The sequence below is a fragment of the Balaenoptera musculus genome, chromosome 5, assembly GCF_009873245.2.
Source record: "Balaenoptera musculus isolate JJ_BM4_2016_0621 chromosome 5, mBalMus1.pri.v3, whole genome shotgun sequence".
NCBI classification, from domain to species: domain Eukaryota; kingdom Metazoa; phylum Chordata; class Mammalia; order Artiodactyla; family Balaenopteridae; genus Balaenoptera; species Balaenoptera musculus.
This window is the reverse complement of record NC_045789.1, coordinates 88486686-88547633: the sequence shown is the minus strand read 5'-3', so window position 1 is coordinate 88547633 and position 60948 is coordinate 88486686. Positions and strand designations below refer to the sequence as shown.

At 40.5% G+C, this 60948-nt stretch overlaps 1 protein-coding gene across 2 annotated transcripts; it reads left to right on the top strand.

The window, feature by feature from the left end:
* Nucleotides 1–4007: 4007 nt before the first annotated feature.
* Nucleotides 4008–46082, top strand: ANAPC4 (anaphase promoting complex subunit 4). 2 transcript variants are annotated; one of them, XM_036853534.1, is made up of 29 exons: nucleotides 4008–4120; nucleotides 4241–4379; nucleotides 7137–7242; nucleotides 8938–9070; nucleotides 10615–10689; nucleotides 10802–10828; nucleotides 10921–10965; nucleotides 11618–11702; nucleotides 12311–12415; nucleotides 13719–13802; nucleotides 15351–15437; nucleotides 15857–15921; nucleotides 16680–16722; nucleotides 16831–16907; nucleotides 18373–18473; nucleotides 18558–18609; nucleotides 24944–24999; nucleotides 27319–27365; nucleotides 35555–35611; nucleotides 35944–36000; nucleotides 37878–37971; nucleotides 41586–41683; nucleotides 42250–42311; nucleotides 42394–42432; nucleotides 42529–42630; nucleotides 43444–43518; nucleotides 44437–44610; nucleotides 45250–45373; nucleotides 45739–46082. In XM_036853534.1, exons 2-29 carry the CDS (start codon nucleotides 4251–4253, stop codon nucleotides 45964–45966), a joined length of 2427 nt encoding a protein of 808 aa, XP_036709429.1. In that variant the 5' UTR covers nucleotides 4008–4120; nucleotides 4241–4250; the 3' UTR covers nucleotides 45967–46082. The 2 variants fall into 2 exon arrangements, with proteins under 2 accessions (XP_036709429.1, XP_036709430.1); XM_036853535.1 differs by lacking the exon at nucleotides 4241–4379 and having other exon boundaries at nucleotides 4042–4120.
* Nucleotides 46083–60948: the final 14866 nt, after the last annotated feature.

The window sequence follows — 60948 nt, the reverse complement described above, 5'->3', positions numbered from 1 at the left end:
AACTTTACAATTAATACATGAGCCAGGTGAGTCAAATAAAATGAAAAGTAACTCTAATTCTACCACCCAGACATAGCCACTGTCACACTTATGTGTGTGTTCTTCCAAAGATAGTTTGTGTAAAAGCTATATAGACACTCTAAAATTTCCCCCACAAAAATGGAATTATTAAAATATACTGTTTGTAATCCTCTCCTTCTCATAAACATGTTGTGAACATCAATTCATACTTATAACAACAGTTATTCTTCTTCAGTATGCATGTACTGTATTTAATCAGTCTCTTATGGTTGGACATCTAAGCTGTTTGCATTTTTCACTAGTGTAAACAACTCTATGGTGAACGTACTTATACTCAAATCTTATTTCCTTAAGGTAAGTTCCTATACATACGAATACTGGTTCTGTAGCTCTTAGAACTTTTTTTCCAGATGGGAGTCACATGAGTTGGTCTCCCAACAGCAACTGAAGTGGTCGTGGGAGACAAGCAAAGCACCACGAACTGATAGTCTAGACCCACATCTCCCAGACGCACTTCAAACGTTAAAACCACCCCTTTGAGTAGTAATGATCGATTGTCATATTGAACACTATGGATGGGCCGCTTCGCCACCATCATCCCACCCGTTCCATTGTGTGCCTGCTGTGGGATTTGGGGGAGGGTGACTGACATCCGCCTCCAGCTTTTGGGGAGGACTTTTATTGGGCATAATTCATCCCCTTTACTGCGAGTGATTTCAGCAAGGCTCACGATAGGGGCTGGTCTAATTACAACGCCAGCTCAGTACTTTAGTCTTGTGACTGGTGAAGAGATGCTCATTCTTCCTTCTGAATGAGGAAGCCTGTAGCTCCAGGTGCTGTTGGCAGTCTTCCAGCAACCACATGGGGAGCCAGCCTCATGGTAGTGCACACCTTCAGCTGGGTCGCTGGTGACTCCCAAGTTGCTGGATCTAGTCTGCCCTGAAGTTGGCCCCATGACTGGACTTGTAATTTACATGAGCCGACACATTCTAGTTATTACTTGTGCCACTGCAACCATGGCAGGGCAGAGAGATTCTATCACTAACATTTATTTCTTTTTCCAGCAAATCCAGTTAATTTGCTTATTTTGTATGTTTCACTTATTTTATGACTTCAAAATAGGCCTCTCAAAATAACAGCCTTTCCACCTGGCCTGGATCAGTCACATCCCACACAACTCCATCTTCCATCCCTGTACACTGTGAGTCCCACATCTCTGCTCAGGCCCTGACCTTTCCCCTTCACACCTGCCTTTTCAGCTGCCTTTTGTCCATCACAGACGGATTTTCACACCACACCTCCACCCGAACATAGTCCTCACTGAACTCCTTTGCTCTGGTCTACTTTCCCTCCCTTCCCCTCATACTTCCCTCATATCCCACCCCACCCAACAACAACCAGTTCTCTACTCCCTGAGTCTGTGCACCCAAATATCCCGATCTGTCTTGACTACTCCCTTGCTTTCATTCCCCCAATCTAATCAATAATCTGTTCTTGTTATCCTACTTTAGAAATGTCTCTGGAATCACCTCCTGCAAGCCCCCTCTCTCCTCCCCCACCTCTGCCCAACTAGTCTTCCTTCCTTTCTAACCCATCATCAGCCTTGGCACAAGAATTAAGGTCTTGCATGACCGATGAACCAGTGTGATGCCGTCAACAACACGCCCCTCCGCCAACAACCTCTGTTCTCAACTTCCTGCCTTTCAGAATCCAACCCCACACCGTTACAACATGTGGAAAGGTGCCATCTGTGTGAGCTAGCCCAGGGGGTGTAGTAATCAAAGAAACAGCCCAGCTACCAAAAAATTATTTCAAAAGAGCTAGCCACTGCATTTTCTTTTCAAGCACTAGGAAGAGGATAGATTAGATATAGATATATACATCATGGGAATTATTAAAGTCTATTTTCTCTTCATTTCCCTCACCCCTTTCCCACCTCCCACTCTGCACATTTGTATCTCCTGTCCTTGCCTTCTTAAAAAGCACTAATGCCTGATCTCTGGGCCTTTCCCCCTTTTCCTTTTGATCCTGTGCCACATAAGCACAAGTAAACCAATTTGACAAAGCAGTGTTTTCCTTAGAGAATGGGGAAGGCAAAGAAATGGAGTGGGTAAAGCCAAAGTCTCCTTTATGGGGCAGTGAGAAAAAAGAAAAGGCTGGAAACACCGTGTGTTAATAGCTCTTGTCCTATGGCTACTTTGGATCATTTCCAGTAACAATCCCTGCCACCCACTCCCACTGACACGCATGAGGTGCTATGGCCACATCTGGAACTTTACACCTATGCTGTTTCCTGTGTTGTTATACATGCCTTCTGGGTAATTCATACTCTTCTGTGAAGGTTTCATAATATGCAGGTAGTTACTCTCCCCTGTCTTGTAGCACTGAGTGTATAGTTCTATTAACAGTCCTTTCTATGTGTTGTATAAGGGTTCATATTCAGGATAAGTTTCTGGAAAATGGGCATTCAGTTTTCATAAGATTGTTAAGCGGATAAAGATATTGGACCCCCACCATGTAGATTATCTATTGCCACCTGTTGGAGGATGGAGAAGGTATCTTGAGATCAGACTATGAGGCAGGCAGCTATTATATAATCCATGGATCCGCTTATCCGGTAACTTACAGGATGGGATCAAGCAGACAACGGTCTGGAAGCATTCACAGCTGCACTCGGCATCGCCGAAGGACCACTGGGACAATTTTATAGTTCACCTAGAGAAACAGGAAGTGCATTCGTTAAGTCAAGATTTATGAATGGGTAACTAGTCTTGTGGGTGCCAGGAATACGTCAGGGAAGGTCTTCATCATTGCTTGGGGACTAACAGAGCATAGAGACCACCTGGTCCTAATGCTTATTAAACAATTATCTATTAACTACAATGCCCTTGACAGAGAAGTGATTTACCGCACAGTACAGTCCTGGGTAGGGCAGTGGAAGGACGGGAGGAACTGTACGTGCCCAAGGTGGCATCAGTTGTGCTAACAATCACACACCACCCCAGAACATTAAATAATACCCCAAAACGCATTTCATGAATAACAAAGGCAAGTCCATTCTCACCTTAGGATATTGCCTGTGGGTGAATTTGGGGGACATGCTAAATTGTTTGCAGAAAAAGCAAGGGAAAAAGCCCATCTCAGGAAGCAGGGTAAACATCAGGAGTTACAAATCGCCTGGCACAAAAGAGTGCCTCGAATATTTGTTGCTGAATGAATTAGTCTACCTCTGTCACCTTCGTCCTAGGGGCTAGATCCAGACAGAGGGCAGGAAGACGGGGCTTGTTGCAAGCTGAAGATCCTGCCTCCTTTCTACTTTGAACAAGTAAAAGAAGTGAAAGGTAGATGGCTTCCTACCACAGACTTTAAGATCAAGAATCACAGGATGATACTGTTACACTCTCTTAACCAGGTTCATAACTTGTGGAAACTTTTAAACAAGTTAACACATTTAAACGTGTAACAAGAAGCATCAGATGGGTTCTGATTCACATAACCCGCCAGGCTGACCTGTGAACCTTACAGGGCAGAGCCTCTGTCCCGTGCATTTGTGTAGCTCAGGCTCCTTCACATAGTAGATGCTCCAATAGCTACGGGACAAATCCTGGCTGAGCCCACAGTCCTCATTTATTATGGTGGGGGTTACTACTACTACTAAGTTGTAGGCATGGAATAAAGAATCAAGATATTTGCCTATGTCAGAGGTTTTAGAGTAGGACTCTCCTACCCTGGCTGCAAAGTGGCAGCACCTAGAGCGTTTTAATAAATATTGGTCCCATTCCGTATTAATTCTCTTTTAATCGGTCTGGGGTGCTGCCTGGGCAGGGGGTTTAAAAACAAACAAACAAAAAAAACCCTCTCTACTGAGCACCCAGGGCTGAGACCCACTGGTTCACGGATCCACTGGTTCAGAAACTATCGAAGAGGTTCCGGCGGTTCGAGACCGCGCCTCCGTGCTCTCGCGAGGAAGTCCGGGTACCGGAAGTGCCCGGAGCGCGCGCGCACGCGCGCGCGCGCGCCGGCAGCTGCAAACTCGCTGGGGGAGAACGGGAGGCAGAGGCTGTCCCGGTCGCGTTGGCTGCCGTGGGGCATCTAGCAGGTACCGCCACCATCCGGGCTCTGTGCGAAGGGCCGGGGGCGGAGGCGGCGCCGGCGCCGGGCCCGGGCAGGGCGGCCCCGGGGGGCCCCTGCCGGCCTCCGATTAGGGGTGTTTTTGCAGGGCCGCCCCAATGTTGCGTTTCCCGACCTGTTTCCCGTCCTTCCGGGTGGTGGGAGAGAAGCAGCTACCGCAGGAGATCATCTTCCTGGTCTGGTCACCCAAGCGGGATCTCATTGCTCTGGCCAATACGGCGGGCGAGGTGAGTGAGCCGGCGTGCAGCCCCGAGGACACCGAGCCCGGGCCACCTGTGTACCCCGCCCCTTCCTCCAGCCCTGCTGAAAACTTTAAGTGAATCTAAGGGGCCATATATGGGAAAGGTCATTTATACGCCCACCTCCCGCATTTTATGGCCAGAACAACAGTTTTCATGCAGCTTAACGCAGTCATACAGTCCTGCATCCCCAAGGCTTTCAGTTATTTGTTAAGTGGGCTTTTTAAAGGCTCATGTGTCACTCATGAGCTAGACATAGTAGTAGGTCCACAGACTCTGCAGTTAGTTTACTTGCAGTTCAGGCAGAAGAAAGATGGGTTATTGTCAGACTTGAGTTGCGAATGTGCGTGTCTATAGCTGCCACGGAGGATGTTTAAGAATCTTTATTCTGTTGTCCAAGTTTTACAGAATGGGTTGGATAGCTATCACTGGATTCCTGATGGAATGTGCATGAGTGTTGTCAGTTAGCATTCCTAGTTCACATTGTATTGCGCTTCATCCAGTGTAACTGGGTTGTAAATTTCTGCTGTGAGTTTTTAGTTACTTGGCAGCCATTTTGTAAGGAAACCTTCACCTTGGCTTCTTTACTCCTTTGACCTTTTGGCAGGTTTCCTGATAGTTATCTGGCCAGGTGAGAGTTGTGTGGTGTGCAGCCAACCTTGGAAACTAGGTGGTAAAGAGAACTTAGCAGTCAGGGAAACTTAGCAGCCTGCAAAACTGTGTTGACTGTCACGACCTCGTTGCCAGGGTATTGATATCTGCTTTCTCAAGGCCCTGTATGAAATCTTCTAGTCTCCCTCCACTGCCAGGGTGTTTTGGAACGCTGTCCTGGCCCTGAGAGGAGTGCAGGTAGTACAGCCACAACAGTAGGAGAGAATAGGAGCATCACTGTGATCAGATGGATAGATGCAATCAATTGCGGGCATTTGTTGCTTCCGTTTTCTCAGTGAAGAAGAAGGGGCGCTTTTTAGGAGTGAGGATGGAGAAGAAAATATTGGAATTTTGAGGAGAAAAGAGAGGTACGAAAAAGCTGACAAGTGGACTGGTGAAACTTGGTAGGATTGTTCGTCAGTATTAAGAGCCACATGAGGTTAGTGATTTTGTAGTGAAACTAGTGAGCATGGTTGTATGTCTCTTCTGTTCAGCAGTATGGGTGCAGGCATGGTTGGGTTTAACCAGAGTTGTTGTGACTAACTGTGACAAAGCAAGAGAGATGCAAGGGGGTTGAAGTTATATGTAAGAGGAATGATTGTAATGATGAACTTTGGATTATAACCCGATTAAGTAGGGAAGTGAGGTCACCTGTCGGGTGAGGGACAAGGAGTTGGTCAGTGGTAGAGTCAATGGCTTGTATGTCTTGGTGAGGTTGAAGAATTGAAGTTGGGTATCTGGGATGAGCAGGAGAGATACAGGTGGTGATGGAAAGTGGGAGGTTTGCAACTGAAGATTATGGCAGCATTTGTAGTTGTTGGTAATGACAAGGTCACAGGCATGACCCTGGGAGTGACTGAGGTGAGGTAGAGGATGTGATCATTGAAGAAGAGGTAGTTGAGCACCAAAAAGCCAGGACATTGTATCTCTTGAAATCACCAAGAATGGTGATGAGTAGTGTTGGAAAGCATGAGTGAGCCAGACAGGAGTCCAAATCTCCCAGGAATGGGAGGGGTGGGGGGGATGGCCTAGGAGTCTATAGGTGACTGCAGTTAAGAGGGATAGCAGGCAGTATGGTCTGATTGCATATGATTCAAAGTTAGAGGATTTTAGAGAAGAGAAGAAAAACCAGCCAGAAATGGCATCAAGGAGGAAATCTACTTTATCTCCTAGCCCAGTAGTAGTACAGGGGACATGGTGTGCACAATGGCCACCACCTGAGAATCCTGTAGGGAAGCATTGTCCTCAGGTGAGAAGTACATTTCAGGGAAGACAGTGAAGATACAGGGGATCTTGATACCTGACCATGAATTCCAGAGGGCACAGAAGAAGGGTTTCAGAAGTAAGGAAAGTCAGAGATGGGCTCAGAAAAGAGCGCTGGGTCTCGGGGATGAGCGATTCCTTGGAGTCCTGGCTTCCCTGTAACAAGAGTGAAGGAAGGACGCTATGAGATAAGGCAGGGAGTGGTAAAGCTGTGAGTGCAGGGAACTAAGAAGGTGTATGTGGGGTGGGGAGGGAATCTTCAGGAGCACATGCAGTTCGAGGCCTTTTCTTCTTTATTTCTACCAGTTGTATAGAGGATAGAGTAGGGACAGTTTTACTTTTGAAGCACAAGGAGCTCCAGGGGATCATCTTGATCCTCCAAGGTGGGAATATACCCGGTGGAAATGGAAATTTAGAATGACTAAGTGACTTGTCTGAGATCCTTGGCCAGTAAGTGACACAGCTGAAATTGTCTGATTCCAAGTTTAGTGTTACTTGATCTTATACAGCTGCCTTTCTAGTTCTGTTTGTGTCCTTTATTGCTTTTTTCGTTATCTTCTTGGACAGCCTTATTCCTTTCTAAAAGATAAGTTTCTTATTGACATGAAAGTTAGGAAATGTATAGGGTACAGGGTTAAGTTAGACCTTGTTTCACCCATGTCTTTGAAAATACTTTAAGTTCATTCAGACACTTTTGCCTTCGAATTTCTTCTGATAGCTAAATATTATACTTGATATGATTTTTAAAAAATTTTATAGTGGGGATCTACGTATATTTTATTTTTGGAAACGGATTTTTTATTATTTGCTATTATATCTGTTTTGTCTCAGGTTTTACTTCATCGACTTGCAAGTTTTCATCGAGTTTGGAGTTTTCCACCAAATGAAAATACAGGAAAGGAAGTGACCTGTCTTGCTTGGAGACCAGATGGCAAACGTAATGATAGTATTGTAAAAAATACATTTTTGTTTTTCAGAAGGAGTATTCTGTAAAGAGAACTTATTTCCAGAAAGAATTTATTCTTATTATATACTAGAATTCTAAATTTGGGGACTTTGTTTTTTCAAATGCTTTAAAGTGTTTTCATAGAACTCAGATTACTTCTACCATCTTGTTTCTTGGCAAAGATATCTCTAAAATGAAATCTGACTTCTTGGCAAAGATAAGGCTGAAAAGAAATTTGATGGGAATATACAAAGTACTTTGGTTTTGTTCTTCCGCTATTGTGTTGTCCTGCACTGTTTGCCCTAAGCTTCATTTGTCACTCACTAGTCAGTTCAGTGCCATCATGGCCCTTTTCTCCCCAGAATGTGTTTTAGCATTAAATGTGTGGCTCATAAATATTCTCTCTGCACATTTGCTTGCCTTACCTGAAGGACTGTCAGTTCTGACCCGCTTCCTTCAACTTCTGTGTGATCTGACTCCTCTTGGTGCCCTGTGTGTTGCAGCTTGCTGCATTGCAGCTCTGAGGACTGAACTCTCCTCTTCCATGTGTTGTTACAAGGACAGTCATTGTTTGAGCTGTTGTACATGTCCAGTCAGCACAGGAAAATGCTACAAATCATACAGCTTAAAGTTCATCTGTATCATTGGTGCTTAAAAAAAAAAAAAGAATTGTTTCTGTAAAATGATATGTACTCCTCATTGCTTACTTTTTTTCTAGATAAATATAAGTGTGTAAAAATGCCCTGAAAGCCTATCACTTTACAGATAACAACTATTTTTGTCTGTACTCATTTTGCTCCATTCTTGTTTCATCTTTTACATAAAAACAAAGTATGTGTAAAATTAGAGAACTTTTGTAAGTAATAATTTGAGATCTTGCACTATTCATCCAAAAATGCCACGATCTCAAAAATCAGGAAAGTCAGTGTGTGTGAAAATGTATTTAAGTAGATGATATTTTTATCATTAAAAAATGTCTTGTGATTTTCGACAGTAAAATAGGGTTTTTTTTGGTAATGATTATTTCAAGATTGCTTTAAATCGTTTTGAAGAAGAGGAGACTTGGATTGCCTCACATCTAGCAAAGCTGCATGTATTGGTATACAGTGAAACTCTCAGCCCTCTATTTAGAAATTCTTCAATTTGATATGTTAGGAAGATGTTAATGACTTATGTAGAGAAACTATACTAGGTAATTCAGCCACAGTGAAAGGAAGAAGACCCATCAGTATTTGATGGCCCTGTTCATTAAGGGTTAGAAATAAAAAAGAGGAATAAAAAACCTTCCAAGAACCAAGCAGGTGGAATCACTTTTCAGCTTTTAGGTGGGGACCAATATGTCTTGGTGATAACGATATTATTGTTTATTTGTTGATGCCTGTTCTGTATTTTCTGCTTGGCATCAAGGTTCCAGTCTAGAGGCTCTGATATGTAAGATGTTAAGAACAGTGCACGAGAAAGTAGTAGATTGCTCATGAAAGTTTGAGCATTTGAAAATAAGCGTAGGTGTGACAGCATAACTATATGCAAAGATATCTTTTAGTTTTTTAGTTATTTAAAGCAAGGATTTGGCCTTAAATCATTTCTATGATTATGATGTATTTAAAATAGTAAAATTGGGGAAGCAATGAAATACCCATTTTTCTCAAATATTATACTAACTTATTCTGATTATTTCTTCTTTAGTTTTGGCCTTTGCTCTTGCTGACACCAAGAAAATCGTTTTGTGTGATGTAGAAAAACCTGAAAGTTTGCACTCATTTTCTGTGGAGGCTCCAGTTTCTTGTATGCATTGGATGGAAGTGACTGTCGAGAGCAGGTTGAGTAATAAAAAAAGAAAAACCCCAGTAGTCACAGTAGGATGTTTTTGAAATTCTCATTTTTTAAAAGTGGAAACTTAGGAGTATCTGGGTGTTGAGTATGTGTACATTGCATTTAACTTTTTGTTTTAAGCTTATCAAGATACAATTTTTTTAATGCTCTGTTGGGTTTTTTGTCTCTTGAAAAAATCTCTTTTCTTATTGGAGCAGTAATGCCTCAATGGCCAAATTTTTCTTTTCAGTTATTTTTAACAGTTTATATCGATGACTGATACATTCAAGGAATATTAATTAAAATTATTGATTAGCAAATTGAGGCTCTGTTTTCCTTTTCACCATATATTTCACCTGGAGCTTTGTGTTTTTGTGTCTCAGTAAATATTCTTAGAGTACAAAAAGTGCTGAATTGAGCATTCTGTTTTGATGCTGAATGGGTTCTTTCTGTGTTCATGGTCCCTATAGTTTCCTTATTTTGTGAAAATAATTTTGCCTTGGTCTGTGAAGTCAAGTACTACGCCAGGTTTGCAGTAAAGATGGCTTAAAGGACCAATGGGCTTAGTGAATACTGAAAATAGAAGTTTCTTTTTTGAGGAAATACGATAATTTTCTTTCCATTCTAATTAAGTTTTAAGTTAATATCAAATGAATTTGTAAATCCTGATTATTAATTGACAAATTTCCTAAGGAAGGGACTGTAAAGCATTAGATAACAAGGTCTAGCCTGGGGTTTGAAATTCACTGTAGATAAAACAGTGATTAATCCATCATCAAATAATCAAAGGTTGTAAATGGTCATATGAATTCATAGAAGATTAGAGGAACAGAATATACCATGTAATTTCTATCCCAGTCCAGTAACCTGCTAAGTGTATTCCTAACACACTTTACATTAAGAGTTCAGAAATATTATGTGGAGATTCCAGGGTCTCTCAGGACACTGCTTTTTCACCTTCTTACTCATTTATTTCCAGCCATATTCGGAGGTAGAATTAAAAAAAAGGGGGGGGGGGATAAATAAGACTGTTTCAAAATACGTGGTGTCATCTTATGTACCTGCTGGGTTTTTACATCTTCACATGTATGTAAGCCATAGAAGCCGTCATTACATTATATAATAATTGCAGTGTTCTTTACAGTTACTCTTGGAACTCGTATGTTCAGTGTTGGTTCTTAGAGGAGAGTTAAGTCAGTCTGTATCTGGTGCTGATACTGAATACATTTGAATACATTTCATATGCTGAGAAAATTGTTTATAAATATTTGTTCCTCTAAATGTAAAGTGGGTAGGCTGATTTTTTTTCCCAGAAATAAAGTTATAAGTAAATGAAGAAATTCCAACTTTTCTATTTCTTGTTTGTGATTGTTATAGTGACTATTTTACAATGGTAAACTGTGTGTGGCATCTGTTTACTTGGTAATGTGTAAAATTATGTATAAAATTGTATAAAATTGGGCATTTAAAAAAATTAGTATTTTTAATGGAAAGAAAAGTAGAATCTTTGTTTTTATAATGCTTGTTTTTGTTTTGTTTTCACCTTTTTAGTGTTCTAACATCCTTTTATAATTCTGAGGATGAATCAAATCTTCTGTTACCTAAACTTCCTACACTGCCAAAAAAGTAAGTATCAGAGTTTAATTTCATTGGAATTAATCTTGCAGATTTCTTTCCTTTCAACACTATGACAATTTTCTCATGTGTTTTAAAAAATGCATTTCTGTTTTTTTTCTAGTTATAGCAACACCTCAAAAATATTTAGGTAAGATATGCCTTTTTTCTTTTCAAGTAAGATAATCTTTTATTATTTGAAAGATATAGTTAAAGATAACCCAATTTATTTTTATATTTTAGTGAAGAAAATTCTGATGAAATTATTAAGCTTTTGGGAGACGTCAGGTAAATCTTGCAGATATCTTAAATATTTAACAAGTCTTACTTTCTTAAATTTGATATTTGATATTTGAGGCAGTTTTTAGACTAAAGTTCCAAGGACAGTTTCCTTATTTGTCATGTTATTTCATTGCTGACAAAAATACCTCTGAACAATAAACAGACAATATCTATTATTTACTCGTTTGTATTCTATGATACTTGGTTGTGTCAAGTTTAATATTATGATGTACTTTTATTTTAAAAAGTAAAGGAGGGTGGAAGTGCTGGAGTTTCTAAAATTTAAATTTAAATGTTCAAGTTCTTTAAGCTCACTTAATGCATTTAGCATCAGAGCCATGATAAAACTGTTGACGCTTTATATTAACTGGAAAAGAGAAGATTTTGTTATTGAGAGTATACAAATATAATCATCATTAAAATAATATATTCTTATTTTACTGTAAACTGATGTTTTTTAGGCTGGATGAAATTTATGTTGTTCCTTTGAAAGAAAGGAGTAAGCCCAATGTGATTGAGTCTTGGTGAATTTGTTGGGGGATTCAGCTCCCCCACAAGGAAGCTTGAACATGCAGATTATGTGAGGGCAGGAGCACATCTTGGTTTAAGAACTCGCTCCTCTCTGTTGTCCTCAGCTTGTTGCATTATTTTTAATTAGGCTCAATATTCTTGTCCTTGGAGGAAGCTCTGCATTTATTGAGCTTTATGCTTATGGAATGTTCAAAATTGCTCGAGTCACTGGGGTAAGTTTTTCTTTAAAATCTTCCTTTTTGTTTCTCTTAGAATATAGCAGCTGACTGATTTATGGAAAAAGAATAAAACATTACTCTTTTTCTTAATTTCAGTTATTGGAATTATTTGTTCTTAAATGTTAAAAGGATAATTTTCCTACTAAGAATAGTGATATGATGTCTGTGAAGATCAGGGGCTCCTAGTGGAATTAGTCAAAATTGTTTTTCTTAACAGAAAGATTGGTATGATACACTGGATTATGATTTAATGTTTTTCTAGCCTTGTGGTGTTTAAGAGCTACACTTTGTGACTGGAATTTGATAAACGTCATCAGAAGCAGTCTTATGCTCCGTCTCGGTCTTCTCCGTATCTTTTTCTTCTTATTCTTACAGTTCCCTAAAAGGGTAGAAAATGTTATAGGCTCTGTGGGAATGTTAGTTCTCCAACACTTAGTTTGGGCCCCTTGTTGGGGGTGTGTGTGTGTGTCCTTGCCACGTGTGTGGCAAGAGCCAGGCATGTGTTTCTGCTTTTTAGAGCTCTGAATATTTGCCTCCTATATTGTAAGCAGATGCAGTCTAGCAATAACACTAAATATAATGGAGATTTGACTGTTTTACAGATTGTTGGTACTTGTCTTGCATTATGTCTATCAAGTGATTTGAAATCATTGTCAGTGGTCACAGAAGTTTCCACCAGTGGTGCCCCAGAAGTTTCATACTTTCAGGTGAGTACTGGAAGCTAATAGCAGCAGAGGGTAAATATATATTTTTAAAGGTTTTATAGTTTTTTATTATCCATTTCACTGGATTCTAATGGTCATTAAAACAGAACAAAGCAAAAAAATCGACTTGGAGCTTCTAAGACTTATATATAGAGTCTTATTGGTGAATACCTTACTATTCCAATGACACAGCATAATTAATATGGTCTATTAATGACCATATCAACTCGTTGCTATACCAGTTCCATCGTTGTACCAAGTGTTTTCTTTGGATTCTGACCCTAATAATAATAAAAGCTAATATTTATTAATTGTTTAATATGTGCCCAGTACTGAGTGATTCAGTATAGTTCATTTGAATCCTCACAATAACCTTATAGGTAGGTACTATTATTATCCCCATTTTATAGTTGAGTAAATGGGCACACAAACTGTAATTTGCTTGGTGAGCACTGGAAAGTGATACTGCACAGTCTGGCTCCAGAGTTGGTGCTCTTAACTAACACACTGCCTCTTGTGTAAGATGACTACTTAATGTTGGGAAAAACCTTTTTCATTGTGTGTTGTTTGTATCATGGATTGTGGAAACTGGGCTCCTGTAGAGTATTTAGATTGTAGCCTTGTCTTCAAGAAAATCTTCCCTAAAATTTCATCTCAGATAACCCAGCCACTTAGCCTAAAGGTATGCATGAACTCTCAAACAAAAGTAGGGTGAAAAGATGCAAGATGTGATGCATGTGATGCCTTCCAACGTTCGTTGTATTCAGAACATCAGAGAACTCTTAACTTCCTGACGTTTGCTGGAACAATTGTTCATATTTGCTCTTCATCTTGAGGTTCTGTGAAAATGTGATTTCCAGGATTGCATTTGGTGCTGTAATAAAATGATTCACTATTTATGTGAAATTTGTAATAGGTATTTTTAAAACAACTTTATTGAGATAATTCATGTACCATTGTAATAGATATTTCACTTGTATTTATCCATAACTATAATTCCTTTAAAAATTTTTACAGATATTTGTGATCATTTTTTAAATTCCTCATAAGAGTGTTATAAAGTAGATTATTACATTTATTCTAACTATGTAGACGGGGTTGCTAACCTCGAGAGGGTGATCTGTGCATAGTTAGACACTGCAGATTAGAAAATCCTAAGATTATATTCTGTTACTCTCCAAACCGTTATGCTCAAAAGGAGCAGAATTCTGGCATAGTCTTTCTGATATGTAGTTAGACCTTGACTCTTCTTTAGAAGAAGTAAATATGTCTGCTTGTGACTCACTTTATTATTTTGATTTGACAGCTTGAAACCAATCTATTATATTCTTTCTTACCTGAAGTAACTCGAATGGCCAGAAAGTTTACTCACATTTCAGCTCTTTTACAGGTATTTATTTATAGCTTGTTTTATGTGACTGTTTACTATAAGTTTCTAATGGTCTGTAAATAAAAAACTTGAAAATCTTACTTTTTTTTTTTTTTATAAAGGAATTAACTCCAGTTCTCTAACAGTCTACTTCCTGTTATGTTGGCTTGACTTTTTTTTTTTTTTAACACTTTTATTATTAATTAATTAATTAATTAATTTTTGGGCTGTGTTGGGTCTTCATTTCTGTGCGAGGACTTTCTCTAGTTGTGGCAAGCGGGGGCCACTCTTCATCGCAGTGCGCGGGCCTCTCACTATCGCGGCCTCTCTTGTTGCGGAGCACAGGCTCCAGTCGCGCAGGCTCAGTAGTTGTGGCTCGCGGGCTCTAGAGCGCAGGCTCAGTAGTTGTGGCTCACGGGCCTAGTTGCTCCGCGGCATGTGGGATCATCCCAGTCCAGGGCTCGAACCCGTGTCCCCTGCATTGGCAGGTAGATTCTCAACCACTGCGCCACCAGGGAAGCCTAAAAATCTTACTTCTTAAAGCCAACTTTATGTGGCAGAGGTGTCTAGTCTGATAGACAAGTTTATAATGTCCATTAAAGCAAGAAAAAGAAATTTAATTGAAAATCTACTCTCACCTATCTCTATTTCTACAAAGGAAAAGAAAAAAAGTAGTTTAAACCTTTTTAAACATTCTCATAAATAAAACAATATTTTGGAATTTCACAATTTTTTTTGCAAATAAAGTAGTATGGAAAACATCATATCAGTTAGCTTTTGTACATGATAAATGCACCCCAAATTAGCTTGTGATTGGTGTTTTAGTTGACGATTTGGGCTGGGCTCAGCTAGAAGGTTCTGTTGTTCTGGGCCAGGTTCAGCTATTCGGGGTTGGGCTTCATCGTACATTGGTGGTCAGCTGGCTGGTCCAAGTGTCCCATAGCTGTGATGGCTTTGTCTGGACTGCACATTCCTCATCTCCCAGCCAGCTGGACCAGGCTTGTTCATGAAGTGGTGGCCACGGCAGGGGTGTCAAGAGTGCAAGTGGAAGCATGCAAAACCTTCTGGGGCCTTAGACTTCTGCTTTGGTCACACTAAGACCCAAGGCCAGCCCGGATTGAAGGACTGGAGAAATTGAGTCTACATCTGCATAGAGGAGCTACAAAGAACTGTGGCCTTCTTTTTTCAGTCTGTCACGGTCACTAATGTACTTCATGTCGAAGATTTCTGGAGATTAGTGTCTTTTTAAAAGGATACTGTTTGAAAATTGAATAGTTGACCAGTCAGCATTTTGACAGTTAATGTACATAAAATGCATCTTATATGTGAAAAGCTGGAAAATATCTGTTTTACCAGATAAAAATTGAATTTGAGAAAGTTTGATAGTTAAGTGATTATCAAGTGTTAGCTATGGTATTTTCTTTCTCAGGCTTAACTGAGTTAAAAGTGATTTATAGTAAATTTTGGATTTCTTTCAGACAGTTGACAGTAAGAAACATGTATTATTTAGTTAGCATGTTGACTTAAATATTTTTTGCTACTTTAATATTTTTTTCTTCTTGTTAATAGTATATAAATTTGTCACTGACATGTATGTGTGAAGCATGGGAAGAAATACTGATGCAGATGGATTCTCGTCTCACCAAGTTTGTGCAGGTAATATACCTGGAGTTTCCCATGGAAGGTGTTAAAGAATGCACGTTATCCTTATTTACTTCATGAAGGACATGAGAAAAATCAGTCTGTTTTGTAAAAGGCTCAGATCATGATTTCTTTCAGACGGTTTCGTCTAACCTCATACTATTATCTCAGAGAGTGATACACCAGCTCTTCCCCTTGGTACAACTTAGGTGGGGACAGGATTGTGAAGTGGAGCTGGTAGGGCTTGGGGATTAAGGACAGGAGTTGGAAGAGCTGACTGGTTGTTCTCCTGTAACTGCTATTCAGATAATCAATTTAAATATGAATTTGAGAGAAGGTTAAGGGTAAGAAAGGGAGTCATGTTCCTGTAATCTTGAATAAATATGCTTATAATTTAAAAAATACCTATTATGATTTTATTACTCTTTCTCTAGGAAAAGAATACAACCACATCAGTGCAAGATGAATTCATGGACTTGCTGTTGTGGGGGAAAGCAAGGTAATGAGCTCATATTAGGTACTCTTGCTTTTCCTTCTCTTTTTAAAGTAATTTATTTCAAAAGCAATTCACATTCATTGTAAAAAAAAAAAAAAATAGAAAATTCTGGTGCACAATGACCAAAAAAGTAGTATATATTTTTCTAGGCTTTTTTATTCACGTATTTATTTTTTACGTAAATGTGATCATTCTGAGTGTATGTATAATATATGTAAATATATTATATATGTACTTTATAAATGTATAAAAATTTTAAAATTCTATGTAGCCAAATCAATCTTTTCCTTTATTGTATTTGCCTTAACATTATTCTTAAAAAGATCTTTCCCATATTAAGTGTTCAAAGATCTGTATTTTCCTCCAGAGATTTTTTTGTGGTTTATGTTTTTATTCCATTTACATGTTCCAGATGTGATTTATTTGGTCATATGCTGTGGAAGACTAACTTCTTTTTTTTTCAGTGTTTAGGTAATTGCCCAGTATAATTCATTGAGTATTACATCTTCTTCTTACTGATGTGAAATACCATTTTAGCTTATAGTACATCCTTATATCTACTTCAGTGTGTTCCTAGACTTTATTGTTTCCTGTTTTGTCCATTTCTTTGTGAGTACAACAGAGTCTTAATTTTTGTTGGGCTATTTCTTTTTATTTATTTTGTTTAAAAATCTTGTTTGTTCTTTGAAATTTAAACGTTTTAAGTGATGCATTCAGATTTTGAATAGAGAAGACTAAAAATACTTTCTTTTTCATTCTAGTGCTGAACTTCAGACTCTCTTAATGAACCAGTTAACAGTAAAGGTGCAGTTATCTTTGTATTTTAATGGCTATGAACACATTCTTAATTTTTTTTAGAATGGCATATAGTATCTTACTTGTATGCTGAATACTTTTTTTTCTCTTAATTAGGGCTTAAAAAAGCTTGGCCAATCTATAGAGTCATCATATTCCAGTATACAAAAATTGGTTATAAGTCACTTACAGAGGTATGAAGGTGATGTAGAATCTTTTGGTATTGCATCTACACGTACTTGGCATTGGTCTTTTTTCTGCAACCTTCTTTTCATCATCTCGCATTCTGTTTGAGCCTCTTCTGGCTAAAATTGTTGCATTAGCATTTGAGGGGACTCTTGGAGTGCCCAAGATTTAAAGAATCAATAATGGTAATTCTGCTTTATGAAATAACTTTCCAACATCTTTTCACCACCCGAGGCCCTGTCTGGGCTTTTATCTCACCCAGACAGCCATGAGGTATGTCTTGAATAGGGCATATACCCTTTTTTGAGTGGTGAAATTAAGTAAGTTTGTATATCATTTTATATGTTATGTAAAAGCATGTATATATTTTTGCACTTAACTCCTTGGCAAGGTGTTGGTTATGATTATCCTCATTTAGAAGAAACTGAAGTTCAGAATGGTTATATATGGCTGACCCAAAGTTATTAAGTGTCAGAGCCAAGACTGTCCCAGATTTTCAAGTCTCATGCTGTTTCTAGCTATAGCTACCTCAGTGAAGTAGTTTGCAGGTAGATGTTCAGTGTTTGACTTAAATTTTGGTAAATTTCTTTATGCTGAGACCCCGGCCCTTACTATTATCACCTCCCGCTTTGATCACTTTAGGACCTTCTGGCCTGGTCTCCTCCAGTCCACACTATGCCCCTCAAATATATTCTCCACAGTGGATCTGATCATGTTACTCTTATTTAAAAACTTCCAGTGCCTTCCCATTTCTTAGGACTAATACCTTTGGATGGCTGCCTATCTGCTTCACCTACACTGGTGGCCTTCTCAAACTTGACAGTTTTTCTCCTACCCAGGGCTTTTGTACAGCCCTTTTGCTTTCTGGAACACTCCCACCCTGTTCTTCACTTGCATTCTCTAGCTCTCAGCTCAAATCTCACTTGTTCAGAGAAACCTTCTCTAATCCCCAGATTAGATCAGGTTCTTCTGTTAGACCTGCACCTGGTGTGTTTCCTTTAAGGCATTTATGGTAGTTGGAATGATATACTGTCTGATTGTATGGTTATGACTGTCTCCCCCATTAGACTGTCAGTGTCATGAGGACCCTTTTCGTTTTGTTCACCGTTAAGTCCCCAGTATTTAGCATAGTGCCGGACCTAAAGTTGGAGCTTAATAAATATTTGTTGAATGTTAAATACATAGCTGTTGGGTGAACAATATGACCATATGACTATCTTAAAAGTTCCAGGACTAACTCTGGAGCATAATTTGATCTTACAAAGTTTAATCTTGTGGTCATATATTCATCTCACTAGTCATGACAACCAAATGATTCTTCTACAGCTTTTCAAAATAATTTTGAGAAATAATTATTTCTCATAGAAAGAAAAAGTTACTTTCAGTTTTTATTTCTGAAAACTTAGAAATATTCAAGCAAGATAGTAGCTGCCTGCCACCTTGATGATGGTGTTTCTGCTCTGTTTTTGATAGTGGCTCAGAGTCTTTATTATACCATTTGAGTGAACTGAAAGGAATGGCTTCATGGAAGCAAAAATATGAACCTCTTGGACTAGATGCTTCAGGAATTGAAGGTGGTAATTTAATTCCTCAATAGAATGCATTAAATCCACTTTACTTATTTGACAAATGATATTTATTTATTTACTTCCTTTTAGATGCTATTACTGCAGTGGGTTCTTTCATACTCAAGGCAAATGAACTTCTTCAGTAAGTATTGGGGAAACTTGAATATTGGAATCATTGACTTGAGAATGTTTTACTTTTTACTTATAAATAAGAACCTAGCAAATTGTTGTGATTTTCTAAAAATGAGTTTTTAAGTTTTTATCAAAATTATACCTTTACATGATTAAAACAATCCAGTAGCACAGCAGTTTCATATATTAAAGTGGTATTTTCCTGTCCCGCCCATCCTCACCCCAGGTCCTCTTTCCAGAGGGAGTCCTTGTAACTATTTCTGGTTTTAGGTCTGTAGGTTACTTCCGTATTTCTAAATTATATGACTGTACTGCCTTTCTTTTACTTATCAGTTTTGGGAAATTCTTCTTCTCTGTGTGTGTGTCTTTCCTAGACTCCGCTTGCTTTCTCCTTGCACAGTCTGCCTTGCTCACATCCTCAGGCTCTCCGCCGTCCCAGGGGCAGTGTCACACCCCTGGAACTCCCTCTGTGCCTGCTGCCTCCTCCATTAGCCTCCCCCTGCCTGCACCAGCCTGCGTGGGGGCTCCATCTCGTGCAGCCACTGCCCTGGCAGTTTCTTCATTGCTTTCATGGGTTAGATCCTTACTTCCAGGATCTCCTCTGTTTCTTGGTTCATTTAATCACTTTGTGGAAAATATCTCCCAGTAACTTAGAAAACGGATGTGTGAGGGTAAGCTTTCTGTGTCCTTCTGTGTCTTTTCTCCTTCTGCCACACTTAATTGACGGTTCTGACTGGGTATAGATTATGAAGGGGGATTCATTTTCTCATAGAACTTTCAAAGCTTTGCTCCATTGTATTTTGGCCTTTTTGTTGCCAATGGAAGGTCTGGTGCTTCTGATTCTCATTCCTTTGTGTGCTATTTTTTTTCTCATCTCAAAAAGCTTTATTTATCCTTGATATGTTGAAATTTCACAATAGAGTTTTAAATGTGAATCTTCTCATTTGTTGTACTCATAATAAGAAAATGCCATTTTAACCTGAATTCTATATTGTATTATTATTTTGATAATTTCCTCTTCTCCCTCTCCTTTTTTTAACTAGATTTTTGTTCTAGAAATCTAGTTGGTCAGATATTAGACTTCATGGATTGATCCTCTATGTCTTTTATTTTTACTCTCTTTTTTTTATATCTTTTCTGTTTCCTGTGAAATTTTTTTGACTTAATTATCCAATGCTATCATTCATCATAGACAATTATGGAGCATTTAACTATGTTTTAAACACTATTCTAGATGCTGAGGGTATAGCATTGAACAAAACTGATAAAAAAAATCTTGCCTTCATAGATATTATATTCTTACATGATGAGACAGAGAATAAAGAAATGAATAATTAAAACATACAGCAAGTCAGACAGTGATAAGTAGTGGTGGGAAAAGCTAATGAGGGAAGGAGGACCTAGGGCATGCTGGGGGTAGGGGTGCAATTTTTTGGTCAGGGAAGGCCTCACTGAGAAGGTGATGTTGGGGAGAGGAGGGAGTGAGCCCTGTTATTTTGGGGGCAAAGGAGACAGCAAGTATAAAGGCCTTGAGTTTGGAGCATGCCTGGCATATTTGAGGGACCTCAAGGAGCCACTACAGTTAAAGTGACTTGAAAAACAACGTGAGCTGTAAGGGATGAATTGAAAGAGGTCACAGAGGATGGGCCGGGTTGTGTAGAGCCTGTAGGCAGTTGTAAGGACTGTGGCTTTTACTCTGGGTATAATAAAAAGCTCTTAGGGAGTTATTAGCAGTGGAGCGACAGGATATGACTTAGGTTTAAAGAGATCCCTCTTGTTATTTACTTGGTATTGAGAATAGATTCTTTGAGGGCAAGGACAGAAGCCATGAGACAAATGGTGGTCAGAATCAGAAATGGTCAGAACCTGGATATATTTTGAAAGTAGAAATAACAAGATTGCTGAATGGTTGTATGGATGGTAAAAATAAAGGAGTCATGGATAATTACGAGTTTAGGTCCTGAGCACCTGGTAGAGTATGACTAACATTTACTGAAATGGGGAAGACTTGGGGGAGAATATAGGAAATATATATGTATTTTATGTTCCTCAGTTTGGGTTTATCTGATTTTTTCATGGTTTGATTCAGGTTATACATCCCTGGCCAGAATATTACATAATCGGTGGAGTGTCCTTCTCAAGGTGTCACATCCAGAGGCAAACAGTGTCTGTCTACCTCTTCTTATTGATGTTAATTTTGATCACATGGTCAATGTATTAGGCATATTGAATTGAAATGTCTGTTAGATACCCTGGTGGAGCTGTCCAGCATGTTGTTGATTGTATGAGATTATGTTCAAGTGAGGGATCCAGGCTGGAAATGTAAATTTGGGAGCCATCAGAACATCGGTATTATTTTAAGCCACGAACCTGGATGAGATAGTGAGTGCGCTTAGAGGAGAGATCTGAAGACTGGGTGATGGGCTTTCCAGTGTTAGAAATGGGGTTGATGTGGAGTTAGCGAAAGAAACCGGAGAGGCAGAAAGACCAAGGAGTGGGTGTCCTGCAGGCTGAGTGAAGGACGCGTTGCAAGAAGGAATGAGGGATTGGTTGTCTAACGCTGCTGAGTCAAGTAAGGTGAGGACCAGAAGTGGAATAGATCAGAATAGATGATGGGTGACCTTGATGAGAGCCACTTCTGTGGAGTCATGGGAGCAGGTGTGATGCAGAATGAGAGCAGATGCGAAGAAAACAGCAAATGGAGTCTCTTGAGTTTTGCTGTAAAGGGAACGGCCAGCATTTAAAAAGAGTCGTTGGGTTTTCCTTTCTTTTTACAATGGGAGAAATTAGAGCATATTTATATATGATGGGAACGTTCTTCTGAAGGGGAACAGTTGAGATGGCAAAGAGAGGGAAGATTGCTAGAGCAAGAGGATTCAAGAGGGGATGGGATTTAGTGTGTCAGGGAAGGTGCTGGAAAAATAGTTCCTCCATAGTTACAGGAGAGAAGGCCAAGACAGGGGTCACAGTTGCTGGTATATGAGCAGAGGAGGGCTTGGGGATGTTCACTTCTAATTGTTTTTATTATCTTAGTGGAAATATGAAATGTTCTGTCATCAGCTGAAGGTAAGGATGGGGAAGTGGTACTGAGCTTTGAGAATAAAGGAAGAGGTGTGAGCCATTTGTCTAGTACAGTGGGAGCGTGAATGGGCTGATGAAGCAGGATTGTCAGTAGTGCTAAGGGCTGCTTGGTTAGCGTTCCCAGGAGCGTTAAAATGAGACCAGCCAGCGTGGCTGTGTGGTTTTCCCCAGCCAGGGTCAGCTGCTCGAGTGGGAGCACAGAGTAGGTGAGCAGTTTGAATTACTAGGGTTGGTGAGTAAAAGGAAGCAAAGGGGAGGCAAGAAATTGAAGCAAGGGCATGATTAAAATGATAAACCTCAAATCTGTACTGGTTTAGGAGGGAAGTGAGGACACAGAGGGGGTGCGAGACAGTGAAAGGTGGTAGAACTAGTAAGTGGTAGTCTTGGTGGGATGAATGGGCTACTGGAGAAAAGTCACTGGAAAGATAGTTGTTGGTGAGCAGGGTGCTTTAAATTGAGATTTAAAATGTTCACGTTGGTGGACTCCCCTGGTGGCGCAGTGGTTAAGAATCTGCCTGCCAATGCAGGGGACACAGGTTCGAGCCCTGGTCCGGGAAGATCCCACATGCTGTGGAGCAGCTAAGCCCGTGCACCACAACTACTGAGCCTGCGTTCTAGAGCCCGCGAGCCACAACTACTGAGCCTGCGTGCCACAACTACTGAAGCCCACGTGCCTAGAGCCCGTGCTCCACAGCAAGAGAAGCCACCGCAACAAGAAGCCCACGCACCGCAACAAAGAGTAGCCCCCGCACGCCGCAACTACAGAAAGCCCGTGTGCAGCAACAAAGACCCAACGCAGCCAAAAATAATAAGTAAATTTTAAAAAAAGGTTCACGTTGGTAATGAAGGTCTAGGGTGTGAACTTTAGAATAAATAGCCCAGGTGGGGTGGAGGATGAGATCATTGACCTGAATCATGCTATTGAATGTCTTATTATGGCAGTCCCGTCTTTTAATTTCTAAGTGTTTTCGTATTTGTTTAATCATTTTTCAAAGCTGTGCTCTTGCTTTGTGTATGCAACATCTTCTCACAGCTCTCTGAGGACGTTAGAGTTTTCAAAAAATCTCTGCTGCTCCCTGAATTATCTCCTCTTGGTGTGTCACTTTGCTGTTTATTTTGGTCTCTTGTTGCAAGCTTTCTTCAAAAACCTGATGCCCGATTGTTTACTCATATTTATTCACGAGGCAGTTTAAAGTTGCTTGGAATTGCTGGGTGCAGGGCAGCCCAAAGCCAGCGTGAGTGCCAGAGCATGCGGACCTGTGCTGTGGGCGGCCTGTGCCTACCCGGCACCGCCTTGGCTCTTCCCGGTTTATTCAGCTTCTTTGAAGAGCTCTGTTTTTGTCTGGAAGGTAGTAAACGCCTAGGCATTCATATTTTGGGGGAAAGAGTGTATTGGCCACTCTGTGTTTCAGTTTGTCCTCCTTTGTCCAGCCCCAGACGTCATCCTAATGTCTTCTGTTGAACTTGATGTTTCTAAGGACTGAGTATCCTTGGGGTTCTGCCGGGCGGATGATTCCTTGCTGCTCTCTTTCCACAGTGCCCGGCACGTGGCTGCCTCTGGTGACCTTCACCAGTCACCAGTCTTCTGTCGGCTTTTGACATTTCTGAAACTTAAAAAAAATATTTTTCTACTGTCCTCTTTTTGTGTGTGAGTTTATAACACATCCACCTCTCCCCACCAATCCACCATCATTTTAATGGGCTTTTTTTTTTTTTAATGAATTTATTTATTTATTTTTGGCTGCATTGGGTCTTCGTTGCTGTGCACGGGCTTTCTCTAGTTGCGGCGAGCGGGGGCTACTCTTCCTTGCGGTGCGCGGGCTTCTCATTGCGGTGGCTTCTCTTGTTGCGGAGCATGGGCTCCAGGTGCGCGGGCTTCAGTAGTTGTGGCTCACGGGCTCTAGAGTGCAGGCTCAGTAGTTGTGGCACACGGGCTTAGTTGCTCCGTGGCATGGGGGATCTTCCCGGACCAGGGATCAAACCCATGTCCCCTGCATTGGCAGGCGGATTCTTAACCACTGCACCACCAGGGAAGCCCCTAATGGACTTTTAGAAGGTAGAGCTTATTACAGATATGTGTGCTCAAAGAACAAAGCAGGAGGAGAAATGATATTCCTTTTCCTGAATGTTGAATAATTTTTTGGTTCTCTCTATTTGCAGAGAGTAAACATAAAATACTAAGCTTTCTGTGATCACCTTTCACCTTTCAGTGAAAGGTAGTTTTTGATTTAACTTCTTCCTCCTTTGAGATAAGTAGAATATAGCATTATTTTAGGTTATAATGGAGAAACTGAGGCAGTGAGAACTTTGACATTAGCCTATAATAGATCAGTGGTTGCCTGGGGTTGGGGTGAGAGTATTGACTGGGAAAGACAGTAAGGAACGTCTTTTCCGTTTTTCATTTTTGCTGCAAGAGAATTTTGATCATAGTGCTTGGTAACGCAAGAGATATTACAGTCTTTTATGTCAGGTGTTTTGCTGTGTACAGAAAGGTTAATGATGCTGACCTACTTCTCCAGTAGTATTATGACATTTAATGCTTGGAAGGGACTTTGAGATTTAGGGGTGAAAAGTGCACATATTATTTGCTTAGAGTAATTATCTTACAGATGTGAGCTCAAAGAGATTTAAAAAAAAATGATATCCAATCTTTATATTCAGAGACAGTTTCATCAAAGTGAAGATGACTTCCACTTATAACCCTTAATCTTGGGGGTACATTTGTGTAAAGCCCAAGGAAATTCAAATTTTGAGATTCATTGCTGTAAGGATAAAAAATCAACTTCCAAAAGTAATGTCTGTTGATACCAGAGGTAGTGGTAGTGACATATTACAAGTTTATAATAATGATTTTCTGTTGTGTCTGATGTTTTTTCCTTCTTGCTGATCAGTGAGTATTTTTTTAAAACAGAACGGTGCCAGAAACATTTTTTCTGATTTCTTTTATTGCCAAAGTTAGAAAAGGATTTCATACTTTACTGAGTGCCCGGAAAGGAAAAGACTGTGACACAGTTTGTGGAAAGGCTGTTATAATCAGTTAGAATCTGAGTTATTTGCTTTATTTTTTAAAAGAATCAGGATTTGCTCTTTTGAAATTTTATTTTTGGGTATGTGTTTTATTTGTTAAATCTGTTGTAAAGGCTTAAATGTCATCCAGATAGGATATAACAGAACAAAAAGGATTATTATGTTCTACAATAATTGAACAATGATACGTGAACCCCATATAATAATTTCATTTCTGATTTATTTTTACCTTCTAGAGTTATAGATAGCAGTATGAAAAACTTCAAAGCATTTTTTCGGTGGCTGTATGTGGGTAAGTGAATTGAATGAAGCATTCTTGTATTTTTAACACTTTTAAAAAAAATTGTGGGAGTATCAATTTAGCATATTTCAATTACTATAGTAAATTTGAAATACCTATTGAAGTAGAGAGAATAGTATAAGTGACCTGCCTTCTACTCGTCACTCAGTTTCAGCAGTTTTCAACACATGGCCAGTCTTATTTCTTCTATACACCCACCCATCTCCACCCCCACAGATAAACCTTCTAGCATTGGTTGTCTCTGTCACTCACTGAGAATTGACCCTTACTTACCTTGTAATGTCTCCTTAGGTTAAAATAACATTTTTTAAATCTCTGCTTTGTATTAGGTATTGTTAGGTGTTAGATTTGTGGGAAAAGGGGGAGAAAAAATAAGACAAAACCTCTGCCCTTGAATAGCTTAGCTCCTGTTTTATACTTTGGTCTTCTGTCTCTAGATCTGTGCCATTCATTATGGTAGCCACTAGTCACATATGGCTGTTTCAATTAGTTGAAATTATGTAGCATTATAAACGCAGTCCCTTAGTCATGCTAGCCACATTTTAAGTGATCAGGAGCCCATGTGGTTAGTGGCTACCATGTTGGACAGCACAGAACTAGAACATTTCCATTATCTCTTCTATTGGACAATGATGCCCTAGCTAAATAGAATGCAGACCACTTGTGGCCTTTCTTTTTGTCTCCACAGTATCTTTGCGTTTGTAGGTAATTAACAAATAGTTACTGACTTGATATTAAATGTTTTAATGCTCACTCTACAGGATATGCATATTTTATTTAGGTCCATTTGTACTGCTATTTTTGTGACCTCTATTAATATCTTTGAAATAATTCAGCATACATTTCCCTCCAACGTATGCAAAATTTAGTCGTAAGTGGAATTTATCCCATATTTGTTAAAATTCTAAAGAGTAAAATAGAAAGTAAATTACCTGTAATGTGCTAATATCCTTGAAACAAATGCCCAGATCTTTAATTCTCATATTTTTAAAACAGACTTTTCATATTTGTTAGCCTAGTATAATTGCTTTCAATAAAAAAATGAAAGCGATCTGTAGATGTTGACATTTAAAATTCTTAGATTTTTCTCAAAACCATACCAACACTAGCCAGAATGGGGAGCCAGAGTGTTTATCAGGCCAGCCTGTTTAATATCAGAGTTAATTAGAATAAACTACAATGTTAAAATTAAACGAAACCTTAGAAGTGACTTTCTTTTACAGAAGTAGTAGCTTGGTTTTACTGATAATTATTGGAGTAATTAGGCAGTTTATATTCTTATTGCCTGTCCTAACTGTGATAAGAAGCTGCATTAGAAGATAAATGAATTACTGCTCAGTCCTTGTCATTAGAGCAAAGCACACTGGATTGGAGAACTGGAGACCTAACTGTAACTGGGTGCTGCCACTAGTTAGCACTCTAACCTTGGTTTGCTCTTGTGTAAAATGCAGTCTCCATGAAGGCAGGGACTTCTTTTATACTGCTGTATCCCTAGTACCTATATTACACTCAATAATTAATTTTTGGATGGATAAATGAATGAGTGGAACCTAGATTATGGCTGGTTTTTCAGATAATTTAGAAGTTTGAATTAATTAAAAACAGTTTCTTAAAATAATCCATATTTGCAGAATAATGTCCAACATGCTTTTTCCCAACCAAACATAAGAAGCATATTCAAACACTATGCAAAAGCACATGCAGCATAATTCTTGACTTAGGTGGATGTAATATGTATAGAAAACACGGTATTGATAAAGACACCCCTATGAAAGGACAAAAAGAACCAACCACAATATTAAAGAAAGTATATAAATATATATATACACACATGTAAGTGTGTGTTTACACACATAAGTCTTAGTGGAAATATCTTCATGTAGCAAAAAAGCCCAAGGGAAAGAAACACATCTTTTTGGTATTCTAAGACTTTTGGAGGAAAGAATTGCTTGTACATTTTAAGAGAAGAAACATCACCGAGTTAGGAGGAATCCCTGCACACGTAGTCTTAGCTCAAGGCAGCAGTTAGGTTTGTTTGTCTGGAGTGGCAGTGGGTTGAATTGAAGGAGAAAATGAAAAATAATAGTTTAGGATTGCTATACCAACCATTTTGAACCTGAAAATATAAATCAAATTTAAATTCTTCATCTTTTAGTTCTTTGAAGAAAAATAAGTTTTCCTTGGTGACAAGAAGCTGTTGAAAATGGAAAATGTAGTCCAGTGAAATACATTTAGTTTTTGACATGCATTATAATTAAAATTATGTTTGTAGTTTCCCTTTAAAGATAGTTTTAAAATTTATATTTCCAGCAATGTTGAGAATGACAGAAGACCACGTACTTCCTGAGCTGAATAAGGTAGTGTATAGTAGTATTTTTTTTCCACATCTTTATTGGAGTATAAATGCTTTACAATTGTTGTGTTAGTTTCTACTGTACAACAAAGTGAATCAGCTATATGTATACATGTATCCCCATATCCCCTCCCTCTTGAGCCTCCCTCCCACCCTCCCTATCCCACCCCTGTAGGTGGTCACAAAACACTGAGCTGATCTCCCTGTGCTAGGCAGCAGCTTCCCGCTAGCTATCTATTTTACATTTGGTAGTGCATATGCATCAGTGCTACTCTCTCACTGCATCCCAGCTTCCCCTTTCCCCCATGCCCTCAAGTCTGTTCTCTATGTCTGCGTCTTTATTCCTGTCCTGCCACTGGGTTCATCAGTACCGCTTTTTAAAATGCCATATATATGCGTTAGCGTACGGTATTTGTTTTTCTCTTTCTGACTTACTTCACTCTGGATGACAGATTCTGGGTCCATCCACCTCACTACAAACAGTTCAATTTTATTTCTTTCTATGGCTGAGTAATATTCCATTGTATATATGTACCACATCTTCTTTATCCATTCATCTGTCGATGGACACTTAGGTGGCTTCCATGTCCTGGCTATTGTAACTAGTGCTGCAGTGAACATTGTGGTACATGACTCTTTTTGAATTATGGTTTTCTCAGGGTATATGCCCAGTAGTGGGATTGTTGGGTCATACGGTAGTTCTGTTTTTAGTTTTTTAAGGAACCTCCATACTGTTCTCCATAGTGGCTGTGTCAATTTACATTCCCACCAACAGTGTAGGAGGGTTCCCTTTTCTCCACACCCTCTCCATCATTTATTGTTTGTAGAGGTTTTGATGATGGCCATTCTGACTGGTGTGGGGTGATACCTCATTGTAGTTTTGATTTGCATTTCTCTAATGATTGGTGATGTTGAGCATTCTTTCATGTGTTTGTTGGCAATCTGTATATCTTCTTTGGAGAAATGTCTGTTTAGGTCTTCTGCCCATTTTTGGATTGGGTTGTTTGTTTTTTTGATATTGAGCTGCTTGTATATTTTGGAGATCAATCCTTTGTCAGTTGCTTCATTTGCAAATGTTTTCTCCCATTTTGAGGGTTGTCTTTTCATCTTGTTTATGGTTTCCCTTGCTGTGCAAAAGCTTTTAAGTTCATTAGGTCCCATTTGTTTATTTTTGTTTTTATTTCCCTTACTCTAGGAGGTGGGTCAAAAAGGATCTTGCTGTGATTTATGTCATAGAGTGTTCTGCCTATGTTTTCCTCTAAGAGTGCTATAGTGTCTGGCCTTACATTTAGGTCTTTATCCATTCTGAGTTTATTTTTGTGTATGGTGTTAGGGTGTGTTCTAATTTCATTCTTTTACATGTAGCTGTCCAGTTTTCCCAGCACCACTTATTGAAGAGGCTGTCTTTTCTCCATTGTATATTCTTGCCTCCTTTATCAAAGATAAGGTGACCATATGTGCGTGGGTTTATCTCTGGGCTTTCTATCTTGTTCCGTTCGTCTGTATTTCTGTTTTTATGCCAGTACCATACTGTCTTGCTTACTGTAGCTTTGTAGTATAGTCTGAAGTCAGGTAGCCTGATTCCTCCAACTCTGTTTTTCTTTCTCAAGATTGCTTTGGCTGTTTGGGGTCTTTTTTGTTTCCATATAAATTGTAAAATTTCTTGTTCTAGTTCTGTGAAAAATGCCATTGGTAATTTGATAGGGATTGCACTGAACCTGTAGATTGCTTTGGGTAGTATAGTCATTTTCACAATATTGATTCTTCCAATCCAGGAGCATGGTATATCGCTCCATCTGTTTATGTTATCTTTGATTTCTTTCAACAGTGTTTTATAGTTTTCTGAGTACAGGGCTTTTGCTTTCTTAGGTAGGTTTATTCCTAGGTATTTTATTCTTTGTGTTGTGATGGTAAATGGGAGTGTTTCCTTAATTTCTCTTTCTGATTTTTCATTGTTAGTATATAGGAATGCCAGAGATTTCTGTGCATTAATTTTGTATCCTGCAACCTTACCAAATTCATTGATTAGTTCTAGTAGTTTTCTGGTGGCATCTTTAGGATTTTCTATGTATAGTGTCATGTCATTGGCAAATAATGACAGTTTTACTTCTTCTTTTCCAGTTTGTATTCCTCTTATTTATTCCCTTTTTTTTTTTGGTATAAATTTATTTATTTATTTATTTTTGGCTGTGTTGGGTCTTCATTGCTGCATGCGGGCTTTCTTTAGTTGCGGGGAGCAGGGGCTCCTCTTCGTTGCGGTGCGTGGGCTTCTCATTGCAGTGGCTTCTCTTGCTGCCGAGCACGGGCTCTAGGTGCACGGGCTTCAGTAGTTGTGGCACGTGGGCTCAGTAATTGTGGCTCGTGGGCTCCAGAGCGCAAGCTCAGTAGTTGCAGCACATGGGCTTAGCTGCTCCATGGCATGTGGGATCTTCCCGGACCAGGGATTGAACCCGTGTCCCCTGCATTGGCAAGCGGATTCTTAACCACTGTGCCACCCAGGGAAGTCCCCCTCTTATTTCTTTCTCTTCTCTGATTGCTGTGGCTAGGACTTCCAAAACTACGTTGAATAAGAGTAGCAAGAGTGGACATCCTTGTCTTGTTCCTGATCCTAGTGGAAATGCTTTCAGTTTTTCACCATTGAGTATGATGCTTGCTGTGGGTTGTCATATATGGCCTGTATTATGTTGAGGTAGGTTCCCTCTATGCCCATTTTCTGGAGAGTTTTTATCATAAATAGGTGTTGAATTTTGTAGAAAGCTTTTTCTGCATCTATTGAGATGATCATATGGTTTTTATTCCTTAATTTGTTAATGTGGTGTATCACATTGATTGATTTGTGTATATTGAAGAATCCTTGCATCCCTTGGATAAATCCCACTTGATCATGGTGTATGATCCTTTTAATGTGTTGTTGGATTCTGTTTGCTAGTATTTTGTTCAGGATTTTTGCGTCTATGTTCATCAGTGATATTGGTCTATAATTTTCTATTTTTGTGATATCCTTGTCTGGTTTTGGTATCAGGGTGATGGTGGCCTCATAGCGAGTTTGGGAGTGTTCCTCCCTCTGCAATTTTTTGGAAGAGTTTGAGAAGGATAGGTGTTAACTCTTCTCTAAATGTTTGATAGAATTCACCTGTGAAGCCATCTGGTCCTGGACTTTTGTTGGTTGGAAGATTTTCAGTTACAGTTTCAATTTCATTACCTGTGATTGGTCTCTTCATATCTTCTAATTCTTCCTGGTTCAATCTTGGAAGGTTGTACTTTTCCAAGAATTTGTCCATTTCTTTCAGGTTGTCTATTTTATTGGCATATAGTTGCTTGTAGTAGTCTCTTAATGATCTTTTGTATTTCTGCTGTGTCAGTTGTAATCTCTCCTTTTTCATTTCTAATTTTATTGATTTGCGTCCTCTCCCTTTTTTTCTTGATGAGTCTGGCTAAAGGTTTATCAATTTTGTTTATCTTCTCAAAGAATGTTCTTTTAGTTTTCTTGATCTTTGCTATTGTTTTTTTTTGTTTCTATTTCATTTATATCTGCTCTGATTTATGATTTCTTTCCTTCTACTAATTTTGGGTTTTGTTTGTTCTTTTTGTAGTTGCTTTAGGTGTAAGGTTAGATTGTTTATTTGAGATGTTTCTTGAGGTGAGCTTGAATAGCTATGAACTTCCCCCTTTTAGAACTGCTTTTGCTGCATCCCCTAGTTTCTGGGTCGTTGTGTTTTCATTGTCATTTGTTTCTAGGTATTTTTTGATCTCTTCTTTGGTTTGTTCAGTGATCTCTTGGTTATTTAGCAGCACACTGTTTAGCCTCCAAGTATTTGTGTTTTTTACTGTTTTTTTCCTGTAATTCATTTCTAATCTCATAGTGTGTGGTTGGAAAAGATGCTTGATATGATTTCAGTTTTCTTAAATTTTCCAAGGTTTGATTTGTGACCCAAAATGTGATCTATTCTGGAGAACGTTCTGTGTGCACTTGAGAAGAAAGTGTATTCTTCTGCTTTCTGGTGGAATGTCCTAAAAATATCAATTAAGTCTATCTGGTCTCTTGTTTCATTTAAAGCTTGTGTTTCCTTATTTATTTTCTGTCTGGGTGATCTGTCTATTGGTGTAAGTGGGGTGTTAAAGTCCCCCACTATTATTGTGTTACTGTCGATTTCTGCTTTTATGGCTGTTAGCATTTGCCTTATGTGTTGAGGTGCTCCTGTGTTGGGTGCAGAAATATTTATAATTGTTATGTTTTCTTCTTGGATTGATCCCCTGATCATTATGTAGTGTCATTCCTTATCTCTTGTAACAGTCTTTATTTTAAAGTCTATTTTATCTGATATGAGTATTGCTGCTCCACCTTTCTTATGATTTCCATTTGCATGGAATACCATTTTCCATCCCCTCACTTTCAGTCTGTATGTGTCCCTAGGTCTGAAGTGGGTCTCTTGTAGACAGCATATATAAGAGTCTTGTTTTTGTATCCATTCAGTCAGTCTGTGTCTTTTGGTTGGAGCATTTAATCCATTTAGATTCAAGGTGATTATCGATATGTATGTTCCTATTACCATTTTCTTAATTGATTTGAGGATTTTTTTGTAGGTTTTTTTTTCTCTTGTGTTTCCCGCTTAGAGAAGTTCCTTTAGCATTTGTTGTAAAGCTGGTTTGGTGGTGATGAGTTCTCATAGCTTTTGCTTGTTGGTAAAGCTTTTGATTTCTCCATCGAATCTGAATGAGATCGTTGCTGGGTAGAGTAATCTTGTTTGTAGGTTTTTTCCTTTTCATCACTTTAAATATGCCCTGCCACTCCCTTCGGGCTTGCAGAGTTTCTGCTGAAAAATCAGCTATTAACCTTGTGGGGATTCCCTTGTATGTTATCTGTTGCTTTTCCCTTGCTGCTTTTAATATTTTTTCTTTGTATTTAATTTTTGATAGTTTGATTAACATGTGTCTCGGCATGTTTCTCTTTGGGTTTATCCTGTATGGGACTCTCTGCACTTCCTGGACTTGATTGACTATTTCCTTTCCCACGTTAGGGAAGTTTTTGACTATAATCTTTTCAAATATTTTCTCAGACCCTTTTTTTTCTCTTCTTCTTCTGGGACCCCTATAATTCAAATGTTGGTGTGTTTAATGTTGTCCCAGAGGTCTCTGAGGCTGTCCTCAATTCTTTTCATTCTTTTTTCTTTATTCTGCTCCCTGGCAGTTATTTCCACCATTTTATCTTCCAGCTCATGTGTCCGTTCTTCTGCCTCAGTTATTCTGCTATTTTTAATTTCAGTTATTGTGTTGTTCATCACTGTTTGTTTGCTATTTAGTTCTTCTAGATCCTTGTTGAATGTTGTATTTTTTCCATTCTGTTTCTGAGATTTTGGATTAGCTTTACTATCATTGGTCTGAATTCTTTTTCAGGTAGGTTGCCTATTTCATCTTCATTTGTTTGGTCTTGTAGGTTTTTACCTTGCTCCTTCATCTGTAACATATTTTTTTGTCGTTTCTTTTTTGTTTGTTTTTTTTCATGGGTGGGGCTGTATTCCTGTCTTACTGGATGTTTGGCCTGAGGCCTCCAGCACTAGAGTTTGCAGGCAGTTGGATAGAGCCAGCTCTTGGTGCTGAGATGAGGACTTCTGGGAGACCTCATTCCGATTAATATTCCCTGGGGTCTGAGGTTCTGTTAGTCCAGCGGTTTGGACTTGGAGCTCGGGCCCGACCTCTGGCCTGGGAACCAAGATCCCGCAAGCCGTGTGGCGTGACAAAAAAAACAAAAATAAAACAAGGAGCAATATAATAACAAGGAATAAAAAGCAAAATAAAATTAGAAAGCTAAAAAGTATATTAGGAAAAATAAAAGTATAATTGAAACAACTGCAACAAGGTAAAATAAAACCACAACAGAAAAAAAGGGGGGGGGAGGGAACAAGCCAAAAGGAGCAGAACAATAACAAAGTATAAAGAATAAAATAAAATTAGAAAAGTAAAAGATTTATTAGAAAAAAATAAAATATAAATGAATCGACAAGGTAAAACAGAACCCCAGTCTAAAAGAGGAAAAAAGAAGAAAAAAAAAAAGCTTTGGCTATGGGGGGCAGAGTTTAGGCAGGGATGGAACTTAGGCAGGAGTGGGGTTTAAGGTGGGGCGGAGCCTAGGTGGGGTGGGGGTGGCGTTTGAGCGTGGGGCGGGGCCTCTGCTTAGGATCTGCGCCGGGAAGGGGAGAGGCAGCATCTGCAAAGGAGGGCCTTCTGACTGTGGAGCTCCAGAGTTTGGAGGTGGGGCCCTGGGTGGGGGTGTGTGGGTGGGGTTTAGGCCCAGCGCAGTTGGAGGGGTTCTCAGAGGGGGTCTCCGGGTGTAGAGGCGGGGCCCTGGGTGGGGGTGTAGGGGCGGGGCTTGTGTTCTGCATGGCAGGAGGGAGGCTCTGAGGGCAGAGGATTAGGCCTGGGAGCCCAACAGGCTCCCCGGTGCCTAAGTGGACAGGGAAAGCACTGGCCACATTCCCTTCCATTCCTCCACGCCCTCCTACCAACGGTCTCCCCCATCCCCACTGGACCCCTAACGATGGGTGGGTCCCTCTGGCTGTAGGAACTCCTCAGGGATGCCGTTCCCATAGGTCTGGCCTTTACTTTTGCTCCCCCTCCCCTCCCTCCTGCTCCCTCAGGACCCACGGCTGGAGGGGGCCTCGGTGGGCAGAGGATCAGGCCTGGGATCTCAGCAGGCTCCCGGGTGCCCAAGTGGGCAGGGGAAAACTGGCCATGCTCCCTTTTGATCCTCTGTCCTCTCAGTGGTCCCACAATTTCCCCCTTCGGGCATAGGATCCCTTCCCCTCCCCCAGCCGCCCCTCAGGGGCGCCAGTGCCATCCCGCCTCCACTTCTCCTGCCCCTCACTCCCCCCACACCCCACATCCTACCTGGTTGCTGGGGGTTTCTCCCGTCCCCTTAGGTGTCCATGGTCCCCCACTGTGCCTGGTAGGTGCCCTACTTGTGCAGAGACAGAAATTCTACGTCCTCCTAGTCTGCCATCTTGACTCCGCCCCACTCCTAGTATGTTAATATTGCCCTGGTTGAGCTCAGCTTTGCTGGTCATCTTGGTAGTCTTATGCAGTTATTACTTAACAAGATGTTAGGTTGTAGACACAAGACAGATCCTAGTAAGCCTTTTTTTTAAAATTTGTGTGTTTGATATTTTTTTTATCTCACAGAATACCTTTATTATGGCTGTCTAAGTTTATTGTTTTCATGTTTGTATAAGATTTTGTAATCTATATAACATAGGGTGTTTGGATTACTTACTTTAACTTCCTAAAATGTTAAATGCATTTTTATTTTCCTTGGAAAGCTAGTACTTAGGTATTAGTACCTATGTTGAGGTCTGGCAAACACCAGTTTCTTTCTGACTCTAAGCAATTGTGACAAGTAGGAACCTTCTTCTAGAAAAATCTTACAGAATAAGGCAAAATTCCCACTTGGTTCCTGTAGCTCGCTCATCCTCACCCCTGCCCAAACTGTCTGATTCAGATAGATTAGGTAATTTTGAGTCTGAAAAAATGGAGAGCATTAAGATTAGCCTTGGTGGCCCAGATGAGTAAAAGATCACAGCTTTTCTACGAAGTAGATCTTTTGTGCTGTGGATGACTGGCCTTGCAAACCAGAGACGTTCACCTTAGCTGTTTCTCTGACATCACTCTTAGCTTTATTTGGGGAAATATAATATGTTAGTTGTTGGGAGAGCCCTCAATGTGTAATTTTTTGAGGGCTGAAGAACCGGGATAGGGAGAAGGCAGGGTCATTGAAAGAAGCAGAGGGCCAACACTGAAGCGCTCTTGGGTTGCAGCCCTTAACTCACATTGAGGTTATTTATCTGGACGGACAGTCCCTCACTCCCAAAGGAGGGACTCTACACACGTAGTCTTAGCATAAGGCATAAAATAATAAACAGCCTTAGGCCATAAAGAGTTCTGTAGCTATTGGCGTCGCTGATTGGAAAATGTGTTTAAAATATTTAATTACGTGCTTCTCAGAGCCCTAGGATTTCATATTTTCAGAGTTGCATAATCTCCTGAATTTCTGTTGACATTTTCTTTGAAGGAACTTTGCTTATTTGTCCCATAACTTTTAGTAGATAGTAAAAAAGTCACATTTATTATTACATAGAATTTAATTGGCAAGCTTTCTCTTATCTAAATTTGTTTTCTTTTTGTTCCTTTTGGTTTTGATAGATGACTCAAAAAGACATCACATTTGTTGCTGAATTTCTTACTGAACATTTCAATGAGGTAGGAAATTGGTATTTCTATAGTGCTTTTTAAAAAATAATCACAATAAACCGGGATAATGGTAAGAAGTAATCAAATTTAATCCAATTTAATTGAAGTTCTAAGCAATTATGTATGCTTTTTAAACTATTGAGCTAATTAATGGCAGTACTTATTTATTAAATATAAAGCATATAAATTGAACTTTTGTTTGTATGTGTGTGTTACTATATATAAAAGAGTAACTGCCACCAACAGCTTTCTTAAACAATAGAGTTTTTGGTTTAAATATATAAGATTTTTTTTTCTTTAGTGAGTTGACTTAAGACTTAAACTATATTTATTCTTTCTAGGCTCCAGATCTTTATAATCGAAAAGGAAAATATTTTAACGTTGAAAAAGTTGGTCAGGTATGGGCTCTGGATTGAATCTAGTTACTAATTTTTTTATTTTTAAAACTTTAGCAGTGTTAGTCTTTATTATACAAAACTTTTTGAAAGTACTATAATGCCAAATTATATAGTAACCCTTTCCTTTTAGTAAAATCACCAAAGGGTAGCTTTAAACTTTTTCGTCTCAGAACCCTTTTACATTCTTAAAATTATTGAAGACTCCAGAGAGCTTTTATGTGCACTGTATCTATCAGTAGTAGATATTATTGGGTATTAGAAATTAAACAGAATAAAGAATTATTTATCTCTTAATTCATTTAAAAAGAACAAACCCACTTTCCATTACATGTTAATATAAATATTTTTAACGAAAAGTAACTATACTTCACAAAACAAAATTAAGTGAAGAATGGCATTGTTTTATATGTTTGCAAATCTCCTTAATGTCTGGCTTAAGACAAGACAGCTATATTCTCATATCTGCTTCTGCATTCGATCTATTGTGATGTGTTGTTTTGGTTAAGAAAGCCTGGTTTCACACAGGTGTGTAGTTGGAAAGGGTAAAGTATTTTAATAGCTTTTTAGATAACTGTGAATATTCTTTGATACTACACCAGATCCTGACAAGTGGTAGTATCTTAGGTTAGTTTCAGTATGGAATCTAAATTGCATCAGTGGACTTTTCATATTCTGATTCATTAAAATTCATTCATCTACCTTGCACTTTGGATGGATCTTTTACACTGTGCATGTGATTTTGCCATATCATGTATTGGTCATTTGGAAAATACTGATTCGCTGAATTACAGCAATCTTCCATATGCTGACGCCTTTCTTCATACAGTATCCAAAAGTCAGATTTTGTTAATGTCATTACCAATCTCATTAGACAATGTTTAACTACTGTGAGGTTGTCAAACACATAGTGGCAGATACAGGTTTTTCCAAAATTTTAAGTTTTGCTTGAATGTTTAAATTTTATCATTGGTAATAAATACTGTCAGTTGTTTTGCTTAAAGTGACAGGATCCCTTTCTTTATTTTCAAGAACATATCTGCCAAATACCCAAGAATGAATAATCATAGTTTGTCTGCCAGTCGTTCTTTTGAGTGAAAATGGAATTCCATTAATAACAAAGAAGTGCCTGGCCTGACTCACAACTACATTTTCATAAATGCTTTCCCTCATGATAACTGTCATAATTTTGGTATGCAGCAAAAGTGCTTTATTCATACTTCCCAATTCAGTCACTCAGAATATTAAAAAGATTTTGTTGAGATTTAATGAAATTAATCATTTTAATAGCCTCATTAGAGATTAGTGAAACTGTATGTGGCAAAAAGGAATATAGTGACTGCTAGTATGGTTTGGGGCCGGTACTTTGATTCTTGGTGACAGTGCCAGCAGTTTTCTCCACCTGTGCTTTTGACTCTCATTGGCATTTTTGACAGAGCATTTCACTGTCATTACAGTGAAAAGGGCAAATAATATCTTGATACTATTATAAAAATAGTAATGACCTCATGCGTCTCTGAAAGCGTCTTGAAGACTCTCAGAGTTGCATGGATCACGCTTTGAGAACTGCTGCCATAGATTAGACTGACAGTTGATACTTTTCAAATTAATTTATAAACTGACATATATAAGTTTAAAATGTGCTTCCTGAAAATAGAGCATGAAATTTAAACTCAATTTATAGTCTCTAAATCTACAGCATTCTAATGTTTGCAGTTCTGTTGCTTGGCATTTAGCAAATTTTGGTCATCTCACAGAATAATGCACTTTCAGAGGACTTGGCAGTAAAACAAAATAAGTAGAATAGTGTTAAATATAAACAATTTCGGAGCCTAATGCTTTGGTTTACAAAACTTAAATTTCTAATTCTGTACTTCTAGTACTTGAAAGACGAAGATGATGACCTTGTGTCACCCCCTAACACAGAAGGGAACCAGTGGTATGACTTTCTTCAAAACAGCAGCCACCTTAAAGGTATTTCATGAACCAACATGGATTTTGGCCATGTTTATATTTATTTGAGACCAGTACATCAGCAAGTGTACTTGCTGAATACTTATCTAAGTTCTGTAGATTTATCTTTTGTGTCCATTTTATTTGATTAGAGAAACAGTAAAATAATAACAGTGTATGACATTACCATGTTCAGAAACACTCTGATATTAACTGTGATGTAGTAAGATTGCTTAAGTATTGTCTGTTACAAAAAATATGTATAAAAATTAGGGTATTGGGAAGAAAACTGTAGAGCCTGTTAGTTAGAGAAGTCTATTTTGCCAGTAGCTTTTAAGAGCATATAATGCTTTTAACTCCTATAATGATGCATCACTGTATTCTTCTGTGGTTGTATTTTTTTTTTTTTTAATTTACTTGTTATGCCTTTCATTCTCTAGGATGTTGATTTGGTAAAACTTTATTTAGCCAACATTACTGGGAATGCAACACAAAATAGCAACCATTAAATATGTCGAAACGTCTCCATTTTAGATGAAAAGATTTTTAAAGCATCTGTTTCTTTGCTTTCTCAAAGAATAATCTGACCACAGTTTAGCTATTTCTTAGATCCTCGGGGTAATAGCCACATACATGTATTACCTCCTTAAATCTTCACAAGAACCTATGAGGTAGGTACTTGTTATCTTCATTCTACTAGTGAGGAAACTGAAGGTTAGAGAAGGCCCCAAGATGATACAAGGTGGTAAGCGATAGAGCTAGGATTCTGCTAACTTGAGAGCCTGAGTTTTTAACTGGACTCAGTAGTGACCTCTGCTCTGTGTGGTTGCTGTGTATCTGAATGAGTGAGTGAGTGGGGGGAGGCAGAGAAATCTCAGGCCCAGAACTTTGCTTACTGCTTGATTTAACCCTACAAGCCCAAATTCTTTTTCAGAGCAGGATGTATTTTACATTGCTTGAGAGTCTTAAGATCAATTGAGAGAGATATATTGATGTAAGTTAGCTATTGAATGGAGGAGAAATAAAAGTACAGCTGACTCAGCTCATTTACCATATTTAATCAGGATGTCCAAGGAGTAAGGAAGGATGCCTGGGGAGGGCTGATGGCAGTGTACCAGCAGGGGTGGCACCTGGACCCTCTCACTGTTGGGCTAATATCCATCCTGGGGACTTCGGGCTAAAAACAGGTTCTACCCTTTTTTCTCCCCACATCTTCTATGGCTGAATAGAAAGGCATAATCTTAGTTACAGTTCTTATGTTTAACTTCAGATTAACTCCATCTCTTAAACGCTTAAGAGTTTGCTAGTATGTGACTTTGGACAAGCTCATTAATCTCCCAGTTTCTTAGTCTAGTATGAAGTAATACCGACTGTCATTATGGAGCTATTAAGAAACCTTTAATGAAACTTCTTCCTAGCACTTTGCAAAAATCAAGTGCTAAATGCTTAGCACACGTAGCTTCCCAGGGGATGTGAGAGAGTCGGTGTTGTTACGTGGGTAAAGGTCGGTGTGCTGGAAGCTGGGCTGCCACTCCCTGGTGTGTAGCTGAGGGCACGTTGCCTGACCTCTTTGTGCCCCAGTTTTCTCTTCTGTAAAGTGAGGATGATCAGAGCGCCTCCCTCAAAAAGCTGTTGGGAAGATTAAACAAATTAATCTAGATGAAGCACTTAGGATAGTGCCTGGCACGTAGCATATAAGCAGGCAGTATGCATCCGACGTGTTTTTACTCAAGACACTTGTGACACCAAAATGAGAGGCTTTTTTCCCTCCTGAGACCAATTCTGACACCAACTGGTTGTCCTACAGTTCGATTCTGACACTAACTCTGCAGAGTTACCACCAGACCCCACAGGGTTAGGGCTTAGTCCCACAAGACTGCCCCCACTTCAGAGTTCAGTCACAAGTACTGGGTCCCCAGGTTACCCACATTTCTGTTCCACTTGGCTACAAAGTTGGGGGTTCCCATACTTCAGTTTTAATAATTTGCTAAAATGGCTCACGAAACTCAGAAACACTTAACTTACATCTACCAGTTTATTATAAAGGATACAACTCTGGAATAGCCAAGTGGAAGAGATGCACGGGGCAAGGTATGGGGAGGCGCGTGGAGCTTCCATCCCCTCTCCAGGCGCACTGCCCTCCCAGCACCTTAATGCATGCATCGACCCAGAGGCCCTCTGCTCTGCCGTTTAGGGGCTGTATGGAGTTTTCATTATGTAGGGCTTAGGGGCCATTGGTGACGGGACTCACGCTAGCTTCTCTCCCCTACCCGCAGGTTGAGGAAGGGGCTGAAAGTTCCAAGCTTCTAATCAAGGCTTGGTCTTTTTTTTTTTTTTTTTTAAAGGATGCTACCTTTATTTATTTATTTTTATATCTATGGCTGTGTTGGGTCTTCGTTTCTGTGCGAGGGCTTTCTCCAGTTGCGGCAAGTGGGGGCCACTCTTCATCGCAGTGCACGGGCCTCTCACCATTGCGGCCTCCCCTGCTGCAGAGCACAGGCTCCAGACGCGCAGGCTCAGCAGTTGTGGCTCACGGGCCCAGTTGCTCCGCGGCATGTGGGATCTTCCCAGACCAGGGCTTGAACCCGTGTCCCCTGCATTGGCAGGCAGATTCTCAACCACTGCGCCACCAGGGAAGCCCAAGGCTTGGTCTTTATGGAGACCAGCCCCCATCCTGAAGCTATCTCAGGGCCTCATTAAAACAGAGTATGCTCCTGTCATCCTTATCACTCAGGAAATTCCAAGAGTTTTAAGGAGCTCTGGGCCAGGAACTGGGGACAAAGACCAAATATCTCTCTGATACCACAGCATCTGTCACCTGTTGGGAGCTTAAAATGTTAACACGATTAAAGCTCCTTTTATCCAGCATAGCTGGGGCATGAGGTGCTGTGAGGGAGTCCTGCAGAGCACAGTGGAAGAGGGTGGGCTTGGGAGTTGGACCTGGGTTTGATTGAGAGGTCTAGCTTCCTAGTCATTCTCACACTGGGCAATTGCCTACACCTCCTAAGCCTCATTTTTTTTTTTAATCAGTAAAATAAAGAGTATGATGCTTAATATATACAGCTATTGTAAACAATAGAAACAATAGGTATAAAAAGAACCTAGCATACTTGGTGTCACTAAATGACAAATTATATATTACTTTCTACTGATAAAGTAGTCTTTTCTAAAGTAAAGAGCTTATTTTCATAGCACCAGTTTCTTGTCTCCTGTTTTTGTTTTCACTATCACACTCTTCCAAAACAAGTGCTGTTGTTATACCATGGTGGTGAAGAAGAGAGAAAAATGAACTTATTTCATTGTATGTCTTATGGTTCCCAAATCACCCCTTTCTTCTTATAGCCAGCAGAAGCATACTGTTGGATTTTGGTGGGAAAAATAAAATATAGAATAACAAGCTTCAAGGACTCAGCTTGCAGTGAGTGTGGTGGCTTTCCGTGGACTGGCAGCAGGGGATGGTGCAAGGCAGGAGGCCACGGTCATTTCTAGTGAGCTCGTGCCAAGGCATAATGAAGTGGCCAGGGAGAATTTCCAGCGTCAGATAAGCTGTGTGGGCTGGCTCTAGCAGTAGATTAGTTTCTCCTAGTTATCTAGTTTGTTACAGCTTTTTATTTTTTGTTTTTGTTTCAAACCAGAAAGTCCTTTGCTGTTTCCTTATTATCCTCGAAAATCATTGCATTTTGTGAAAAGGCGGATGGAGAATGTTATTGATCAGTGCTTGCAAAAGCCAGCAGTAAGTTTGAAAGAAACGCTTGTTTTTGTGTAGGAGCAAGAATATCCGCAATATGTGGCTCACTTATGTAAATGATCGTAGTTATTAAGATGAACCATATCAAAATGCTGATATTCAACTATTTTTGACTAACAAAAATGGCAGTTTCATATGGTTCACTCTAATATTTCCTCTTATTGTTGCTTTCTTACATAAATTAAAAAATAAATACATGGTTATTGAACGTGTTGACGTCCTTTAGTATTTTATTTGTGCCCAGAACAAACTTATTATAAAAGGTCTTAGTTACAGAGCTGATGTGTCTGTTAACTACCGAATGATGGATGATTGATGCTATGAGACTAGAAGAGGTGGTTTCTAACCTGCCATCACTTATCTCCAGGGTCCTTTTCAGCTCAGAACTTTCTCTCTTCCTTACTGTCATGACTGTCATTAAAGTTTCTTGCATGAAGGTTGGTGATATAGATGATTTTGCACTAGACTTAAACAGTGACGATCAGTCACTTTCTGTGAGTATTTATTTTTGTGTATGTACATGTTTAATTATATTTTTAAATCTTATTTAGGATGTGATTGGAAAATCAATGAATCAAGCAATATGTATTCCATTATATACAGATGCTAGAAGGTAATTCTATTTACCTTTTTGGGTGGTATAATTCAGCAGCCAATTAAAATTTTTCTTACTTTTTTTTTTTCTTTTGTTTTAGTGAGGACTCCACACGTAGATTGTTCAAATTCCCTTTTCTGTAAGTGTCTCTCCCCTATCTCATGTGAATAATACAGTTTTGTTCTATGCATTGGTAGCTAAATAATCATGTTTTGACATTAATTTTTTTCCTTAGGTGGAATAATAAAACCTCAAATCTGCATTATCTTCTTTTTACTATTTTAGAAGATTCACTTTATAAAATGTGCATCTTAAGGAGACATACTGATATTTCCCAGTAAGTATTAATCTGAAGTTTGAACCAAGGAGATAAGATTTTATTATTTTTAATCATAAAACATACCGCTTCCCTTCCGTACATTTCAGGTTTTAGTTAAGCTGCCTTATGACTTTAGGCTTGCTAACTTAACTGTTCTGGTCTTTGTTTTCACATTTTTAAGGTGGTAATGCCAAATTAGGAAGCTATATGATCCCTTTTAATTCTAGATTATTTAATTTTGTATTGGTATATAGCTGTTACGTGTAGGATATTTTTAGGGTTAGGAAAAATATAACAACAGAATAGTCAGGATTATATCTCATCAACTTGTGGAAGTTCAAAATTATATTTTGGCATCCTTATAGAAAGGATTTTTACCTCAGGTTAAGTATGCCTTTCATTAAACAAGAAGCCTTGCATATAGAGACTTCTTTTGAGAATGCAAATAAAAGTTTTGAAAAATAAATAATATTCAGAATGTCACTAGGATCTTAAATGATTTTAAATCTAAACCTGAGGGAAATTTTTTGAAACCAAGATGTAGCCCGAGAGAAATAATTTGGTTGTCCCAAACATCCTTATTTTATAAGGAATCTTGCTACTTTGGTGACTATAAGATTTTAAACTAAGTTGTAATTTTGATGTTAGTTTTATCTGTCAGGGGTTTAAATCAGTTATCAGTATTCTAGAGTGAGTGTAATAGTATTTTGGTCTGGGGTTTGGTGATTACGTAAATGTACTAACAATCATGTTCTTTCAAGCATATATAGATTATTGCCTATCCAAGTTGTTCTACAAAGTCTCTTCCCCCACCCCCTTTCTTTCTTGAAGATCTGTAAGTAATGGACTAATTGCTATTAAATTTGGGAGCTTCACATATGCCACAACTGAAAAAGTGAGAAGAAGGTAAATCTTGAATCTTGTTTGAGTGAGATGTATATAGAATAAATACAATTATAGGAATATGGTTAGACTCAGTTACAGTGATGATATTCTTAGAAGGCCTTCGTCATTTGCAACTTAGGGGGCTGGGTTGGTTATATATTTTATACTTAGAGGATGATTTGACTTACAGTGAAAGGAACCTTACTGGCCTGCAGGAATTTTTATAGTGTGCTTTCCTACAATTAATACTGAGCTCTTTGTCCACTAAGAAAGTAATGTGGTTCCAGGGGGCAGATGGCTGAAGGTCTTCTTATGACCAGCAGGGGTGTGAGGTGGTATCCTTCTCACTGGGGTGGGATTTTCTTAGGGCACAAAGGGTAAGAATACTTGATGTCATCCTGAGGCTTTTGCAAGAGAAAGAACTGACACTAATCCTAAACCAACCTTTTTCTTACTCTTTTCCTTACATAAACGAAGTTCTTTATGATAATGTCTTCGAAGTTGTGTCTTTTCATATGTAAATCTTATTTTTACTTTTCATTCTAGTTAACTCTGTTTATTATATATATGTATATATGTATATATACACACACACACACACACATGTGTATATACATGGTGTCATTCATGGAATCTCCACAGGCTTAAGGCCTGACCATTGATGTCAAGAGTTTTCTGGAGCTGTGAACCAAGTTCACAGGTTTTTTTTTTTTCATGATTATCTATTTTCAGGGCCTAGTTATATTTGTGAGTAATCAGTACAGCAGGTAACTGTGACTTCAGTGTAAACTAATGATATATTTTAAATGTTACTGTATAGAATGTCACTTGATATTTTCATTGTCAGTTTTCTGCTTGGTACCAGTATAATGTTATATATACAGTATTTTCTCAGTCATGATAACATCTTTGATATAACAAAACTTATTTTAATTCTAGCACCTACAGTTGTTTAGATGCACAGTTTTATGATGATGAAACTGTCACAGTAGTTCTTAAAGACACCGTAGGACGTGAAGGAAGAGATAGACTCTTGGTCCAGTTGCCGTTGTCTTTGGTGTATAACAGTGAAGATTCTGCAGAATATCAATTCACTGGGTCTTACTCTACAAGGTAACTTACATTAGTAAGATTGTCTTTCTGATAGAACATTTAAATGTTTTTTTAATGTATATTGTACATTCTGGTTCTTTAGGTATGATAGATAAATAAAGTCAGCTGAGCAGAAATGCTCCTATTTTTTTACTGAAAAAATACTGGCTTCAACAGCTCTTCTGTCAAGAATTATTTGCTGGAACAAGGTGGGGAATTATTTGGTGTGGAGAATGGAACTTCTGTTTTCAAGGATAGCATGAACCCCAGTTTGTAGTAGAATTATTTTAGATTTGCCTTTAGTATTTTCCTTTCAGAATTAGGACCTCAGTAGCCACATAGAGGTTCAAGGTCAGTTCCAAGAGATGGCTTTAGATTGAGATTTAAATAAGCAGATCTCTAATTTTTAAAATGAGTCCATTTGCTTACCTTGAAAGTGAATCAAAAACCTTACTAAGGTTTCTGCCTTAGAAAAGTATTCTGCCTATTTGGAAATGCAGTTTTTTCATAGAATATAGTATCACAGCTTTTTTATACAGTAGCTGGTAGAATTATATTGGAAATGGGAATATTGGTAGAAATCAAACCCTGATACCACCCCTAGTAAACCAGGGGGAACAGCCCCATTTCACTCCTGGGTTGGTTTTCTTCCCTCTCTAGGCTAGATGAGCAGCGTAGCGCTATTCCCACCCGTACCATGCACTTTGAGAAGCACTGGAGATTACTGGAAAGTATGAAAGCACAGTATGTTGCTGGGAATGGTTTTCGCAAAGTGTCCTGTGTGGTAAGTATTAAATTGTTGCAAAGAGTAACAGAAGCAACAGGATCTGTCAGTCCTCTCAGTGCAGACATTTAGTGATGTCAAGCTTTTATTGATTATGAGCATGTAGTGGCCTTAGCTCTTTAGTTCTCTTGTTCTGAGAAAGCTTACTAAGTAATTAATAACAATTTTAGATTTTAGTAATCTTGAAATTGTATGTGGAGATCCTTTTATACAAAATGAAAGCTGAGTTAGGGATTTTGTTGTAAATTGATGGGAAAATAACTTTCCTATAAAACCACTTTTTTCAGATTTCTGATTTCTAATTTTTTATACATAATGTATTAGTTAAGCCATTTTAAAAGTTCTTTATTTGGCCTTTTCTTTAGTTAAGCTCGAATCTCCGTCATGTGAGAGTATTTGAAATGGACATAGACGATGAATGGGAGCTTGATGAGTCTTCGGATGAAGAGGAGGAGGCCAGTAATAAGCCTGTAAAAATAAAGGAAGAAGTATTGTCTGAGTCGGAAGCAGAGAACCAGCAAGCTGGCACTGCTGCTTTAGCTCCAGAGATGGTCATTAAAGTAGAAAAACTTGACCCTGAGCTAGACTCATGATCTAGCTTGCCATTATTTTGTATGTTCTCTTGTCAGAAAGGACACAGATGATGATCGAAGATGTGTTGGACCACTTAATTTTCTTTGTGAAATAAACAGTAAATTTTATTTTTTTTTATTCTGCGTCATCTTCTTTTAGTGGTGTAGCCACTGTGATAGATTTTCTTTTCACCAAGATTTCTTTTTAATACTGTGTGCAGAACTAGTGTTCAAGAAAATATAAATTGAATGTGAGGAAAGAGTTTAGTCTTTTCTGTCAAAAGGTAGGTATCAGGAATCATTCCTGTGTCAGGAAGAAATTACGTTTAGTCATTCATCACTGGAAGTTTTGATGCATTTAGTATTTTTAAAACGCAGACAACATTTATTCCTGTTTTTCCATCTTCCTCTTCTAGTTCATTTTAGATCTCCAGAATGCTTTCAAAATTATGTATTTATACTGATTTACTGTAACCCTAAATAAGCCAAGAGATGGGTACTATCTTTATGATTTAAATAGCAAAAACATTGCTTGACACCTGCATGATTATCTTTTCTCACTGTTACTTTGAGCTCTGAATTCTTTGAATCACCAGTGTTTAGAAGTGTATTTTTCCTCTGTTTAGAATTGGTCAAGGACATATGTGGCTGGCTGTGTGGTTGGTTCCTTGGGAACATGAGAAATAGGGATCAGCTAAACATAATTTAGCATTAGTACAAATGAGCGCTTGTTGATTTCCTAATGCTCATTCCTAAAGTAGAATGGTACTGTCATGTGACTTTCAAAGTTTCCATTTCATATATGAATTCTTTTTTTTTTTTTTTTGTCTGTGTTGGGTCTTCGTTGCTGTGCGTGGGCTTTCTCTAGTTGCGGCGAGCGGGGGCTACTCTTCGTTGCGGAGTGCAGACTTCTCATTGTGGTGGCTTCTCTTGTTGCAGAGCACGGGCTCTAGGTGTGCGGGCTTCAGTAGTTGTGGCGCACAGCCTTAGTTGCTCCGTGGCATGTGGGATCTTCCTGGACCAGGGCTCGAACCCATGTCCGCATTGGCAGGCGGATTCCTAACCACTGCGCCACCAGGGAAGTCCTATGTGAATTCTAATATCAGTTCACTGGGAAGTAAAAGAATCACTTTTGAAAGCTTTAAATATCTTTAGGCAGCAACATATACTATAACCAGGTAAGTGGGTAACTGCAAGATTGCTGTGTCATTTGTCTGTTTCTTTAATAGGGATCTGTTGTACTTTGATTTTAGGTATGTCACACTTAAGATTCTCGAGGTACCTCAGTTGGACTGATCTTTGTTGGTTTCGAAGGGAAAACTGAAGAGAATCCACTGTTGTGTGCATAAGCTTGGAGATTAGAACTCTTTTCAGGAGACCGACCATGCTAGCCGTCAGCCTTGCACTTAACAGTCCTTAAATACGATTAATATACAGTTTACATAAATGTTTGTTAATGGTTGGTCAGTGTTGATGGCATAGTGCAGAATGCCTTGAATTAACTTCTGTCAGCAAGAAAGGTGAACTGTCAGATGACATTACAGAGAAAGTACAGGTTGTAGGTATGTGGAGCAAATTAGGGTGAATGCATTGCACAGATATACCACATAACATTTAAATAACTTTGATGGATTTTAGGGACAAGTAATTACAGATTGTTCTTAGAATGAATTACAGTCTCAAAATAAGCAGCCAGTTCTTTGTTAGACTAATCTGTCTCATGTGACTTCATTAAATTTATGAAGATTTTTTGATATGTGAATATTTGCTTTCTATGGTTCCAGCATAGGGATAGATTGAAACTGGGACTCCTAGACTCTGCCCTTATCTTGAGCCAGGGATCAGAAATAGTTCTACTGATGCACTAGCTGTCCCTTAACATTGAGTTAAATTAATAATGTGAATCACTCCTACATGCACCCAGCGTTCATAGCAGGAGTGTGTACAATAGCCAAGACATGGAAGCAACCAACCTAAGCGTCCAACAGATGAATGAATAAAGAATATGTATGATACACAAACACATACAGTGGAATATTACTCAGCCATAAAAAGAATGAAATATTGCCATTTACAGCAACATGGATGGACCTAGAGAATATCATAGTAAGTGAAGTAAGACAGAGAAAGACAAACGTTATATGATATTGCTTATATGTGGAATCTAAAAAATAATACAAATGAATTTATTTATAAAACAGACTCACAGACACAGAAAACAAACTTATAGTTACCAAAGGGAAAGCGGGGGAGGGATAAATTAGGAGTATGGGATTAACAGATAACATACTACTATATATAAAATGTGAAACAAAGACTGTATAGCACAGGGAACTATATTCAATATCTTGTAATAAAGGAAAAGAATATGAAAAAATATATATATAACTGAATCACTTTGCTGTACGCCAGTAACAAAATATTGTTAATCAACTATACTTCAATTTAAAAAAATGTGAATCATTCCTAATTATAGGAGTATAGTTTTTTCATTAATGCTTTTAATGTGTATGATAAATCACCAATTTCGAAACTGGGTTTGTATTATATCAAAGTGAAAAAGTTTAAACTGATACCTGCATATATCTTTTTTATGTTTTAATAAGTATAAAACAATTTTCTGTTTATCATTGTATTTTTTTTTTTTTTGAAATGGACCTCAGGTTATTTCTCTTTTTTATTTATTTATTTATTTTTTTGGCTGTGTTGGGTCTTCGTTTCTGTGTGAGGGCTTTCTCTAGTTGCGGCAAGCGGGGGCCACTCTTCATCGCGGTGCGCGGGCCTCTCACTGTCGTGGCCTCTTTTGTTGCGGAGCACAGGCTCCAGACGCGCAGGCTCAGTAGTTGTGGCACACAGGCTTAGTTGCTCCACGGCATGTGGGATCTTCCAGGACCAGGGCTCGAACCCGTGTCCCCTGCATTGGCAGGCAGACTCTCAACCACTGCGCCACCAGGGAAGCCCTATCATTGTATTTTTAGATATGTGCTGTCATTTCCACATCATTAGAAATTTTGCTTTTAATATTTAGAAGCAATCTGATCATTACAGATTATCACTTTATTTCTAGTATATTTAGCAGCACATGCTGAATTTGAGTTTTGAATTTAGTGAATGACAAGTAAGGTGTGGGGACGTGAGCACCCTGGGCCGTGGGACTCCACCAGTTACTGGCTGTGTGCGGAACTCTGGGTCCTGACCTTTGTACAGTGGGCATAAGTGAGAACCTGTCCCAGGTGTGAGGACTAATGAGGGCTCAGTAGAGCATTGTGGTTGGCATGTAGGAGACACCTGATAGATTAGCACTTCTTAGTACAGTATTCTGTGCTGCTATTTTCTGTGTTAAATTGTGTTAGTGTTTTAGAAATTTAAATAGCCTTTTTTTTTTTTCTCCGTCAGACTTATTGGACTGTGACAATAGTCTTTTTAAGTCTCTGGGTTTCTTTTTTTTTTTTTCGTTTTACTGTTGACTTTTTTCCAAAATAAAAATTTTACTCTCTAAAAGATGCTAAAACATGTTTTATTCAGAGCATTTGAATATAAATGTGAAGAAAACTCTTAGCGTATAGCCTGAGTTTATGATGCCATAACTAGAGGAGTCTGTATATGTCTGAATTAATCTAAGTTTCCATTCTTGAGGAGGCCCAGCAAGCAGACGTCTGCTCAAAACTTCTAGAGGATGCTATACCTGAAATTATGGTTTGCGTGATTTCGCCAGGGGCAAATCGGTTTCTTTGGCACCTCTTGAAGTTGTGACAATTATCTATAGACTGTTTGCATTTATTAGAATCTATGTTTGACTGCGCGTGTCATCTTTGGTTCTCACTGAGCCGGAGGGAGATGGTACCTAGGATTACACAAAGTCAAGGTCACAAAAACCTTATAATGTGAGAGGAAGATATTAATATTTAGATAATATTAGAGCAGAAAATAGTATTTGAACTCTTAGGAGGAATATTCAGATCAGAAGTTCTCAATTGTTGAAGGGTTAGTGCTAAGAAGTGAATTGTTAATATGGTAGATAATCAATGTTTTTCACTTTCTGAGTGAACTAGAACAGGATTTCCCATGAAGCACAGGCCACCACATAAAAATCACCTGGGCCAGTGATTAAATATGCAAATTTATGGGTGCTTCCACAGGCCTGCTCAGTCAGAATGTGAAGGTTGGGCCCAGGTCTGCATTTTTAACCAACTCACCTGATCTTATGCCCACCGAGGGTAAGAACCAGTATTCTCCACAGAAGCTATTTTTTAGTAATTAGATGTTTAGTGTTTTTTTGTTGTTGTAAGGTTAAAAGCTGTTCCCTTCGATGCATTGAAAATTGATGTATTTTTTTTCTTTAAAAATAACCCTCACTGGTGATGAATTTCAGATGCAAGGTGCTCACACTTCCATTAAGTCTATTTAGATGGCGGTGGACCTAATTGTACCCCAACTCTCTACGTACTACGGCATGTATAAATGAATCCCTTAAGGCCACATTTCAGCCCTAGGAAGGTCTGGTTCAGCCAAGTAATAGATGCTGAGTTGGGTCTCTGTGGGCCATGCGAGTTGGTAATATTCCATTTCAGTTCATAAATGTCACCTTTCGTCAGGTGTGTGCAGGCAGACTGAAGTCACAGTGCCTCTGGACACGAAGTGTGCTGTGTGGTTACTGCTGTACCGATGATAAAACTGTCCCATGACATGACTTAATGACGCTATGTTTACCGGCTTGATAGATGTTTTAAACGTTTAAGCAAGGAGATAAATCTGTAGTTCATGCCTCCTGCCTCCGACTTCCGATGTTGTCATATTCCCCCAACCAGACTGGATTCCTGATTCCGGTTGCAGAGGGAACATTCTTATTTTAAATTTCCCCACTGTTCAGATGATAAAACTGGGTATTTAGGAGCCCAGCTAGATGTGATTGTCAACATTGTAAGTGACGCTGCACAACTTTCTAACATTGATAACAGCTTCCTTCCCATTTTCCTTTCCACCACTTATTCTGTCCTGCCCAATTCTTGCAGGAAGGCATGTGAAGGATTTTTTTAAAAAAAGATTTGGTTTGCTCTCTTGGGGTGCAAAGTCAAGATATCCGCCGGGTGGCAGAATGTGGATAGCCAAGGGGCCAGGGCTATTGTTCTGGGTGCCATTTTCTCCCTGCTGCAGGAGGAACCATCAAGGGAGACTTGGAAAGAGTGACCCACGTGGCAGGAGGAGACCCAGGTAACTGGCTAACGGAAGCCCAATCAGGAGAGCAGTCAGCCATGTGAAATGCTGCCAAGAAGTGGAGAAAGGGTGTGGTGGAGGATTGGCTGTTACCTCTGAAAAGCTGAAAGTTGGTGGTGGTTGCTTTTCAAATAACCCTCAGTCTCCTTAACATCTTCTCCAAGGCTCTTCAGGCTCTGCCCCTGCACTCTCCCATCATCTCGGGGCTCTTCCCCCAGCTCACATGGGCTTTCTTTCTGTTTTTCTTGAATGAGCCAAATTCTTTCCTACTCCAGAGCTTTGGGATATGCCCTTTGCTAGGGATGTTGTTTCCTAATCCGTCACAAAGTTAATTCACACTTATTCTTAATTTCTCAGCTCAATGTCTCTTCCTCAGAGAAGCCTACTGTGCTTTTAGGAGTCTCTCTTACCCCTTCCCTTCATATCAGTTGTCACAATTTTGTAGTTATATATTAATTTGGTGCTTAGTATTTTATTGTCTAAATTAAATTATAAACCCTGTAGCATCAGAGTATATGTCAATTTTGCTTGCCTCTCTATACTCAGTATCTGGCATAGTGCCTGGCACATAGTAGGTGCTCAAAATATACTCGATTCAATTATCAAAATATACAGCAAAAGGGACACTGGTTTGAAATATGATAAATTATCCTGAAATCTTAACAACATTGCAGTGTTTTGAATTTGTTCACAAATGGGCTGTATTACAAAATTTACAAACTGATTGTTTGACACTCAGATTAGATTTCTCTATAGAAAAACTGTCATTGTTGGTCCCAGTCTGCACCTACTGAAAATAACAATTATAGATCTGCAAGCTCACCTCTATCCAAATATCAGCCTTGATTTCTGAATCAGGATTCCCAGTTTTCAGCCTTCACATAATTTTTAAGGCCTTCATTCTTGTGAATTTAGGATAGAGATGATGTATTTAGAAAGATGAGTTTTAGTATTAAAAAAAAAAGTGGTGACCCTGACAGGAAGTGTTTCAGAGGAGTGCTGGCAGCAGAAGCCCTGTATGAGTGGGTGTGAAATAGATGTGAAGTGAGCAAGTGGAGACCACAGAAGTAGGCAAGTCTTGAAGAATTTTGCTGCAAGAGGGGAGAGGAACGGAGTGGTGGCCAGAGGGAGACATGGCATCAGGGCTCTTTAAAAAATATGGATGCTGTGAAGGCATATTTCTACAACCATAGGAGTAATCCACGAAAGGGGGAGAAACTGACCATTCTAGAGAAGGGGGGGGGAATATGTGAGAGCGAAACCCTCGAGAAGGCAAAGAGGTGAGGCCCATTGGTCGGCAGAAGGATCTGTCTTGGGTTGGAGCACGGTGTTCCTTCCACGCACGCTCACAGGAGTGTGTGGGGACAGTTCCTGCTGGGTGGTGGAACTGTGGGTCGTACAACAATTTCCCCCAAGAGGTAAGGTCTCAGCAGAGAGAGATGAGGAGAGGAGATGTGTGAAATCGTTGACCTCCAATGGGAAAGTGAATTTTGCTGAGAAAGTGTTAGCATTGAGGGTCTGCTGGAGATTTGTGGCATAAATTCAAAAAGAGCCCAATTAATGGAATCATTTTCTCCCACTGCTCAGGCGTCGGGTGGATTAGGTGGCACGTTGGGTTTAATCTGGGTTGGGGTTTTGTCAGACCGCTGCGACAAGGCAGAGAGGGATGAGGGGCTTCGAGAAGGTAGTAACGCTGTGACAGGGCCAGTGGGTCAGAAGGTGGAGGGTCATGGGGTTTTGGAACCAGAAGGCTGGGGAGACAGGCGGCGGCCAGAGGGGCCGTTTGCAGTGAGTGGTACCGAGGTGGTGGAGCTGATGAGGACAAGGGGAACTGTGGCCATGGCGGCTGCTGTTGGGAAGGGGAAAATCACTGGGGGTCAGTACGTCAAGAACTGAGTGCCCGGGGTTTTTGGATGGCTCATCCATGTGGCTGTTCAAGCTGAGAAAGGAGATGGCAGTATCCGGGTGGAGAAGGTTCCCGTGCGTTGGGTGCTGAGGTCACCAGGGCAGGAGGAGGATGAGGTGACGGCTGTGAGCGGAACGGGAGGGAAAGGAAAAGCTGCCTGTGCTTCCAAGGCTCCCGGGCTTTGAGAGGCCCCGAGGAGGGTCCGTGACTTACGTAAGGTCGCTGAGGAAGTCGTGAGGCAGGAAGTCAAGCCCACGCGGGCTGAGGCGGGGCCGGGCTCCCAAGCCCCACGCCGCCTGCCTGAGAGGAGCTCGAAGCAGAACCCAGGGTTGTAGAGGACCCGGTGCCGGATGAGAATACAAAGCCGGCTTGTGAGCACTGCAGTGTTTACCAGTCCTGTTATCAGCCGTACATTGGCACTTCCTCCATCTGGGAGATTAAAAGATTAAAGGCCGGCATGGAGGTGGAGGTCAGTTCTGATTTTTAAAGCTGGACTCAGCAGCTCCCCCTGCTGGCTCTGGGGAGTGGTTGTGCACGGTTGCTCTCCTGCCTGATCCTGTCTTGAGTGAAGGGCTTTCTCGGAGACAGTTGTGGGTGGACAGGAGGCGGCCTGGTGTGATGGCCCAGGACAGCGGGCCGGAGTGAGCCTGCTCGGAGGCCCGGGGCGGGGCCCAGGAGGGGCGGGAGCTGAAGCATCTGTCTCCCAGCGTGGGGCGCGGTTCAGGGCCTCCCCGGGGTTGGGCGCTCTCCTGGGTCGTCCGAAGCATCCCTCAGAGGGGAGCTGCTCTGGCTGTTTGGGGAACCAGGCAGTTCCCAGGCCCCTATGAGGTAGCACTGAGCTTCAGCGGGCGGCTTAGCACGCCCAGGAGGGCCTAGACCCAGCTGGCCATGGGAACCTCGGCATCTGCCAAATTGTACGCGAAAATCCCGAGCGCTCGGGGCCGTGGACATTCTGGGGCCAGGCCAGGCCAGACCTGAGGCTGGTTGTGATCAGAGGCTGGTTGTGAGGCTGGTTGTGTCTCTACCTGCACCTGCCGCCACCCATCCCCCTCCTCCTGGTCTGCGTTTGGCTTTTCAGTGTTCTCCTATGCAGAAGTCTGTCATGGAAGAGGAGTCGTGCGGGAGAGCTTGCACGGTGCTTTGTATGCATTATCCCACATAGTTCTCTGAACAGCTCTGCAACAAAGGCATTGCTCTCCTTAGTTTACAGAAAAGAAAAAAAGTTCAGGGAGGTTCCATGTGTCCCAATCACTCAACTAGTCGGTGGCAGGGCCAGGATGCGAAACAGATGATCTGACCCCAGCTAGTAATAATCCCTACAACAACTGAGTACTTAATAAGAGCCGGGCACCATTCCAAGCACATCCCATGAATAATTCATTTAAGCCTCACTCCAGTCCTACAAGGTAAGTGCTATTATTAGCATCATCCTCATTTCACAGATGAAGAAACTGAGGCACAGGCTAAGTTTTCTTACTTTGTTCATGGGAATTACACGGGCAGCAGGGGTGAGATGGGGATGTCTGGTGCAGCACCCTTGCTTTTTTTTTTTAACCTCTTTATTGGAGTATAATTGCTTTACAGTGTTGTGTTAGTTTCTACTGTATAACAAAGTGAATCAGCTATACATATACATATATCCCCATATCTCCTCCCTCTTGCATCTCCCTCCCACCCTCCCTATCCCACCCCTCTAGGTGGTCACAAAGCACCGAACTGATCTCCCTGTGCTATGAGGCTGCTTCCCACTAGCTATCTGTTTTACATTTGGTAGTGTATATATGTCCATGCCACTCTCTCACTTTGTCCCAGCTTACCCTTCCCCCTCCCTATGTCCTCAAGTCCATTCTCTACATCTGTGTCTTTATTCCTGTCCTGCCCCTAGGTTCATCAGAACCATTTTTTTTTTTAAGATTCCATATATATGTGTTAGCATATGGTATTTGTTTTTCCCTTTCTTACTTACTTCACTCTGTATGACAGACTCTAGGTCTATCTGCCTGACTACAAATAACAATTTCATTTCTTTTTATGGCTGAGTAATATTCCATTGTATGTATGTGCCACATCTTCTTTATCCATTCATCTGTCAATGGACACTTAGGTTGCCTCCATGTCCTGGCTATTGTAAATAATGCTGCAATGAACATTGTGGTACATGACTCTTTTTGAATTATGGTTTTCTCAGGGTATATGCCCAGTAGTGGGATTGCTGGCTCATATGGTAGTTCTACTTTTAGTTTTTTAAGGAACCTCCCTACTGTTCTCCATAGTGGCTGTATCAATTTACATTCCCACCAACAGTGTAGGAGGGTTTCCTTTCCTCCACACCCTCTCCAGCATTTATTGTTTGTAGAGTTTTTGATGATGGCCATTCTGACTGGTGTGAGGTGATACCTCATTGTAGTTTCGATTTGCATTTCTCTAATGATTAGTGATGTTGAGCATCCTTTCATGTGTTTGTTGGCAATCTGTATATCTTCTTTGGAGAAATGTCTATTTAGGTCTTCTGCCCATTTTTGGATTGGGTTGTTTGTTTTTTTGATATTGAGCTGCATGAGCTGCTTGTATATTTTGGAGACTAATCTTTTGTCAGTTGCTTCGTTTGCAAATATTTTCTCCCATTCGGAGGGTTGTCTTTTCATCTTGTTTATGGTTTCCCTTGCTGTACAAAGCTTTTAAGTTTCATTAGGTCCCACTTGTTTATTTTTGTTTTTATTTCCATTTCTCTAGGAGGTGGATCAAAAAGGATCGTGCTGTGATTTATGTCCTAGAGTATTCTGCCTATATTTTCCTCTAAGGGTTTGATAGTGTCTGGCCTTAATTTACGTCTTTAATCCATTTTGAGCTTATTTTTGTGTATGGTGTTAGGGAGTGTTCTAATTTCATTCTTTTACATGTAGCTGTCCAGTTTTCCCAGCACCACTTATTGAAGAGGCTGTCTTTTCTCCATTGTTTATTCTTGCCTCCTTTATCAAAGATAAGGCGACCATATTGCATCCTTGCTCTTAACCTCTACAGGTGCTGCCTTTCCGGGGTCTGTGTTGATCTGCAGCCCCGCCCTCCCTCCTTCGCCCCTGCTGCCTTGCCCCTGGCCGCACTCCCCAGGCACAGTCTCCCTGCAGTGGCATGGCCACCGTGATGTCTGTGTGGCATGACTGGCAGCGATGCCAAGGCTTAATTCTTCCCAGAGCTCCTTCGTTCATAATCACCATCAGCTCTGTGAGGAAACAGGCTCTGAAGAGGGAGCAGAGCTGCTTTTCCTGCAGACACGGAAATATGTGCGAGAAGCCCAAATCCTGCCCCCTGAGATCAGTGTGGTTTCCCCCAAGACAGCAATGCCCACGCCAGTTACTGTGCCCTCTTGCTTTGCCTCCTGAGCAGGTTCTCGTGTGTGTGTGTGTGTGTGTGTGTGTGTTCAGGGCTCACAGAGACAGAGCAGTCCTCTCCCCAGAAAGGTGACAGCAGGGAAGCTGCCCACTGTATTTGTGCCATGAATATTCTCTGTCCCATCTCCCAATGCATCGAGATTATTTTGCATTTTGTTGGTCTACAGACTTCCCATGGGTAAAGGCTCCCACGGAAGATGGGAAGCAGGTGAAAGGCAGAGAGATGATCTTCTGAATAAATACGTGGGCCAGGCAGGGGGTGTATTTGCAGTTTGCAGCAGGGAAACTATTCAAAACACGGAATGTTCAGTGGTGAACACTGTGAGAAGGACTGTGTGACTCCACGAAATACAGACTAGAAGCACACTTGGCCTGTTCGTTGTGGACTAGGGACGATGATAATGCAGTGTCGAGAAAATAAGTTCCGTCTTGTGTTTTTCCACAAAATAGCTCAGAGCATCACATGCCAATTATCCTATTTACTCATCTAACATGTAAAAGGGACTTGATGGGGTGACAGTCTTGGGATGGAGCAGGAAATGTAATAATGTAGTTTCCTTTTGAGAAACGGAAGTTGAAGGAACAGATTTGCAAATTGTCTCAGCAATTCAATGAAAATATGAGCCTTAGACCTCTCAAATTTCTAACCCAGTACTCTTCACTCCCCTTAGTTCCAAAATTAGTTAGTATAATGGCCTGTTTATGTTTAATTAAATGCAAGACTAATTTACAACTCACCTTGCTCTGGGCTGGTCATTAGGCGTGTGACACCTGGTCCGGTCCATTTCCGGAAGTCGGAGGGATGGATGATGCTTTGCTGCCAAAGGGGGTTAAGAAAATGACAGTTCACAAAATCCCTGGAAGAGGAAATGAAGGCATGTTTTATGGGTTGAAGCAGAACAGAGAGGAGCGGTGTGGCTCTGGGGGGAGAAGGGTGTGAATTGTTATCCCTCTCTCAGTCCCAGAGTCCAGTTCAAATGCTTTTCCAAAGCTTCCGTTCACTCCTCACTCCTCCAAGCCTCACCACCTCAACTCCAGGCCCCACCATCGCAGCCCCAGGCTGGCTGTTATCTCTGCCTCAAGCTCTTGTCATAACCATTGTGGTTACTGAGCACTAAGGACAGATGAGGACCTAGACTAATAAATGCACTAGAGGTATGAACTTGTCCAGCTGCCCCCACCCCATCACCCGTGAGAAAGGAAGCATTGTTAATCCCTTTGTACCGAGGAGGAAGGAGAGGCCCAGAGAGGTTAGGTAATTTGCGCAAGGTCACACAGCTAGTGAGGGGTCGGGCCTGAGTTCTCCATCATACACTGCACATCTCTGGCCTCTACCACCTCCTCCCTTTACTTGTGAATAACATACCTTCCCCTTCTGGCATGCGAACTCCTCAAGGGCAGGCAGCCCTGCTGCCTGGTGGTAAATCCTCACTAAAGATCTGTGCCCTCTTCCCTGGTGGTGCAGTGGTTGAGAATCCGCCTGCCAATGCAGGGGACACGGGTTCGAGCCCTGGTCTGGGAAGATCCCACATGCCGCGGAGCAACTAGGCCCGTGAGCCACGACTACTGAGCCTGCGCGTCTGGAGCCTGTGCTCCGCAACAAGAGAAGCCGCGATAGTGAGAGGCCCGCGCACCGCGATGAAGAGTGGCCCCCGCTTGCCGCAACTAGAGAAAGCCCTCGCACAGAAACGAAAGCCCAACACAGCCAAAAATAAATAAATAAATAAAATAATTTTTTAAAAAAAGATCTGTGCCCTAATAGGAAGCTCCACCCTTAAAATTGGTGGAGGCTGGGCCCCTGAGTCCTGTTTGGGAAGCCACAGCGCCCCCTGGTGCCTGAGAAGTCTAACTTCAGCCCCAAGCCGGCCAGTGCTGAAGGTTCCCAGCCCTCGGTCCAGGGCAGCAGAGCTGAGCCACCCAAGGTAGGAGAGGGCTGCTCCCCGCAGCCGTCCCATGCGGGTTTCTGAGGCTGCTCTGTGGGAATGCCTCAATTCAGGAAGCTCGGGTACCTCATGGCCTTTCTGGCTGACACTGGGTCGCCAGGCAGTACTCTGCCAGGCCCAGCGGCCTAGGAAGGACATCCCAGAGAGGAAGATGTGTGAGAGGGTCCCCATCAGGAGACGTGGGGTTCCAGAGGTCGTCTTGGCTTGCGGGTTGGAGGATGGCTGAAAACCCCTGCAGAGGGCAGCAGTGTGCTTGTTTGTGCTGTTCGTGCCAGGGTCGGCTTCCTGACGCGTGGGTATGACACAGGCCTCGAGCTCTGAAGGGCCCAGGCTTGGTTGAATGCTCTGTGGAAACAAAGACCAACCAAATGAGAGCAAGCAAAGGCTGCTTATTTGAGCTTCCCTGAGCAAAGGAGGCGCTCTTGCATTTTGGCAGAGACTCGAAGGCAGGCCGAAGGGCTGGGGACGCTTTATAGTGGAGAAAAGGGATGGCTCCCCGTGTGCCCTGACTGGAGGCTGTGGGCCCCTGGGAAGCTGGAGGAGGTTAAGTAGAAGCGGGGCATCCTATGTGATTGCTTGGGGGTGGCTCTTTGGCTTTCTCTGGTGGGTCCTGAGTTGGAAGCAGGGACAGAAGTTAGGGAAGCTGTCAGTTATGGATCGAGTCCTGGCCATTGGGGCTGATTGTTACAAGGCTTCCTGGATTCCCACTGTCGAGATGGCAGTCTCCCTTCCTGCAAGAACGACTTATATAAAGCAGGTGGCTTCCTGGGCTAGTTATTGCAGATGAGAAGATGGTTTCCTGGGCAGGTTGCTGCGGGCTGTGGGTTGGAGTTATGTTTTTATACATGGTCTGGCCATGGACCGTTTGTATAGTCAGTCTCTCATTCCACTGTCGCCATCTTGAAATTCTTGACGAGGGGACCCACACTGGGTCCTGTAAATGATGTGGCCATTCCTGTGTTCTTTGGACTCATGACCAAGGAAGCTTTCATGATCTAGCTGCAGTTTTCATACTTTTACTTAGAATTTGAGATTGTGCTGTCCCCAAGTACTGAAAGCCTCCTGGTGGAACCCAGGTTCAAACGCCCAGGGGAATGTCATTGGGGCCTGTTGGCGAGTCTGTTTCCTTGTGAAGCCTGCAGATCCTCCGCTGTGTTTTTTCTCCCTTGTTATGGTCGGGGTCTTCTGGACAGTGTGGATAGTCAGTGGGCTTGGGCTGAAACAAACATCTAACTTGGGTCAAGGCTCACTAATTTGGATCCTGTTCATTTTAAATAGAGAAGTTTTGGTCTATTTTTGAAAAAAAGATTTGCTAAGCAAATGCACTGTGCAAAAAATTTGCAGGGAGGAGGGCAATATTTAATCTGTCGAGAGCAAAATTTTCAAGAACCATTATAATCAGCACTGTGTTATACAAAACCAATGAGTTCCTTTGTAAGCATAAACTCGAATTTCAATGCGTCCTTTGCTGTTCCTGTGTTGGAGGAGGTCACTGAGAGGACGTGACCGCCGATTGACCCTTGAGCTGGACCCGGGCAATCGGAGGCTCTTCACCCCCTCCCCATCCCTAGAACCTATGTTCTGCCCATTGTTCCCCCACTAGGAGCTGTTTCAATGTTGCAACCTTGAAATAATGTGTTGTTGAGACCATTTGAACCCATTTAAGACCTCTACATAGACTTTTTTTTTTTTTAACATCTTTATTGGAGTATAATTGCTTTACAATGATGTGTTAGTTTCTGCTTTATAACAAAGTGAATCAGTTATACATATACATATGTTCCCATATCTCTTCCCTCTTGCGTCTCCCTCCCTCCCACCCTCCCTATCCCACCCCTCTAGGTGGTCTCAAAGCACCGAGCTGATCTCCCTGTGCTGTGCGGCTGCTTCCCACTAGCTGTTTATTTTACATTTGGTAGTGTATATATGTCCACGCCACTCTCTCACCCTGTCACATCTTGCCCCTCCCCCTCCCCATATCCTCAAGTCCATTCTCTAGTAGGTCTGTGTCTTTATTCCCGTCTTGCCACTAGGTTCTTCATGACCTTTCTACACAGACTTTTAAGACTGACGGGCCAGTGTGGAGATCTGGGGCCACCCCAGACAAGCCTCATTTGTAAGTTCCTTTGCTTATTAAACCTGCCACCTACCAATCTGGAGCAGCTGCCTCTTTCTTGGTCTTTCCTTGCCCCCCCTACCTTGTTGGGGCCAGTTTCTGATTTCACCCTGGGGAAGCTTCCGAGCTTATGATCCAGTATTATGAAAGTAGCTCCAGAACCCACTGCCTATTGCTCTGGTTACATTTTTCTTTCTGGTAAAAGAAAATTTTCCCATATACGTGTCACCTCAGACATCAGCTCTGTCTTTGAACGGCCTCAAACTCTCAAAGGATGAAGATTTTTCTCCACTGAGGGCATTTAAAAGAAGGCGCCGTGAGGGCTGGTGGCAGCTGCCAAGGAGGTCTTTCCTAACCTTTTGGGAAAACAGTACTATGGGCTGAAGCACAAGGGTGGCCTCCCAGGTCGCCATTTGCAAGGGGACGGGTTTGTTT

What these genes read in the sequence shown, in the direction of transcription:
- ANAPC4 (XM_036853534.1), top strand. Translation starts at nt 4,251, where the DNA reads ATGTTGCGTTTCCCGACCTGTTTCCCGTCCTTCCGGGTGGTGGGAGAG. An exon ending in ACATTTCAGCTCTTTTACAG is followed by an intron (nt 13,803 to 15,350) that starts GTATTTATTTAT and finishes TCTTGTTAATAG; the next exon opens with TATATAAATTTGTCACTGAC. An exon ending in TTTTCGGTGGCTGTATGTGG is followed by an intron (nt 25,000 to 27,318) that starts GTAAGTGAATTG and finishes TTATATTTCCAG; the next exon opens with CAATGTTGAGAATGACAGAA.